The sequence below is a fragment of the Pinus tabuliformis genome, chromosome X (genome assembly GCF_031772625.1).
Source record: "Pinus tabuliformis cultivar Carrire ecotype Pingquan chromosome X, CPIR1, whole genome shotgun sequence".
In the NCBI taxonomy this organism is placed as follows: Eukaryota; Viridiplantae; Streptophyta; class Pinopsida; order Pinales; family Pinaceae; genus Pinus; species Pinus tabuliformis.
Genome location: NC_142308.1, coordinates 379,292,437 through 379,364,525, shown reverse-complemented (window position 1 = coordinate 379,364,525; position 72,089 = coordinate 379,292,437). Strand labels below are relative to the sequence as shown.

Below are 72,089 nucleotides of genomic sequence, written 5' to 3'. Positions count from 1 at the left end.
TTGGGAGTCTCAAATACCTTGGAATGATTGTCCATGACTTTTTGGAGATCTGGAGAAATAGATGATTCCAATGTGGAAACATCTAGCGAACATAATTGTGCAATTAGACCTCTTTGCTCCTTTTTTAGAAGCTTTGTCATGCCATTAGAGCTGATTATCTTTCCTGGTTTCCCTGCAATACCCCTTAATTCAACTTCCTTTCCTTCCACAGAAAATTTCATGAAAAGTTCTTGAAAAATAAAAGCTATTGTACCCAAGGATTGTAGCCATTGGACTCCTAGTACAACATCAACACCTCCCATTGGAATGGAAAGCATTGGGCTAGTCAATACATATTCTCCCATGGATAGCTTAATCTTATAGCTCTTTCCAAAACAATTTATTGTTCCTCCATTTGCAATCATCACTTGACACTCTGGTGCTGGATATAGGAAGCAATTCAATTCATTTGCTACCCTACAATGAATAAAATTGTGGGTGCTTCCTGAATCAATCAACACTATTACCTTTTTCTTCTTGATTTGTCCTTCTATCTTGATGGTTTGAGGAGTGGTAATTCCCGCCAATGCATTAAAAGATATGGTCGGATTTATTTGTTCTTCATCTAGGCTTTGTTCCTGGAATATATCCTCTTCTTTTGACCTTTCTTGCTCTTTTTCTTCTTCCTCTTTACAATCTATGTAGAATAATTTCTTCTCAGCACACTTATGACCTTTTGTGTATTTGCTATCACAATTGTAACAAGGCCCTTTTGCTCTTTTTTCTTCCAATTGTTGTGGTGTCAACCTTGTAGGTTGTGGAAGACTATGGGCAACAACACTTCTGTCTTTATAGTTGTGAATGGTATGCTTCCTAGTTGCCATAATTTTGCTTTCCATTTTTCTTGCTAATCTGAATGCCTTCTCTAATGAATCAGGTTCCCAAAGGCGCACATCATGTTGGATATTATCCTTTAAAGACCCTATGAACACATCAATCCTATGCTCCTCTGGAATATCTTTTACCCTTATGTTCAATTTTTGGAACTCCTCAATGTGCTCCATTATTGAACCCTTTTGTCTGAGACTTATCAATTGGCTAAAAAAAGTGTTGCTTTTTGTATCCTCATAATGTGCTATCAGTTCTTCCGTAAAAATTGCCCAAGTGATAAATTTTTTACGAGAACAAAGCCATTGATACCATACAAACTGATTTGGTTCCAAATATAAAGTTGCCATACGTACCTTTTGTGTGTTTTGCACATTATTGAGATCGAAGATTACTCGGGGCATCAGTTACCGATTACTATGCCCTTTGAATTCCGTTAAACCAAGCTTACACAAAAAAAAAAAAAAAAACTACACACCTTTTTTCACTTTATAGAAGCCTGATATTGAATCTGATTTATCTCTGTAATTTCAGATCCTCTAGTTCTGAAATTGCTACCTGCAGTAGCCTTCTACGTCCTCTTTCCAATGCCACAAGTCTGAGCCAAATTGGATTCTCCAAGGAAGAGTTATGTGAAATCTCACACAGTGACTTGCTTTTAGACTAGTTCAGTAGAGCGAACTTGTACGACGTACCACGAGTCACTGTTTCAACCTTTGAATCTGAAACACATATACAAGAAACTACAGTCCGTCCTATTTCTGTAACTTTTTGCGAAATTTCAATCCGATCCTCAGAGAGAGAGTTATGACGATTTTCCCCAGGTCACCTATTTTGAATGTAATTCAGGAGTCTGCAAAAGGCCAACTTCCTAAGATCATATCTCCGAAAATATCGTGCGAAAAACTCTGAAATTCAGACCCAAGGTTCAGCGCCAATTCTTCTCAAATGGGTTTTTTTTACGACTTCTGAAACATCACAGAAAAAAAGTTATAGCGAAAATGCCACGATGACATGTTTTGAGCAGCGAAACCCTAGAATCCAAAGCTCTGATACCAAATGTTATGAAACCAGCTCACAAAAAGATAGAAAAGAGAGATCCACGCCTTAGAATTCAGCCTCTTCGAGGGGGCAACCTCCTTTATATTACATAAATGAACAATTCTTGGATGATACAAATGACAAAACCTCCTTTCTATATATAGGAGTCTAAGGAGTCACAATATAATCCAGCCGAGCTAACAATAATAATATAAAGCCACAAAAATAACAATAGAGGGATTCTATGGGGCACAGAAATAAAATATGGGGGTAATAGGGGCACACCAATATAAATAAGGGTATAACTACAATAGTAATGGGGTAATCACTAGTATTATATAGAATTCAGGAGCTTTACATATGCTCCTCCTTCTATGTCATTTTTGAACATGATCAGATAGGCCAATGGAAAAAGTTTGACGAAAAGAAGTGAAAATTTTGTTACTAGTGTCATAACACAAAGGTAACTTGAAATAGGCTATAAAATCTTTGGCAAGAGTCACAAAAGTGGAATGAGTGGATCTGGTTTGATCGACATACCACTTAGCAGTAGCTCTAGTAAGAGTGCAATAGAAAAGGCGAAGACAAATGGAGTCTTATATGATAGAATTGGATGAACACCACATATGGAATGAGTGAACATGATTTGTGGGATATTCTCTAGGATTACCTTCAAAAATGGGAATGTCGGAAGGAATCTTGGTAGGCATAACTAGCCAATTTGGGTCATGAAGAAGGGGGTTGTTGATGAGTTGGCTGAATTAGGGAGACTCAAACTAGCCATAAAAGGAGGCAATGGAGTAGGAGTGCCCATATTAGTGAAGGTTATGCTCATGGGGTTACCCTAGTTAGTACTTGGGTTACCACCTTGGTTTCCCACACCCGCATTGGTGCTTGACATGGTGATGGTATAACATTGAGAAGATGCGGAATGAAAGGAAGAATTGGAAGAATCAGTAGAACTAGAATCAAAATGAGGACTCAATGGAGGACTCAGAAGATGTACTTTAACTTGACGAGGAGGAGTAATATGTCCTAATAGAAACTGAGGGTGAAGGCCTCAAATTCTCTGTGACAAATGCCTAGGGGGCACAATGATGTCAAGACAATGATGACCTTAAGGACTAAACAATGATGATAGGAGAAAAAGAGAAAAAAATAGCAAGCAAACACCTAGTTCAGTGGTGCCAAGTGTAAACCAACTATATTAATGATGCTACTCCCGCAATAGTCATTGCCCGCTGAAACTACACAATTATGTCTCTCAGGGGCCATGAAGAATGATGACATGATAGATAACTCTCAAGGAGCTAAGGAGAAAAATAAGAAGAACGAGAAACCGAAGGTATGAGAGAATATCAGTACTGCATGAAGAATCCATTTGATGCATAACCCTTTGGAGGCTAGGTATGGAAAACAAAGCACATCTTTTGAAATACACCTCTTAGTGTAGCTTAAAATGTTTCTTATCATTGTCGAATCATTCTGTCTTCAATGACATGCATGGTTGAAAGAACTGAAAGTCATTCCATGTGTTTCCTCTTAATGTCTTGCTCCCTTTCACTTGTTTATTACATAACTTAGAAGATGAAGAGTATTACCATTTGTTTATTTAAGCTACGGAGGTTGTGACCAACATGATCTTATGACTAACCAGGCATGATGCAAGGAATCCTAAGTGGGATGAAATATGTTTGATGATATGTATATAGTCAGTACACTCCTTTGCATTAATCCTTGCTTTGTATCTTACATGTACCCTCACTACTTGTCTGATTTGGCTACCTGTTGCCAGCAGTGTCTTAGCTCTTTCCTGACAAAGCAGGGGAAGGAATTTCCTTCAACTTGATTTATTCAAGGCTCTTCATAAAAAGTATAGAGCTAAGAGAAGGAGATGTAGAATCTCACTATAAAACTCTTGAAAATACTTTTCATGTTCAAATCTATCCAAACATTACGCTGCCACTCAACAACATTGTCAATCTTTGAAGACTCAAGAAAGATCACATCTCTAGATATTATAAACTTCTTATTCACTTTATCATAGAGATGGTATTCTTTGGAGGTATGAGTATCCAAAGAAGATACATTTGTGACTCCTTGCACTAAGTTTTTTTATCTGTTCCTTAGGTATCAAGGCATAACAGGAGGAACCAAAAACCCTGAGATGCCTCACTGAAGGAATGTGGCCATACCACATTTCATAGGGAGCCTTGTTTCTGATAGCCCATGAGATGGACTACCAGCTTGATTTTTTCATTATGTTCCTTTCAATGTTATAATACATATTTCTACATGCCGAAGCATCCAATACCATGGACCGAAAACCATCGCGTCTAATACCATGGATCGAAAACCATCACGTCCAAAAACATGTGCGAAAATCATGCACAAAACCATAGGTGGGTTTGCCCATCCTAACATAGGGTCCAAAACCAAAATTTTCCGGGGCGCTGCCCCAGACCCCATAAAGTGGGGTTATAGGTATGCCTCAAACCCCCTGTGACTCCCCCCCCCCCCACCCCCCACCCACCACTACACAATCGGTGCAACGAAGGCGGGCTCCTCCCTCCCTCTAACCCCCCGGTTAACTACGTGGGCTAGTCGTGGAAAGAATATAACACAACCCAATAGTATGCAAAGGATGTACAATGCGGAAGTACATAAAATCCACATTCCATGATCCTGACAACAAAGCACATGCAGTCCTAGAAAGGATCCACTGTCATGTTTATGGACCTTTCTCGACAACCTCCACTGCCATATACAAATATTTTGTCATTTTTATTGATGACTTCTCACGGAAGTGTTGGATCTTGTCCATGTGGAAGAAAGATGACACATTATCCAAGTTCGTATAATTCAAGGCACTGGTTAAAAAAGAAGCTAGCAAGAAGGTGAAGGCTCTATTGTAGCAACTGCAACACCCTCCAAAATTTTGGCCTGCACTTAAATATCGGAACCTACTATGGATATTGTGATCGATTGTTTCTTAGTCAGTTATTGGTAAGTTTATGATCTCAAGCTCCCCTTTTCAATCTTAAGAGTCGTTCATGCTTTTATATTTACATAGAATGTGTCATCTTTGGGCATGGGAGTTATCGCTTGTCATGCAAAGGGAGGCAACACCCTCCAAAATTTTGGTGTGCACTTAAATATCGGAACCTACTATGGATATTGTGATCAATTGTTTCTTAGTCATTTATTGGTAAGTTTATGATCTCAAGCTCCCCTTTTAGATCTTAAGAGTCGTTCATGCTTTTATATTTACATAGAATGTGTCATCTTTGGGCATGGGAGTTATCGCTTGTCATGCAAAGGGAGGTTTGCTTTTCTTCAAGGGGAAATATTTATGAGAATGGGTTGTCCTCACCACATAGATGTGTTTCACACTCATTTCACACACTCTTACACAAGTGTTGCCTTTATCCTCCCAAAGTCTATCATCAGAGTCACACTTATCGTAAGCTGCCACAAAGGTTGTTGCATTAAGAGAAGTATGCGTTATATGTTCTGGATGGTCTATGTTGTATCTCTAAGTTTTCAAGTGTGTGATTATAGTCAAGTTTTATCACTGTTCACATCAGTTTCATTAATCCCACACTTCGCCAAATTTTGGAGTTTCCTTAGCAACCTAGCCTCATCCAACTTTCCTGAACTCTGCACTTCACATATGTAACCCTCAAGACTTTCCCTTGCTTGTTGGAACTGTGAAATGTGCAGAAATTCCAACCTCCCTTAGCATTCAAAACTACAAAGTGATTTCCTCCAATCTCCTTCCTTCAGCCGGAACCCACTGTCTCAAGAAATTGTGTAGTTTTGTCCCTTGACTACCCAGTCAACTCCCTCTCATCTTCCTTGTCACGTTTTCTAGGACTTGCGTATCCAACAAGAAATTTGGGATATGAATTCCATCAAGGTAGAAAATCAAGGGGTTTTCAAGTCATTTTTTTAGGGTTGCCACTAGCATAGTCTCACAATATGATCCACCCAGTCCCTAAATTGGGGTCTAGTGCTATTTCAATTAATTATTAGATGATCATGGTGGGCCATAATTCCAAGTTAAATGTTATGACTCTTCATAGGATATTATTGGAGATACTTGAGGAGACACCTCTTTGGCTAAAGGGTTAAATATTTTGACTTCAATATCGAACCATCAACCATATCCTCAACATTTTTCCCATCAACCATATCCTCAACATATCGAACCAACAACCAAGAAGATAACTGAGGTGAAGCATGGGCATCCTCTATCACCCACGTTGTTCAGGATATATATAAATCTATGAATGCCTCTACACCCCACCAATTGTGCATCAATAAAATTTTTGGTTGCCCCACTATCCACCAAGATGGATACACATTGTCCCTGCAATGTGGCTCTGATTCCCAAAATTGCAAAATTGGGATTTTCCATGTCAAAATTTTAATTCGAGACTGACCATGCATTGGAAGGCAATTAACAAATTATTAAGACATTAAAAATGAATAATTGACACAATACCAAATACAATACATGCATTGATTTTTATCTCACAAGGTATTTAGACGCTAATTGAGCAAGTTCACACAAAGAGAGAGGAAATATCATGATACATTGTTCAATTTGTAATCAAGAGCGTTATATTGGATAAGGGAGAAGTAACATTTAGTATCTTTCTCATATACAAAGGAAAATTACGAAGCAATGTAAAATGCCTTTCGTGAAGCAATGTTGTTGTAAAGGGTGGGGATTTTGGGTAGAGGGTTATAGGTTTTGGAGGTATTAAAATAAGTATTTGGTAAAACTAGGGGATATGTACTAAACTAGGAATGAAGTAGTATTGACTATTTAGTAATAGAAAGAAAAGGGTATTCTAAATCGTGAACACACTAATGGTTGTTTATCTCACCACTTGAAAGGATGTTATGAGTTCAATGAACCACATGAGGGAGAAGATTATATGCTAGTAGTACTTTTTTGCAACGTTCCAAATCGGATGTGAATGGAGAGGACTTTCAAAAGGTTTTTTGCAAGGGTCAAGGGTTTCTAGGCTTTGATAGTTGATCAAAATGGTGGAATGAGGACGAGTTATCCAATGCAATGTGATCATAGGAGGTGTTTTCAGTTGTATGTTTGGATGTCATGAAGATGCTAAAGGTTGCGAGGTTCGTTCTGGCAGGTGGAAAGGACAATGGCAATTGCTCTTTGCAAAGGAAGAGTAGATTAGACTCCTCTTCTTTGGAAAGAGATATACACAACAAGGGGTAACTAACAATATCATTTGCGATTTTGACATCATTGTCGATGACATTTATTGTGAATGGGTTGTCATGTTGGTTAGCTAGTGTTGGGGTATAATATGATGGAGACAATCAGGAAATCTACTTTCACTACAAAAAAGGGGCAAACAAGAAGTTAATTTTTTTTGCAAGGAAATTCTGAATACATTATCACGTTAGTTTAGTGGTTTTCATTTATTAATATGATCATGGTGGGTCATACTTTCTAAGCTAAATGCTATGACTATTCATAGGATATTTTTAGAGATACTAGAGGAAAGACCTCTTTGGCTCAAGGGTTCAGGAAGGATTTTGACTTCAATATCAAACCATCAACTATATCTTCAACACTTGTGCCATCATGGAGGAGGGGAGACATTTCTCTTCAAAATTATTCCTCTACTTTGTAGATTTTTCGAAGTTGTTTGATGTTATCTTCAGGGAGGCATTGTTCCATGGATGAAATTTGCATTTCAAAGATTTTGTTTACTTTTATTATATGTCTACTAGTTTCTCTAGGAATTTTTTCTTCTTCCTTGTTCCCATTTAAAGTGGGCAAGTCTCCGCTTTAAAATGCCCTGATATTGTTTTGCAGTTACCCAAATCCACTTCCCTGTTGTGTTTGCTGAGGCAATTTTGACTTGGCCCAAATGATTTGTTTCCACAAAATATGAGATTTCCTTGCCATTTTTAACATTTACTATTGATTTGTTTTCCATTTTGGGATGAGGCCACTCACTAAATATCCTCAATGAAAATAATGCATGAACCTTGATGAAGCCCTAAAAGAACAATCCCTCGTTCATCCATAAAAATCGTTGAATTTCGCTTGCTCAATACTAAACTACCCACATAAATGGTATTGAGATTTAATAAAATTTACTTGAAGTCTAAGTTTTTGATTCCTTCTCGAGTCGGAAAAACCATTGGCGGTATCGAGTTGGTAAAAGAAAGTAGGAGTTGGTAAAATCCTAGCTTAGTGCCCTGAATCCCTAATGTGACTGATACTTTGATTAATTGAGCTGATGTATCGATCCCTTGTCTCATGGATAGCTGTGACAACTCGATTTATTGATTTAGCTGATCTAATCTCAGGGTTAACTGTGGCAGCCAAATTTGAATCCATGTTCCATTTGCCATTTGTAGAAAAACCACGAGTTCACTGAAACCATCAAGATAACATGGACAATTCTTCATGTTCTTCCACTCCAACATAATTATATTATCAACATTATAAAACATATAAAATATGTATCAATTTGTACCAGGCAAATCTACTTGAAAGGATCATAACCTATAAGCTCGACCATGAAGTCTTACTCCAATAACGTCAAGATAATTAAACAAGTGACCTTTTAATAGAAAAGATTTTTTAACAATGGGAACTCAACTAACTAGGTTGACCCTTAAGACTATGTATTTGTACCATTCACTTTGAAATTTGAGAAAAATAATTTTAAATTTATAAAATTACTAGCATTATAAATGAAATATTTATAATAAACTCATTTTTGCATTAAAATAAAACTTTTATTAACTTAAAATTAAAAAATTTGTATTACCAAACTCTTCCAACAAAAAACAAACAAAAAAAAATATCAGAAATAATAGTACTCAAGGTGTAAAGAAGCAATAAATGTAAAAGACACTCATACCGATGAGAACACAGTTAACAATATAATATCAATGGATTTTATGGTTAAAGACTTACGTAATTACATTAGCGTAAGTTTTAGCGCCGTAGGTTCTAGATAGAGCCACATTCCGCGGAGGGGGTCTTATGCCTCCCATCCTACCCTGCCTTTTCAGTTTCAAGAACAAATCTCTTTCTTCCGGAGCATTCCACGCATTCCAATAGTGAGCCTGCACATTCCGCGGAGGGGGTCTTATGCCTCCCATCCTACCCTGCCTTTTCAGTTTCAAGAACAAATCTCTTTCTTCCGGAGCATTCCGCGCATTCCAATAGTGAGCAGACTTCGGAGGGATCGAATCCCATTACCACACTCCAATAGCGTGCAGACTTCAGAGGGATCGAATCCCATTACCTCAGTTCAAGGTAAGAATTCTTTGAATCAAAATTATCCTCCACTTCCTTGTCGGAGCTTGATTCTATTTCTCCTTCCGGCCTGGGTTTTAATGCTCTGAAAATTTACAGGTGTGCTCTGTTTTTTTGATATTTTGATATATGTCCCTGTATAGGTTTGGTGTATAAATCAGTGACCTTCTTTGCCAATCTGTTTTATATCCTAGGCATTTTGTTCAAGTAAATCCTGTATTTGGTGTGTCAGTCCCTACTGCTTCCCAGTATGCATAGGGTATCCAGGTTTTCGCCCTGTCTTTGCTACAACTTTCAAAAGCTCTTGGATGTTGCTGATTGTGAATGTAATTTTACAAGCTCTAGGGTTTTTAGTGAGGGTTTATGGTTTTGGTGGTAATTTTGGAGAATAATGTTTACAAGCTCTAGGGTTTTTAGTGAGGGTTTATGGTTTTGGTGGTAATTTTGGAGAATAATGTTTATATCCTGTAGAGCATTATTAACGCCTTTGATTTGGCTTTAGCCGATGTTTGTTTTGTGCTCGTTTTGTATTTTTACAAAACAAAAGCTTGATAGTTAACACCACCCGCCTACCTAGGGTTCGAATAAGGGATCTTGGATGAGGATAAATCTAAATGATCAACGAACACCCGCATACCATGGGATTCGAATTCACACCCTACGATGCTTTTTTTGAATTTTTCCCAAACTGGAAATTGATTGATAGACAACGACACCCACCTAGCGTGGGGTTTGAGCCCACTAAGCGAGATGATTGTTGTCCGTTAAACTTAGCGATGGTTGTTTAGTATTTTTCCAAAACAGGGGCTTGAGAATAATAAATCCCGACGGTTCTAACAAACAGGATCTCAGAGAATAAGAAATCCAGAGACAGAAATATTTCATTTCAAAATATGCATTAAATGAACACAACACGCCAAACGTAGGGTTCGAACCCACGACTACAAGATTAGGAACTTTGGGATTTAACTACTGAGCTAGATGGGTTACTCATTTCGACTTCCCACTTAAATCAAACTACAGAATTATTACCTTCAATGAATTTAGGTTAAATTCAACACAAGTAGTTTACTATTAATAATTCCACGTTGTGGACATGCTCTTGAATTGCAGTAACATCAACTTTCAGTTTGTTCTCGGTTTTGAGTGACATGCATAACAAAAATCTGTTATCACCACTATCAAGTGAAATTATAAATAGTAGAAGAGAACTTAATTTCTTCAGGTTCCATCCTCCAAAACCATAACGCGGGAATGAACTTTACAATCTTGTTGACCTTAACTTTCTTACTTGTTAAACAATTACAATGTTTTTCCCATTTAATGGTAATGGTTTTTAAAAGAAAATGATCATGTTGTCTCACAATTATTTGATAGTAGGCTCTACCTGCAAAATGGAGAGTGTACTTAATAAAGTATGGACTATCTTCAGCCATAAATGATGACTAGGGTCTTTGAAAAAAATTGCTATAACCAACAACCTTTCCATTTGTTTCTGTGGTACATTTATCCATTTTGTACCGTCCTGTCCAAATGAATTGAAAAATACAAATTGAAACACCTAATACAAATTCCGTTGAAAATAAATCCTTTGGCTTCGAGATGGTCTTCGTTTGATGTTTTTTTGTTTGCAGTTAAGATCCACCAGGATCACTAAACAATCTAATTCAGATGTCCATGAATGCAACAATTTATTCCTATAGCATAAGCAATGATCCTAACTAGTGTCCAAAAACTTTTCTTTGCATATTTATATTACATTATTCTATACAAAATGGCAGACCAGGTATTTATGTTGCTTTTGGTATTTGTATTATTTATGTTGTTGATTTAGTTAGAGGTTGGATTTGTTTTTAGAAATAACTTTAAAATGATACTTCAAAAGTTTGTTTGTGACTAGTTAAATGCTTGTTGGAACACTCTGATAAGCTTGCCTCAAAGTGTTGGACAGATCTTCAATGCTCACTCAACACATTGGTAGAGTTTTGTTCAGGGTTTTGAACCTAGTTCTCAATTTTTTTTCATATCTAATTCCTACAGAAGCACTAAACACTACCTTGAAACAACAAAAAAACAAAAGTACAAACAATCAAGTGATCAAAGAGCCAAAAAATGCATTGAAAAACTACATATTCATAGATTCACTCCCTATGTTTATTCATTGGTCATGTTCTCTTGAAAAATAAGTAATACCCAAGTTAAAAATTGCAGTCTTATTGTTTAAAAAACGTGGTGCATTTAGGGAAATAGCACATCGTCATCCGAATATTCAGATGAATAGGAAACAAGACCTACTCCAGGTACAGATGAATACTTCAATGAAATGATATATTGCAGTTGCAAAATGTGCCAAAATAGGAAACTAAAGAAGCGAAGGCTTGTTGGTATCCATAGATTGGAACATGGAGTTTATATAAAAGAGGTACATTATAAGTAACAAATTGTTATTCTTATAATAAATAAATATGAACATTATTTAATACATTATTATTGATCATTTCATTTGATTTTTTTATTTATGAAAAGTTGCTTCTAGTTCCCAATATTCGTGAAGAACCAATGGATGATATTGATAATAGCGACTCTCAAGATGAAGGACAAGACACATTTATGGAAGAAGCCACTTCGCAGATAAATGAGGCTGGTGTCAATGAATTTATCCAAGACTTCTACACATCTTTTGAAGAAGTTGTTGATTCACCCCTAGCTCATTTGGCTAGGACACCTCTTTATGCAAATGCTGAATCTTCTATATTGGCGACACTTATGTTGTTGTTGAACTTGAAGGTTACACATGGACTGACAAACACATGCTTTACTGATATATTAAGGTTGGATTGATATTCCTATAAATTAATTCTCTAGATGTCTTAAAAGTTTTGAATATTGTGTATACTTATAAAAATCATTTGTTGCACTATGCAGACTTTTGGCAAACAAAATACTTCCAAAGGACAATAAGTTGCCTCATTCTCATAGAGAAGTATCTTCAATAATGAAAGACATTGGAATGGAGTACAAGACATATGATGCATGTCCAAATGACCATATATTGTACTATGGAAATAATGCAAATTTACAACAATGCCCAAAGTGTCACACAAATAGGTATCGTCAAGATCAATTATCCAAGAAGGTTCCTTATAAAGTATTACGACACATTCCACTAAAGCCAAGGTTTGAGAGAATGTTCAAATGCAAGGAGTTGGCAAAATATATGGATCATCATGCACAAGGGAGGAGCCAAGATGGTGTCATGCGTATGGTTGCGGATAGTAAACGTTGGAAAGATATTGAGGTAAAATGGCCACATTTCAAAAATGAGCCAAGGAATGCAAGAATTTCTCTAGCAATGGATGGCGTAAATCCTTTTGGAGATCTTAGAAAAACATATTCTGTTTGGCCAATGTTAATTATAAACAACAATCCCCCCCCTTGGATGGCAATGAAAAAGGAACATGCAATGTTAACTCTTATCATACCAGGTACTACAACATGTGAATGCAATGTTTTCTTGAAGATTATATAAAAATATTTCAGTTCAGTTAATCCTAATAAATAACTCTTTGTTCACTTAGGGAAATATCAGGTAAAGGATATGGATGTATACATGGAGCCCCTCATTGATGAGCTTCGTGAATTATGGGATGGTGTAAATATGTTTGATGTATCAAGACCTATCAATGATAGAAACTTCCTATTTCATGCGATTCTTATCTGGACAATTCATGATGCCTCGGGGCTCTCTATTTGTTGTGGTAATATAATATAAATTACATTTATAATTATTATGTTCATTTTAGCATTTACTAAATATGGGTTCCAATCTTATTTTAGGACTACAAACAAAGGGGAAACATGGCTGTCCATCATGTGGGCCAAAATTGTTGCATAGGCAGTCAAGGGATCTCAATAAAACTGTCTATGATGAGTATCGACAATTCTTACCACAAAATCATCGCTATCGAGTGCGTGATAAACATATGTTCAATGGAAAGGAAGTGGAAATGAGGAAGCCAATAAAGATGAACCCTGCTAGGTGGAAAGTGATGTATGACAAAAAAGAAGGGACAGGCTTTCCCCTAGGAATGAAAAGACTCTCTATTTTCTACAAATTAGAATATTATGAGAGCTTGCCAATAGCCCACCTATTTGATACTATGCACATCAGGAAAAATTTGGCAGAGTGCTTGTGGGAACATCTAAATGGAAATAACATTGAAGCACAAATAAAGTTAAGAAAGGACCTTCGAGTTGCCAATATCATGCCGAACATGTGGTTGCACGAAGACAACTCATATGATCATGATCCATGGAAATTTACATCAAATGAGAAAGAAAACATAATTTCTACTATGAAAATCATAAGATTTCCTTCTGGCTTTGGTGCGACATTAAAAAACTTATTCACAAGAGGTGGATTAGAGTTCTCAGGCCTAAAAACACATGATTGGCACAATTGGATAAAGGTAACGTTGTCACATGTTATATTTGTTGGAAACTTAATTATAAAATTGTATATCCTAGTGATTATATTAGTTCATGCATATTTGACATGGTTATTTGTTAATAGACATGCTAGTATAGTGATGAAATTAGTTCATGCATATTTGAACATGGTTATTTGTTAATGGTCATGCAGTATGTGTTGCCTGCAGCAATACCAAGTACTTTTGACCACACTGTCACTTTGACTATTTACAAATTATGTAAATATCTGAGGTATTTTTCAATCCATCATGCATACTCTTCCATTACTCTTATCATTTGAAGTGCAACATTGATTATGCCTTTATATGAGTTTCTACTTTTGGTTTACAAGAAATAACAAGTCTTTATTGTAATACTTGTAGGTGGGTCTCATCTAAAGAGATACATCAGGATGACTTGAAGTATTGGAAGAGGAATGTTTCACTTTTGATGTGTGATATTCAAATGTGCTTCCCTCCAAGCTTCTTTAATTCTCAAGAGCACTACCTTGTACACCTAGTAGAAGAGATTGAACAATGTGGTCCTAATCATATTCAAACAATGTGGCTCGTGGAGAGATAGATGAAGGTCTTGAAACAATTTGTGAGGCAAAAGGCTTGACCAGAAGGGTCCATAGTTGAGGGGTACATGGTTTTCCAGGCCATGGTTCATTTGAGTGAGTACTTACCTCAATTGCATCTTGAAGCTCCGCGATTATGGAATTATAACCAATCTCAATCATTTGAAGGAGAAAAATTAGAGGGAGAAGGGACTTCAAATAGGATAAAAGGTATAAAAAAATGTTAGGAGTTATTTGTATCTTAAGTTTTATATTACATGGCTTTAAATAATTATTAATTCATTGAACGATTTTTTTTTTCATTGTAGATGCGAAGGAGTGGGAGGCATTACATTTGTATGTTGCATACAATTCTGACTTTATGTTGGAATGGATGGAGAAGTACGCTGAAAAAAAGAAATTAGAAGATGAAAATGCATGGGCCAATATATATAATAGACATGGTCAAAACACTACTCGAGCATTGCCTGCAAGCCATAAAAGAAAGTGGCCAGAGAGATGCTCGTGGAATTGGCTAAAGGCCAATATTGAACATGAGGCAACAAAAGGGAATAATAGAGTAACACAACAACAATTGAATTTCATTAAAGGATCCATAAATGGGGAGGTGATATATATTAATATATTGCATATATTTAATAAATTTTTTGTTAGATTTCATATCCTTGAATCTAATTAGTTGATATTTATATGAATTTAGGTAAGATATTACAAAGGAATGTGGAATTTTGGTCATCATTTTCGCATCAGAAAAGTTGATGAAAAGAGAAAAACTTATGATTGTGGAGTTTCAGCATCATTTGAGGTGGAATGTCGTTCACGTGCAAATGATAGACAACCAATCACAAGAATACTTCGCTACTATGGAGTGTTGGAGGACATTATTGAGCTTGATTTTATGTCTTTCAAGAAAGTTATTTTTCATGTTGAATGGTACAAGCTTATTGAAGTGGGAGAAGAAAAAAATATCTTGCTCCATGATCATGGATTCCACATGATAAATACATCTAGGTTTGAAGCCACTTCTGAACCTTATGTGTTTCCAAGTCAATGTGACCAAAATTTTCTCATTCCAAATTTAGAACAACTTGGTTGGTCATTTGTGATTGATTATGATCCAAGAGGATGAAGAGTAACATTTGTTCAAGATGTATGGGACCATGATTTACTTGAAGATGCATAAGTTCCACCTGAAGACATAGATGGCCAAGATGGAGATGATGAAGAATTTATTTTCAATGATGCATATCACCAAGATGAAGACCAAGACGAGTTTATTGAAGTTTTTGAAGGACATGAGCAACCACATGGGCATTAAATCCATGAAGATGATGAATTCATTGATTTTAATTTACCTGTAGTTGAAGGTGATGAAGACTATGAAAATGATGGTATTAATTTATTTGTGGATTTAGGGTCTATTAATGATGGGGTATATATGCCATCAGATGAGGAGATTTCATCCGAGAATGACATTTTATGATCACTATGTATACTTTAAGATAGTTTTAAGGATTCACTACAATATAATTTTTCTTTACAAGTTAGACATATGAGTTTTTAATTGTAATGAACATTAAGTAATTTGAATGTTTAATGTTTTACTTGTGAGGATGACATTTTTCGATCACTATGTTTACTTTAAGATGGTTATAAGGATTCACTGCAATATAATTTTTCTTTACAAGTTAAGTATTGAGTTTTTAATTGTAATGAACATCAAGTAATTTGAATGTTTAAGGTTTTACTTGAAAGACATATATATTTGGTGTTACCGATTCTATTTTCTTATCGGTTTTTTGATTAAGGTTTTCTTATTTTTACCTGTGTCTTAATTCGAAACTGAGACTTCTTCTTGGCTGCCACGAAATGGATTTTGTCTGAGTGAATTATTTACCTAATCAACTACAAGGAAAATATTCTCATTGGACCTAATAGACACAGGATTCAAGACACAGATAGGAATAAAACACATAATAACATAATAACATAAAAATAAGAATGGGGGATTCAATGATATTCACTACTTTTATGGAAATATTCTAATGATATTTCCATAAAAGTAGTGAATATCATTGAATCCCCCATTCTTATTTTTATGTTATTATGTGTTTTCTTAAGAATGTACCCATGGGTGTTACTGATGCTACTATGGGGGATTCAATGATATTCACTACTTTTATGGAAATGTTAACAAATGCACGAGGGCAGGACGCTGCTATGATGATGCATGAGGTAAGCTTGAATATTGTCTTTTATATGTTCAATTATCTTATATTCCTTATCTAATTTATGTTTGTGGAATGCAGGCAATCGCTAAAGTCATTCCAACCCCTATAACACCTTATAATACATCTAAGATAATGATAGTGGTAAAACTTGATCAATATTTTTGTGCATTTAGTTAACTTATTTCACTATATATATTTATTAATATTTGTGTTTTTACTAAGCGTGCATTTTGTTGGCATGCAGGATTCATTTATGCCCCTCAATACAACCAATGTTGGCATGCAGGGATCATTAATGCCCCCATATACATCTAATGTTATGCAAAATGTAAGATTCAACCATTTATTTGTGTGAGTTTGATTATGTTATTTGTTGAGAAATCTAGGGCATATATTTAATAAATTTTTTGCACAACGACTCCATGATTTATGAGGTGTTACAAAGAGCTACATAATGCCTTCAAATGGATCACCCCATCCGTTTTTTTCTTCTTGGAAATACAATACTATTTTAACAAGTAACCCAAGCAATATATTATTCCAAAACATGATGTCAAGTTACTTTTCTAGGGTTTTTATGTAATTAAGAGGCCTCTTTAGGGTTTCTTAAATTCAAACCTTAGATCATACTCTTTTCCCTTTATGTCATTCTAGAGTTTATCCCATGCCCTAGAAATCAAATCATATGGAACAAATACTTAAGATTAAGGTTTCTAAATACTAGGGTATTTCTTAAAATATAAACCCATAAATTCAACCCTACTACATCTTATGATGGATCCTTTAAAAGAAAATTATTATACATACCTCATGGACACCTATCTGTATTGATTAGTATTTAGTAAACACCACATGGTAAACAACAGAGGCCCCTTCATAAAAACCACTTACAACCAGTACTCCCCTCCGCTAACAACTTGTGGTTTCAACATATAGCTGTTACAACTCAAGGAGGATAGGAAGTTGTAAATCCATGTGGTCAACCAGAAATAGCCCGGTTTATTCATCGTAATCCTAAAATGTGTGCAAGTTTTTAGCTAATCCGACATCAATATGTTGACAACCGTAAGGTTGGAGGGCCATTGTTGCTCAAATTCATCAATGTAGATATGTTGATGAGGGTATGACCAGAGCTTACTTATATTGAAGCATGTGAAGGGATTCAAGGGAGAAATGGTGACGAAATCTTCCATAATGTTGGGTCTTGAAGAATCTGATAAAGAGATAAAGCAAACAATGAACGACACATGTGCTGTGGGTGTTGATATCCTTACAATGGAACAATATTTGCTGCGCATGGCTTTCAAAGAACGAAATATGTTTAGTATTGTTGATACAGGCTCTGGAAAAACAATGCCATATCCTTTACTTGCTATTGTTCATGTTACATGCAACCTTATCTAGCTTCAGATTCTGAACCCTGAATGCGAGCATTCTTACATTCATAGTCGCTGCATTATTATTTGTGGAATCTTACGCACACCTTTCATGAAGAAAAGATTATGGTGCTATTACTATTGAGGAAGCTAACTCCACGAAAATCTCCTGATTGTTTTGATTCACATCGCTGATTCTTTGGGTGATAGTCAACAATTTGGACGAATTTCTTGGCGATATATTAGAATCGGGATAAATATGATGCCAAAAAGAAACTGCTTTGAGCACATTGTAGCTAAACTCCAATTCATGTGTAAATCACACTAGTTCTGGATCAAGGATTGTGAAAGCAGGTTTACTATGGAATAGTTTCTGGTGTTGAATAATTAGGTCTCAAAAGATGCAGGCCTGTAATATTGGTTAAGAGGTGCCTCAATTTCCACTATTCTAGACCTGTAGAACTCAAAGGAAGACATAAATCATGCCAAGAATATTGTGGCCAATAACACTGGACGGGTGAGGAAAATCGCACAAGTATAAAATCGTAATGTCAATAGAGAAGGGGTTAAAATATGTAGAGTGCCCCAATCTAGATCCACTGCATCTATTCAGCTACCACAACTTTATCACACAGGCTACTCAAAATAAGATCTCAAGTAAGTCTTCTAGTTCTCAAGGCACCATGCTTTTAATGAGTTTAACCTTCCAAAGGATACTTACTCCTAAATATCTTAGGAATTTCCATGAATTATGCAATCTGTAGATTATATATCCAAAACCTAGTGGACCTACAACAACACTAATTTATTGGCAACCTGTCTGAAATTGTATATAATTCTACATATGGGAAAGATTGACAAATGTGCACATCAAACTGTGTGGGGTGTGTGCACATTTAGTTAACCCTGTGCGTTGTTAAGGAATAACATTTGATTTAATTGTTCCAGGGAATGTGCAAACTTCATGGTTGACTTCCACTTAAGTGCAGGAAGAAATGAGCTGAGATATGTTCATGAGAAGTATTCAGATCCATGTCATGGCTATGTTGCTTTTTTATGCCTTGCCAACTTACCCAATGATGACAGTTGCACCACCAGCAATGACGCTGTCATTTGTATTAGTGATAACATCGACTCAAGTGCACAAGAAGGGGGATTAGAAAGACCTAGCCAACTTAATCCTGTGGTTACTTCTGCATACTATGTTTTAATCCAGTTATTCTCGTTCTGTTATTCATTTCATGCAAGTGAGAAAGAAACTGGTTTCTTGTGGGGTATTTCTCAGATAGATGTAGGACTATATAGATAGCGTGCAGAGACCAATTGGCAATAAGCTAATGGTCTGCTGCTTTGCCAAGGGTGGGGTTCATGGAATACTACGCCAACCAAGAGATTTGCCAATAGGTCTCTGGATTGATGTGATAGTCTCTCCCTCACTTCAGTACTAAAATTATTTGGTGGTGTTCATGTGTTTTCTGGGTTCCCTGGCTTCTGATCGCTGTCTTTGTGATGCCTTCTTAAATGCAAACGTACTAAATCACAGTGTTGCATCCCTATTTGCAAACGTTCACATTAATATGGCAAACCTGCTAAATCACAGTGTCGTATCCCTATTTGAAGGAGAAGCAAAGAAGTTGCGGGATTGAGTGGAACCTTGTGCTAAAAACAGTCATCCCCTGTTGTTTAGGACCATTTTTCCTAGCAGTTCAGCAGTTGTGGGTAACAGTTTTCCTAGTTTACTGCATCAATAGATGGAAGCCACACCATGGGACCATAGCCTAACAAGTGGAGATCCATAATGTGATAGAATAGGGCAATAGAAAATTGAACTGAACCACAATGGAAAAGGCTTCATTGATACGAGTCACCTCGTTTCAAATTGGATAGCATATATTTTGAGGATGCATAGCCCAAAGTTCAAAGATTGTGTTTCAATTTTAGACAAGTATCTCTGATTTGAATTTTAGACAAATAGCTCTGATCAAAAAGTTTACTAGTACTTGCTTTTATACCACTTCGGAGATTAAACTTTTGAGAATGCACAGTTAGTTGAAACTTGAGATAGAAACCGAGCATGCACATATTTAACATCGTGTTTGAGTTCAAGTACATAACCTTTATCAGGGAAATTTTTGGATGGACTAGAAGAATAAGGGCCATTTGTTATTGATTCTCCTTATATTCATCGAAAACCAGTGATTCCTTACAGTAGCTCCTAATTATAGGAAATTTATATAACCTTGCCTTAAATTATTCGGCCAGAACTTTTGTGATCTGTAATTTCATTCTCTGTAAAATGGCTCTAAAAACTCAGTTGATTCAGAAGAAGCTGAGTTTTGGCATACTATAATGTAGATCACATCCTGCCTTAAAAATTTCAAATTACTTCAATTTATTTTTCCACAAAATACATAATTGAAGCTAAACCTTTCTTGATTTGTAGTTTCAGTCTGTGTAAAATGGTTCTAGGATGAGAAACTCCGTTAGTCCAGAAGAAGCTCATTTGATGCAAATCTCTAACATAAGTCACAATCTGCTTTAAACAATTTCAAATTATTTCAATTTATTTTGCCACAAAATCATGATCAAAATTAGCTTACAATAGTATGAAATGGCCTTTTAAGAGATTACTAGCATTTGTTATATATAATTTTGCAATAAAATGTCTGAGCATTCAGGTTGTCTGTAAATTTCAGATATCAGCGAGAAGAAGCAAGAATTGAAGCTTGGATAAATCTCCAGACTGCTAAAGCTGAAGCTGAAACCAAAAAACTTGAGGTATGGGAGTGTGCCTATAAATACTTGTAAACATTTTCGAATATTTGCAGAATTTTGGTTCTTTACAGCATTTAGAAAAATTCCATTGGACAGTTTATTCAAAGTTTCTTCTGGCATGTTTTGTTGTATGTTACTGAGGAAAAAAGGTTACGTTGTATGCTGGTGTTTTCCTTTTCCTTTTTGTTTTGGAAAATTCCATATATGTTACTAACAAATGAATTTATTAGAAAAGAAATTATACATAAGCCCTACAACGAGGAAGAGGGCTAGCATATGTATGTGTAAGTCCCCTGCCTACTGTAAGCGGGAGACTTAGGATATCTGTACATTAGCCCCCTGACTGTTGTAAGCAAGAGGGCTAGCATATCTCTGTTGACTAGACATGAAGACTATCTACACCTCTAAAAATTACTGATAATGGATTTGTAATTTGACATTTATTTTATTGCAGAATTGCTATCTTGGCAAACTATTTAGGCATCTCTCTTTAACTTCTGAGTAGGATATATTTTCAACAGTGTTGATTTTATTGTCTAGAGTAGCACATTGTATAGTCCAGGTGGTTTGGGGATGTGTAATGTTGTGTTCGAAGATTAACATAGATCCATTTTAACAATGTCTAATCTATCACGTGTCAAGATGATGAAAAACCTCAAGTTGCAAATTTGAAGTGCTTGCACCTTCAAACAAAAATGAACTTTGCAGAATTTTTTTATGGGTTAAGAATCAAGATGAATCTAAGCTACTGAAATCAATTTGATGGATTCAGATCTCTGATCTCTATGGCTTTGGTGGTTTCTTCCCTAGGGTCTAAATAAAATTATTGGTTCTTCCAAAGATGGAAAATTATGGTTTCGCTTAAAGCCTATACACTAACAAAATCATTGGGTTCACCTGAATGATGGAAAACTACAGAGAAACCAATGATGGAAAACTACAGAGCTAACACAAGTGATAATTGGGATTGATATTCAACACAGATCCTTTTTAACCTTAGATTTATTAAGCAGGAAGTACGATTTTCATTAATTTTTTAGGTTGTAAAGCATCTAAGTTCTCAATTTTTAATGTATCCATCTTATGAATAAGGAATCAGGATCTTAGTGTGCTGGCACCCAAAAAAGTTGTGTTTTGGTTTTTTTATATTTATTTAAATTAATTGTAATTTCATTATTTCTTTGACAAATTTACAAATTTACATTCTTCACATGCGTTTTTGACTTTTCTAAATTTACAAATTAATGCCAGAGACGTTGTATCTCACTGTGAACATCATTGACAGATACCTTTCTTGTTTAGATACTCTTCGGCAAAATCACATAATCAATCGTTTGTCGACGCGTTTCGAACCAACCAGTGTGGTTCATCGTCAGTACAAGTTGAAGAACTGATCTGGTTTAGCTAAACCAGATCAGTTCTTCAACTTGTCCTGACGATGAACCACACTGGTTGGCTCAAAATGCGTCGACAAACGATTGATTATGTGATTTTGCCGAAGAGTATCTAAACAAGTTATGGATCACAGAAGTCTAAATTCCTTAGATACCTTTCTATTCAGAGTATTGCAAGGAAGAATTTTCCATTACTTGCTATGCTGCAATGTTTATAGCTAGTAAATATGAAGAAGTTTGTCCTCCACATGTAGGATGACTTGCTAACATCTGTAAGAAAGAATGTGTTTATATCTAATTAAAAGAACACTTTGTTGGCTGTATAAAAGTACATACACCAACAATAACTACTCCTATGGAAGATTACGCTTTATGTTGGAGTTAGCACAAAAATTATATTATAATAGGTAACACAATATTGATAAGAACTGGTTTATACTTGGATATAGGTCAATGACTTCATCCGCATCTTCCCAAATGAATGCACGTCAGAACAGATAGTGGCCATGGTAATTAGCTCTAACTGATAATTCTTTGTCATTGATTGCAACATAGTCTCCAAACATTCAGATTGACTGATCAATTGATAATAACTCTTCGCAGGAGTCTACGATATTAAAGCAACTGAACTTCAAGCTTACAGTTCCCACTCGGCCATATGTATTCCTCCTCAGGTTTCTAAAGGCAGCTGATTCCAACAAAGTGGTAAAGTTTTGAATGACACCACTTTTTATATTGTTGAAAGCAGCCTGTGTGGCATTGATCAAATCTACTTTCGAAAATGCCTCATAAAATCTAGCATTCATGTTTTAAATTACTTTTCTTTATTGTATTCCTAATAATACCCTGCTGTACTGACAAGTCGTACTATCTATTATTCAGATGGAAAATCTAGCATTCTTCTTGGTTGAACTGTGTTTGCTTCAGTACATAATGAGCAAGTACAATCCATAAAATTTGTGTTAAGGGCTTTGAACACTTATCCGCTATGGAAGGCTTGTTTGTTGATGTGGTTTTTGAAATATTCAATGTATTTTTTAAGTTGTTTGTGCAAGCATTTTCCATAATAGTAGTGAAGGCTTATCTGGATCTCAAAATATTGTGCATAGGTGATGCTTTTCCCTCCTCTAGTTAGTTCATACTTGTTTATTGTGTGTTTTTACAAACATTTTGCAGTATGGTCCACTTTTTATCTTTTTTGATGATATATCTCATGTATTTGAAGCTTGTAGGCCTTTAATCCATAAAAAAACAACCCAAAAATCTCAGAAATAAACACCTATAAATATAAACTAGTCATCAAATTTCAAGGAACATTTTTTCATGGGGCTGAAATCCTATTAAAATTTGGAACTAAATGCATATTTTCATATTTATGAGATGTATACTTTGTTTACTAAAGTAGATTTGTATGTGTTCATATTGAAATCTTGTTACTATGTTTTAAATTGCGAGAAGCTTGATGGCTAAATTTTGTTTGCTTTATGATCCTTAGTTACCATTTGTGAAGTGTTTTAAGTAACTGGTTACAGCTGATATTATGCTGGATCCTTTATCGAAGGTTCTTAATGTAGGTTCTGATTATAGCCGGTGTGATATCTTGCCAGGTACCAAAGGGACTGTCACATGCTTTGCATCATACTTGGTGTGCACCTCAATTTTCAATTCCATTATGGCATTAGCTGGGAATATCAATGTAAGACTTAAATTCTAAATACTGGGCAACCAGACATTATGTTTATTTTATCAGCATTTTGTATCTTAAAATGTAGTTTGTCATCGTTGTTTTATATATCTTACGATATTAGTTTTCATTATTTTGTTTTATATTTTGCAGTACTATGATGTTCAGAAGGAGTGCAATGGTGGCCTGTGCTATGATTTTTCAAATATGGAGAATTACTTAAACCATGGTTCCGTTAGGGATGCCCTGGGGTTTGGCAGCCGAAAATTTGTCTCCTGTAGCCCCTTGGTTTATGAAGCTATGCTTACTGACTGGATGCGAAATATGGAAGTTGGCATTCCAACACTCTTGGAGGATGGTCTTAAGTTGCTAGTTTATGCAGGAGAATATGATCTCATTTGCAATTGGTTAGGTAATGATACTGTATACATATAACATATTGTTTTTGTTTTGGACAATGACTTTATGATTTAGGTGTTAAGTCTGTTATTAACTTATTTGCAGTTGTGTTTTTCAGGCTTCTCAGTCTAATCTTCAAAATTGAAAAGTTAATTGTTCAAATTATGTGTCTTTCAGGCAATTCAAGATGGGTGAATTCCATGGATTGGTCTGGAAGTGAGAATTTCAAGAAGGCACCTACAAAATCCTTCCTTGTAGACGATAAGGAAGCAGGTTTAATAACCAATTATGGACCACTCAGTTTTCTCAAGGTAAAAGGCACTCGATGATCATCTTTGATTTCGTTGTACAAGTAGATAATTTCTTCCTTACGGAATCTTTTATTTTGCTGCACCAGGTTCATGATGCAAGTCATATGGTCCCAATGGATCAGCCAAAAGCAGCCTTGGAGATGTTAAAACGCTGGACACAAGGAAGTATTACTGACGACAATTCTCAAATTTTAAAGACAGTGACGGAGATGCCAGAGAAGAATTTTGAGAGTAAGTTATCTACTTAACTAGGATAATTGCTCTCTTCACCTAAATTAATGTAAATATTTCTATATTTGCAGTAGTGTGTATCCCCAAAGATGTGTATTTTCTGATTTGGCAAAATAATTGTGCATTGGGACCATCAGTCTTGCTAACTTGTGTCAAATATTTTTATGGCCACTTTTTAACTGTATAGAAATAGTGCTTCTTATTGCTTACCAAGCCTTGTGGAATTATGATTATACATGGTGTTAAAGCTATATTCAAGAACATGAATAGTATGTCCTGTGTTCTTATTCTAGCATGTTCTGATGTCCTAATGGATGAAAGAAATTGTAAATTCAACAAAAATATTTGGTTGAGAGAGTCTCGGGGAATTCAAAGCATGATGCTCTTAGCCTACATTCAATTTTATTGACAATGACATGAAAACATTAATGTTGTTTGCAATCATACAATGGATGCCATTATTGTCTACTTATATTTGAATTGGAGGCTATGTGGTTTGGCTGTGTTTCACTTCTCGTTCGTTCTATTATTTTATTGTTGAATATGCCTGTTTCCTCTTTTTGCCACTTATCCCTCTATAAGCCTCTTGGACATTAAGTGCTTGGCATGGCAAGATATGTCCATAAAGCGCATGGACTATCTACGGTCCATCAATGCTTGCTGCTGTTGCTGTCTACACTACTCGATGTACTTTGAGGAAAGATCCATGTTGGAACAAAACACTTACCCTTCATACAGGCTACTCTGAAGCAGACATGAAGTAAGCCTTACAATTTTTAAGCATCATGCTTTTAGTGATTTTACCCTTATAAAGAAATCCTACTCCTGGACATTTTAGATTTCTTCATCAATTACAGGCAAGCATTATTGATCAGCTACGGCGGAACATTGTGTCTTGATCAATTATATGTTGGAACTCAGCTACTAACACCCTGTCTGAATTGAATCTTTATCTAATACTAACACACATACTAAGCGTATGGATGCGTACGCACATTTTGTTAACTTTGTATTGTGTGGAAGATTCTTGCTTATTATCTTACGAATCCGTTCCAGGTGAGAATGATACGGGCCAACAGACATTCAAAATGATTTGATTTATTTATTTTTAAATAATTTTTTATATTGTCTCTAGAGAGACAATAGTTTGAATTATGGACATTTATTTTTTTTAAATAATTTTTTATATTGTCTCTAGAGAGACAATAGTTTGAATTATGGACATTTATTTATTTTTAAATAATTTTTTATATTGTCTCTAGAGAGAGAATAGTTTGAATTATGGATATATTTTTTTTAAATAATTTTCTATATTATCTCTAGAGAGACAATAGTTTGAATTATGGAATTGTCTCTAAAAAGACAAAAATGTAATTGTCTCTAAAGAGACACAAATGAAATTGTCTCTAGAGAGACAAATCAAATTGTCTTTATAGCGACAATAATAATATGTGTTCTATATTGTCTTTATAGAGACAAATTTTTGAGACATTATATTTTGAGACACCCGCTTAGAGACAATATTTAAGACAATATTTGAGTTTCTTTTTGTCTTAAGTTAAGACAATTGACTCAAATATTGTCTTAAAACCCCTACATGTAGTAGTGATATGTTTCTTCTATTCATTCCATGATCTTTAAAAGTATTTAGACTTACATCATTGAAAATATAAATCTATTTGCCCAATGGAAATGGATTTCTATTTTTCATTTGTTTTCATACATCATAAATATAATTTCTATCTACCTCATTTATAACATGAGGTGCACTAAGAGATAGAAACATTAACATATAGTGTCTCCAATGAAAGTTTTGATTTATCATCATTTTTTATCCTATTTAATTTTCAGAAGCTTCTTTCACAATTTTTTGTGATTGTTGGGATAATGAGAATAACTTGCCATAATTGTATTAAATATGGAAAGCATTAAAACCATTCACGCTCATCTCCACATAGGTTCCATGCTCTATACATATGTTTTTCATTGTATGATTTAGAGATAATACAAATAAATTCATCCATTTCACCGAATCAAGCAGTATCAACAATAGATGATTCCCCAATGCTATTTTTTTGCATAAACAATTCATCCATGTTTTTGTTTGACAGTTTATATAATTCACTTAATCATAATAATGATGATTATTGAAAAAAAGAGTATTATTTAATACATGTAAATCTATGAATATCTTATCTAAAAGATTCAATCACCTTTACAACAAAACATTTTCCCAAAAGAATACAACCATCTAGTGTCCCCATTCTTTTCATCTTTGGAAAACATTTGAACCTCAATGGATGTAAATGTATCATACCTATGCTTTCTGCAAATTCAAGGGTTCCTCCTTGTTCTTTAACTAAAAAAATATGTGCACTGCACCTACACCAAAAATGCGTCCCAAAAATTGTTTATGTAGAATGCTAATAAAAACATCTAAAGTAGTGCCAATAGATGTAATATCAACATGATCCTATTGGAACTTTTGATTCAAATTATTTAATTTAATGAGAACATCTACAAGTAGATGGATGCAAAATTGCACTTGAAATATTGTTGCCAACTCATACATTGTTTTTTCACTTCTCAATCGTTTAACAAAGAATGCATGAGTTTAATTAATTTTCTTATGACCTTTCCTCTAGAAAGACACCTAATTTGAAGAATTTATAAGACCTCTAAATTAGTGATTTAAAATGATTACATTAGCTCTTTCAATTATCCATGTCTTTTAGTTGATTTCCCAAGCCATGAATAAACTTGATTTCAATTTTGTCAATGTATTACAACTCTAGAAAATGAGATGAAGGCTCATTGGTTGTTAATATTTCCCTATGAGCTATGCAATAGATATCTAAAAATGAGAAAAATCTTGACGAAGATTAGAACATAAACCTTCATGAATATCCCTCATGGAAGATACACCATCTGAACCAAAACCAACAAACTTCATCAAAGATATATCCATTTCTGCTAAAAGAGTTATCACTACACCATACATACATTGAGTTGTTCCATCCTTTACTTAAAGAAAACATATAAAATTTCTTACACATTGAAGTCTTCCTCCATTTGTCAAATATGTAATATAAACAATCAAATGGTGTTCCATAATTCGATCAGTCCTTTCATCAACTAAAATTAAGTAAAATGGGCTATGTAAAATCACTTCTTTTAGTTTGTTCCAATACACCTCTTTAGAAGCTTGATGAAACTATTTTCCTGATGTTGTACTTGTGTATGAAAAATATTCATCTATTAAAATCATGTGTGGAGTGAATTTTAACCTATTCAAGTGAATTATTGACTTATACATTTCGAAAGATAAATCATATATAGCAACAAAATACATGTTTTCAGTTACTGATATAATTATTTCCTTCTCAACATCTACCATTAGTTCGACATGTTTAGTAGTTGGAATATTACTTCATTTGTTTTCTCCCTCCAAAAGTTGTAAATAGAATTGAACTTATCATTTGCATGGCCACTTAGACCAATGAATTGAAGAGTGGTGCTTCACACATTTGTGAATGAAGTATTTCTTTTAAATTTAACACATCAAGAACATTTTAACCTTTCATTACCATTACAATCTTTTACAACATAAGCTCATGGAAATCTTGTATTCCATTTAGATTTGAATATTCTTTTGTGTTTCTTTGATGATTTTTCTCTTTCAACAAGCTCTACACTATCTTATTCATCATCTTCTTGTAGATGAGCATCAACTTCATTTTGAATATGACATGGTTGATTGTAATGTCTTGCAAGGCCAAATGCATCAACAATTGACAATTGCTTTGTATCCGTCTTAGGGCGACATATACGAGATATTTTTCAAGATTTACCCATATCAAGTCAATAAAAACAATAGAACAAGTAAACACATAAATTAAAAATCCCTTAGTAAGATTGAGGCAAACAAAATTCAACCTTATCAAGATTGCATAGGATCTGAAAAGAAATTTTTTGATAGGTTATCCATTCTTTTGTTGAATTATCATTTGTAACATTCAAGGAAACTTGTTTCTTTATGAGAGAGAACAAATACTTCATGAAAAATGGTACTTTGACAAGAAATCCATATGGATTTAAGCAATGAAGGAAAACAAGCAAAACTTCAAATGAGAGTGGTTAGTTGTGGAGTCCAATACCCTTGGTATAACATAAATATTCTTTTCATAGTTTGTAGATTCATATAATTATGACGAAAAAAATCCACCATTAATAATGTTAATGTAGAACACGACTCCAACACCCATGCCTAGGATGGAAGGATGACAAGCAGTTGCATTAAGGGTATCTAGCCACAATGTTAATTTATTGGGGTGTGGATTCTATAGTATGCAAGATACATTGTGTGACCATGAAGGCTACCATTACTTCAAGGAGTGTTACATTAAATAATCCATAGAATGAAAAGCCAAATGAAAATGAAGATATGAGGAGGATAACGAATAATACCTTACATTCTAGCATCGAACGATAACTTTGTTTTTGTGGATGATGGGTTACACTTTAAATGAAAATGAAAAAAATGAATGTAGGTAAAGAGTGCTCAAGGATAATTATGGAGGAGCGAGAGCACACACAAAGTTTTTTAATGGGATTAAATGTGCTTTTCCGCCCTGTTTCACGTGTAATAGTGCTATAACTATTGCATGTCTCGCCATTGCAGGTTATATCATGTTGGCTTAGGTTGGGGGGCTCAAGGGAATTTCCCCAAATCATGACATAACTATTAACTTGTATGAGGTCATCAAGGCTATAACTGGTCTCCTCTCTAACACAGTCACTAGTCAGAGTGATTTATGTGCTCGCCAAGACTCTAGACTCTCGCAAACTTAAAAAAATATTGACAAGTTATTAAAAATATTTCCATTTTTTTGAAATATAGAAATTCAATCTAACCTTCGTGATTGAAGAGTGATTTTGATATTATTTTTTTGAAGGGTAAATATTGACTTGCATCCCCACACTTCTACAATACTCGAGGGATAGTAAGTGCTCTTGCAAACCAAGAGCAGATTTAGCAATTAGAATAAGGTCATCTGCATACAAAAGAAGCCTTATAACAAACTTGCTCAAATGGATACCATCACCCCCTTGCGAATTTAACCACTCCTCAAGCTTGTCAGTATATAAACCAAAAAGGGTAGGAGACAATGGGAAACCTTGCTTGACCTTGATATCACTTCTAAAACTTTTAGAAATGCCTACTGAAGTTCTAATTTTGACTTTCACCTTTTCATACAACTTATGCAACACTGCTCTCAAATGTTTAGGAACCCCAAGTTCCTCCATTATGTGCCACAGCTTATCCCTAGGAATTGTTTCAAATGCTTTTTTTGAAATCAACAAAGCAACAAAATGCTTCTTCCTTTTTCTCCCAAACTTTTTCAATGATGTGCCTTAAAGATATACAATGAACAAATGTTGAATGTTTTAGGTCTAAAACCTGCTTGCCCTATAGCACACTTATCTCTTTCTTCTACCCACTTGCTGATTTTATTTTCTAGCATGCTTCCATATAACTTTGCAAACAAAGGGTTTATCATTATGGTCCTGTAATTGGAGGGATTATTGACGTCACCACTCTTGAAAAGAGGTATTACCAAACTAGTTGTCCAATCTGTGGGGAACCCCTGATGTATGATGTTGTTGAAAATTTTTGTAATGTGAGGTGTAAGAATCTTTAAACCCCACTTTAGATACTCCGCTTGGAGTTCAGATAAGTCTTTTGCTTTTCCAACACCCAACTTCTTGATGCACATCTCTACCTCTTGCACCGTGAAGAGTTCAATATCATTGTTGACCAAGGGGGGAGGGTCAACCTTGGGATCTTGCTCACAGAGTTGTCTTGCATAGTCAAACCATTTGGAAGTTATAATAATATTTTCAGTTTGCATCTTTCTTGGTTGGAGCTCCTTCCAAAATAATTTTGGGTTATTTTTCCCAAGGAAGATTAGTTCTTCCCTCCTTGAAACCATGAAATCGACCTTTTTATTTCTTAATATATGCTTGTAAGCTTTGAGCTTTATGTTATCCTCGTTTGACTCTTTCCACATTCTCCTTGCGTTTTTGCATTCCTAGTCAAACCAAGCATTAACCGAAAAGCAATTTGTTTCAGACTTTTTAATTTTTGCTTTTTTGCACTCTACAAGTGCGCTTTGAACTAAATGTGTTAATTCGTGACTATGCAGGCCATGAATTGGGATTTTCTCTTTCTCGAAGAGCCTCACTAACATCATTTTGAAGGTATTACAATGTTCTGGAGTCAGAATTATTTTTCCCTTTGAGAAATTTTGTTGAACACACTGAGTTTTTGAATTTACTTGCTTCTTTCGTGTCTAAGAGAAACTTGAATAAATTGGCTTGTGATCTGATTTTAAGTCTCAAAACTTTAGAACTTCCTCCATTTTCTCACAAAAACCATTTTATGTTTTATTTATTATTTCTTCTAATAAAAAAGATAGAATATATGACAACCTCTTAATTAATAATATCCATTGTCGAACAAAAGTTGGTTTAACATTTTGTATATAATTTATTTTGTTTCATTTTTATGTTTTATTTATTTATTGTTATAAGAGAGATATAATGTGAAAATTTTTTAATATAATTTTCTTAATTATCGTAAATAATAACTTTTAAAAATTTTCAATATTATTTATAAAGATTTATTAAAAAATTAAAAATTTAAATATAATGCAAAATTATTAAATAATTAACAAAATTAGAATAGATAAATTAGTGCAAACGCCCATCATCCTACGTAACATATAAACACTTTCTATTGTGAATGGAAAGTGTTGTAGAGGTTTTTTAGGGTGTTGAATCCAAATATGCACTTAAAAAAACAGTGTAAATAACACAAATCAAGATTTCAGCTCAAATTTTTCCGTGGGATTCTCGCACCTGAAAGTCCGTTGAATCCAAATATGCACTTAAAAAACCAGTGTAAATAACACAAATCAAGATTTTAGCTCAAATTTTTCCGTGGGATTCCGTCACCTGAAAGTCCCAAAAATCGCACTAAAGACAATTCCATTGTGAATTAAGAAGCAATGATGAAGTGTTATCTTTGGTCACACCCACACATAACACATTAACACTTTCTTCCACAATAGAATTCAGACCCAATCTAAAGTATAAGTATAGATAGTATAGATGATGTCATGTTATTTTATAAATTTAATTATAAAAGGTTTAATTTAATTTTGGATCTACATTTGTTTAATTTTTTTTTTTTTTAAATAGGTTATATTTTACCTGAATATTATAGGTTCTCAATGTCATATATCATTTTTATTTTTATTTTATTTTGATTGAGTTAAAATGTTTATATTGCATTACTCATTTTAATTAATTAATATTTTTATTTTTTATTCACATGATATTATGTTACAATATCTCTACCATAATGGATTGGAGAATGTATGGCATAATAAAATAAAAATAAAATATTTATAAAATATTTTGATTTTGAAATGAGTTATAGTTTTTGAACAAGTGGTATTGATAAGCCATGGCATTGGCCCATGGTATTGTAATAAAGCTTATTTACAAGTTAATAATACCCATGGTAAAATGGGAGAGAATATACATGGTTAAGAATCATGTTAGATTGTAAGTATTAAGTATTAATTTTAAAAAATGTTATAAAATTAAACTAAACTAAAATATTAATAAAATATCTTGATTTTGAAATGTATTATGGTCTTTGGACATGTGGTATTTATAAGCCATGGTATTGGCTCATGGTATTGTAACAAAACCCATTTAAAAATTAATAATATCTATGCTAAAATGAAAATAAATATACATGAATAAAAATCTTGTTATATTATAAGTATTAATTTTTTATATACTTATTAAATAAATTTAAACATAGTTATATTATTTTAAATTTATATAGTAAAATAGATTTTGATTTATAACTACTATTTATATGTTATATGGAAGTCACTAAATAATAAACAACATGCCAATAAACATTACTAAACCTATGATTTCACGAATCAAATTTTAATTGAGACAATAAAGTAATACCTACATAATAAATCATAACAGTGTGTTAGTAATCATTACAACACATTTTCTTACCTAACTAAATAGAATCTAAGTTTTTGAAACATTGTAATAAATAGAATCTAAGTTTTTGAAACATTGTAATAAGCATTGAATATATAAATGTTTGAATTTAGTTATTTTCTTTTAAGAAAAACATTATATTGTGTGTGGAAAAATGAAGGAAAAAAAAGAGAGTGTATTTGCAATATAATTTGTTGATAGCTATATATATATATATCTGAATTTTAGTCTTAATGCTTATCAAGGACTATAGTGTATTATATAGTTTGTTAGGTTGTATTGACTTTTAATAAATTAAAAAAATTAGATTGGCTCTTTGCCCACCAATTTCTTAGGGATTTGAGATTATTCAAATTTTAATAAGTTCCTCCATGATAGGCGATAGTGTATTACATAGTTTGTTAGGTTGCATTGAATTTTAATAAATTTAAAAAATTAAATTGGTTTTTTGTCAACCAATTTCCTAGGGATTTGAGATTATTCCAATTTTAATAAGTTCCTCCATGATAAGTTCTTCATTATTGAGCCAAGAGGTTCATTCTACAACCTAGTATGATGTGTAACTGTACCATTCTGTCATCAAAGTTGAAATTTTGCTCATGTCATCCCAAATAAAAATTAAAATAAAAAATAAAAAAAATAACTATACAAATTATTTAAATAATGTCGGTTCATAAAAAATTTGCACTCGCATAAATTGTTTGCACATGAAAAAATTGGATCTCTTTCTGCTCATGTTAGATCCGTATTTAAGATGGATCTATACTGGTTACTTATAACATTAATTTATATATAAACAAATTTTATTTAGCAAAACATGCTCCATTACTTTTAATAAATTTTTAAAATAGTATTTGTGCATAGTGGCTCCACCCACCAATTTCCTAGGGATTTGAAATTATTCCAATTCTAATAAGCTCTTCCATGATAAGTTTCTCATTATTATTTATAACATTCATTTATAATGTGGTTGTACTAGTTATAAATGAATGTTATAAATAATAACGAGGAACTTATCATGGAAAAACTTATTAGAACTGGAATAATCTCAAATCCCTAGGAAATTGGTGGGCAAGGAGAAACTTGGCAAGAATCTATTTTTTTATTATTTAAATTTATTAAAAGTAATGGACCATTTTGCTAAATAAAATTTGCTTATATATAAGTGAATATTATAAATAATAATGAGGAACTTATCATGGAGAAACTTATTAAAATTGGAATAATATCAAATCCCTAAAAAATTGGTGGGTGAGGAGCCTTATTAAAAGTTAATGCAACCTAAAAAAGTCTGTAACACACTACCATAGTTGATAAGCATTCATACTAAGCATATGCTGAGCATATTCTCTTGAGAATCCATCTAAGTCATGAATTAAAAAAAGAAGACAACAGATCCTCATCCACATTAAGATGAAATAAGAACCCTTCGACAATAAGGTATTTTCCTATGTCTTCAATATGGTGCAAATAAATTCCATCCATTCTAGTGTTAATATCTTCCTCAATGTGTACTCCAATCTTCTTTTCACGCTGGAAGAATGTGGGCTACAAGTTGTGAATGCTACGTCTTCTTTGATTAATAACGAAGTATCAACAAATCCTCATCCACCTTAAGTTGAAATAAGAAGCCTTACACAATGAGGTATTTTCCTATGTCTTCCATCCATTCTAGTGTTAAGATCTTCCTCAACTTGTTCATAGATCAGATTGTGTACTCCAATATTCCATCCATTCCGGTGTTAAGATCTTCTTCAACGTGTTCAGAGATCAGATTGTGTACTCCAATCTTATGGTCCTGCTAGAAGAATGTGAGCTACAAGTTGTGAATGATACGTTTTCTTTTATTAATAACGAAGTATTTCATACCATATATAATGAGATATTTTCCTATAATCGTGGCAACAACTTACTTCTCGTGCTGGAATAATGTGAGCTACAAGTTGTGAATGATATGTCTTCTTCTATTAATAACGAAGTATTCCATACCATATATAGCAAGATATTTTCCTATAATCGTGGCAACAACTTACTTCCTTGTGTATTCCATACCATATATAAAGAGATATTTTCCTATAATCGTGGCAACAACTTACTTCCCTGTGTGCTTTACCAGTGTATGAACATACATATATTTGTACGCCAAAAGTGCTTGATAGTGGAAAATTTAACGTGGACAAACTCTCTATGAGAAGTTTGGGCATTTGATATGCCCTTGGCTCTCAAGAGGAATATGTGTCATCGCACAAATGAGGAGTACAAGGTTTAACCAACTTATTCCACGAATCTCCACGAGATCAATTATGTGTCGGCTATAAATTGTGTCATCGCACAAATGAGGAGTACAAGGTTTAACCAACTTATGCCACGAATCTCCACGAGATCAATTATGTGTCCGCTATAAATTTAGTAACCCAGTATAGTTTAGATGTTAATGATTTGAAGGAGTGATCTATGGAAGCTTGCTTTACTTTTCAAATACAAATGTATAAAATTAGCTTAGGTATGAATTTGGGTTGTCCTAGGTTTTTAGCATAGGATTAGTGTAGAATTAGGTAAAGTAACATGAATGAATTTTAACTCAAATTAATTAGCAATAATTCAATAATAAATTTTGAATTTGCAAGCTGATCAATATTGATCTATTTCAATCACAAATCTAAGAAGTGTTTAAAGTGATATAATTTCTTCTTGTGTCTATTTTTTTAAAATGCAAAATTTGAAAAAAAATGTTTGCATCTCAAAGATAAAATTGACACAAAAATATAGCCCAAATATAAAATAATAACATTACTTGAAATGCTTCAAAAGGTTTTAACCATAAAAATTTATTTTTTTTCATTGTACATATTAGTTGACATTGAAATATTTACTTAATATGGAAGATCAATATTGATTTATTTTAATCACAAGTATAAGAAGTGTTTAGAGTGATATAATTTTTTCTTGTGTAATTTTTTTCAAATGCAAAATTTGAAAAAAAAATGTTTGCATCTCAAAGATAAAATTGACAGAAAAATATAGCCCAAATATAAAATAATAACATTATATGAAATGCTTTAACCATGAAAATTTATTTCTTTTCATTGTACATATTAGTTGAGATTGAAATATTTTACTTAATATGGCATTGAAATATTTTACTTATGAAGTACATTGTTTATATTAATAAGTTCCATGATAAGTTCCTCCATGATTAATAAATTATGAAATTTACAAATTATGGTTGATGTTTTGAATAACATTAATTCTTAATATTATTGATAATTGATATATGTGCTTGATAGGGTCTATCAGCGTTTATCAACCACATTTATTAATGTGAGTGTGCTAGTTTATACATTATTTTGTTGGGTTGAAGAATTGGTTAGCGTTGACAAGTAGCATTGCAAAATCCAAATTTTATATTTCTAGTTAATCCAACCATTCCAGGAATTATTAATATATTTTGTAAACTTATATATATATATATATATATATATATATATATATATATATATATAATTTTATGTTATGTTAAATAGTTGTAAAATTATGTTATATTATATATAGAGATATAATATATAGTTATTTGATATTATAGTTAAATATAGTTGTTGATGATGATGATGGTTAATGTCCACTGAGACCAAATTTTGGTCTATTGTACCTAAAGAAACAAATTATTTAGTTTGATTTAAGATTTTATTCCTATGCTCAAAAAGCTTGGAGAGAAGCCTCCCAAGCTCATTATAATTTTGACATCGTAAAAGGCTAGGAAGGTCAGTATTGCAACAAATATTATGAAACTGAGATCTAATGTGGTTGTACGCGATGCACTCTAAGAGGAAGTGATTTTCATCCTCGATGTTCATATTCTCACAGAGATGGAAGATCCTTTCCATCCATGGTGTCTTAGGAATTGCCCAATGACCTGTTTCACTATGGAGCTCATGAGAGTTCATTCTAATCTTGGCTCTATTAATTTTCTTCTTTGAGCTAGTTAAAACATAGAGATACTTTTAATATTCTAGGGTGGGGTTGATGACCTCCTTATAATATTCTAGGGTGGGGTTGATGACCTCCTTATAATATCTTAATTTTATTTTAGCTACTAAATATTTCTCACACCACATTTTTTCTTTGAACTTAGAAGTAACAATATTTTTAATGTTATTAATGTTTTGCAATGCAACATTCTCGTCAATCTCCCAATTGTTTAACCAGGCCCTGGTGTCTTTATACCAACTGTTTAGTCAATTTAGTGTTATCTAAATTGCTAGTATTTATTGTCAACCCGGGGCTCGTAAGCTGATGAAGTGAAGGTGTACTATATGTACTTAAGTATCCTCTTAGAGTTTTTCTTATCGTTGGGGGGTGTTGTTGCGGTTTAATTATGTTCCTAGATGGAATGAGAATTTATACACAAGTGAGTGATGGTGTGTGTGTAGAGTGAATTCTAAATGAGTGGAAGTGTGTGTTGAGTGATTTCTAACTATTTGCTTGAAAGGAAATGCTTGGAATGAATTAATGAAATTGAAATGACTTGAAATAAACTTGAAAGCAAATGACCACTACCAATGGCACTAGACACCGTTCAAGTTGCTGCTAATAAAAGGAAAAAGAGAGTCACTTTTAAAACCCAAGAATGAAGATTATCTCTCCCTAACTCAATGCCTCAAAGCACATGTACTGTGTAAAGCACGGAAAGAAAGTAGCTTAAGTGGAATTATAAAAGTGAGAAAAATATGCTTGAAAGACTAATGATAATAATTTGCTATTCCTAATACTCTACTTCAGCCATATGTACTATGGGAAGCATGATTAGAAAGTAGTGAGGAAATAGTCTAGGAAACACTTTAAAATCAAAACTTTTACTTTAAAGACTAGTGGTAATGATTTACTCTTTCTAACTCAATACTTCAAAGCACATGTACTGTGTAAAGTAAGGAAAGAAAGTAGCTTAAGAACAGTCCAAAAAGCACCCAAACAAGCTGCAAGTTAGTGATATTTTGATCTTAAAAGATAGTAGTTTATGATGAAGATCATTCATATATGTTAACAGCTCTTTGAGAAATAAGATTAAAAACTAACTATAAAGACAAAGGCAGCACTTGAATTGTCAACTTCAAATACCATTAGCTGTAAAGCAAACACAACACATATGAAAATAAATCCGGGCTAAAAGAAACCTGCAAAGAAATAACACTGATCAGCTGAAAATAAAGGAAAACAAGTAAATAAAACTATACATGCTTAAGGAAACAAATGAGAAAATAATGAAATGCTGCACATGAAATACTTTACAAAGGCTGAGATGAGCAGGGGCCCTCTGTTCATTCAGCCACAAGAGAACTCAAAGATCTGGAAACTTCAAAACAGTGCTATATTGATTTCTCCATTTGCAAAAAGTTTACAAACAGAGTGCTGGAATAGCACTAGAAAACAGAGTTCACAAACGCTTCTAAATTCAACACGAGTGCCGCAAAATACAACTAATAAAAAAGTTCTTTGAGCGTACGCAGACGCATCAATTTATAGGAGCTTCTAAGTTATCCTACGCGTACAACTATTTAACAGAAAAACAATAAAACAGTATGCGTATTAATGGTCCTTGGACACATCACGGTTGCGTGGACGAGTTTGGTGGTTCCTGTCATCATAGATAATAAATCCCTGTTGGATTGCGTCCCCTGCCGTCTTTAGAACCTGGACAAATCACCATTGGAGATGACGTGACCAAATAGCTTTCAAACACCGTTAAACCACTTTGAGTTGACCGTGGTTAAACCAGCTTTGACCATGGATGAAAGTGACGTGGAAGGTTGGAACAATAGGATAGGAACCTCGACCACACTGATACCTGAGTGCCCATGTGGCCCATCTAGCAAACCGACACGTGGATCATAGTATTTAACAAAAAGGCTGCAGGATCTTCAGATAGCTGCGGGATCATCAGATAGCTGCGGGATTCCTGCAAGTAAGTCAAAAACTAAACAAATAGTCATCCATTAGCAAAACTTGCTTGATCATGCTTATTGACACTGAATGTAATGATCTGAGAGGTTTTATGGTGGAAATGAGGCAAAAGTGAAGGAAAGATAAGGAAAAGTGGAGGAAAATGGTAGACAAATGGGTGTAAAATAGAGGTTCTACATACCCCCACTCCGAGGGTATTGCATGTCCTCATGCAATGAAAACACAATTCAGTCCATCTGCTGGGATGCCTCAGCTAGGACATCCAACCTCCTTCTCTTCCTTTGTGTAGAAACATTAACCTTTGGCCTCTTGAACATGCATCTGAATTTCAAATTAATTAAGGCTCTGTTCAGCCTTCTGCATCTCTTCTTGAGTCTGTTATGTTTCTTCTGCCACATGCTCATGTGAAGATAGGTATTATCTTGGATTGCCTTGGCAATATCAGCTTGCTGCTTCATTTCTTCATTTCTCTGTTTAATGTGACGGTTCAGCACTTCCAGTTCATAGATTTCTTGTCTAAGTAAATCTATTTGCTGTTCATGAGGTATGACATTACTTGGGCCAGCAGTGTTTTGCTCCAATGTCTCATAATAGTTGTACACCTCTTGTTGAACTGGGTCAACAATTGGTGACCTCCTTGGACTATATTCATGCTCAATTTTAGTTGTAAACTCCGGCTGAAACGGACTGTCTTCTCTTGGAGGAGTAGCTGCCTCACGTGATGATGGACTATCCTCAAGGTCTGCTTGTGTAGCACCCTTCTCAGGTGTGCTAAGATCAACGAAGAGTGTCCTCGTGGTTTTCCTTTTATTCTGCAATCTACTACTCCTTCTTACAGTGGTAGCACTATGTGTTTCTTTTTGTGCCTTTTTCTTTGGTTTTTGAGCTTTTACTTTCTCAGAGAGGGCAATTTTCTCATGGAGTTTAGTTATCCTCTGTGCTAAAGGCTGGTTATCTCTTTCTTCACCACTAGAATGCTCTGGGGTCTGGTCAGTTTCTCGGACTATGGATTTCCCCTTATCTTGTTTTTGTTTCTTTTTGTCCTCTCTTTTCTTTTTGGCAGCTTCCTTAGCAAGTTCAGCGAGGGTTTCCGAGATGACCTCTTGAGCACTGTCTTCAGTGGGTTCAATCTCAGGTTCAGGATGATGGACTTCTATTTCTTCTACAGTTTGTCCTTCGAAGACATCAGTCTCAGAGATACTTTCCCTTCTCTTCTTTCTGCTCTTTCTAGGTATAGAAGACTCTCCAGGCTCTGCAAAATGATTCCTTACAAGGAATTTTTCCCATGTGTCTCGTTTTTCTTTTAACTGTTCTTCTATCAATAACTTTACAAGACCATGGTGACAGAGGTAAGCTTCTACATTTCGTGGATTTCGTTGAGCCATGGAACACATTTTCCTAAGGCTTTGAAATAGGAAATAAGGAAGGTTTATATCATGCTCTCCTTGGAACTGCAGCATAATTTTACCATGATAGACATACAACACTCCAAATCTCCCTTCACAGGTGAAAAACTTTTGTACTAATAACAATAGAATTTTCCATTCTTCTTTAACATGGGAAATTGGAATGCCTTTGGTAAAAACACTTGTGTCCATACCTGGGTTTTTAAAAATCCGCTTCCATTGTTGATCCTGGACTGCCCGGTTTTTGAACCAACGTTCACCGGTTTGTGGAAGAGAGGTAGCCCTTGCTATGCTTCCTTCGCTGACTGTAACTGTTAAATCTCCCACCTTTGCTTGGCTGTCCTTATCCATAAACGATCTTGCAAAGGCTTTGGTTACTTCCTTATGGTAGCCCTTAAACTTTCTGATACATTGTAACCAATTGGCTCTTTGTAGTGCCTCCTCAACCTGTGGATATGCCTCCAAGAATTTCGAACCTTCCGGTTCAGCCCTCAGAAGCTTTCCCATCGACTCTTCAGCTTTGTTTAAACACAAATTTGATGGTGACCTTACACAGTAACTCCGTAACTTCACACAGTAACTTCTCGGTCTCTGTTCAGACTCTGTGGAACAGAGGGTATACGGTGCATAAACAGTCTCAGACACCGGGAATTCACGGCTTGAATTTAGAGTTAAGCGGTGGAATTAGCGTGGACACGGTAAAAAAACAGTGGCTAACAGTCGTAATACGACTGTATTACAGGTTTACGGCTATACGGCAGAGGGAAAACAGAGGATGGTTTATGGAGGTAATCGTAGTGAGTGAAAACGGAACAAGGGAGATAATGGCGAGGAATAGGGTGTTATGAACATAGAGGGTTTTGAAATGACGAACGGAACGGCTACATTCTCCAATTTCGGATGTGGAGTGACACATGGCTGCGGAACGAGAGCTGAGAGACGTAATGCGGTAGGTTACGTCATTAGGGTATAAGACCTTAATGACCGAAACAGCCACATGTAATTTCAAAAATCGTGGTTATTATGAGCTGGTAGACGTGGAGGATTCGGAGATTTGTAGTCGCATGGGAAAAAGACAATGGGTAATCATTACGTTTAGTGGCCAACAAAACATAACCCAGAAAGTTCGCATAATGAAACAACCATAGGTTTAGAGTTTTGAACATACCTCGGATCACATTCGATTTGGCTTCTGATGATTTACTAACCTTTTGTTAACTTTATTGCTAGCACATGATCTTTTCTCCTTGTCTTTGATGATTTTGAACTGTAAATATTTTCTTCAGACAAACTGTGTTTCTTGTGCAGATACAGAAGGCTGCAGGAAAGCTAATCGGCTGCAGGATTGTCAAATGGCTACAGAAACTGTAATGAAGTCTTCTAGCTGCATAAAATACTTTAGTTGCCTAAAAAAACTTTATTAATGAAGTGAAATGGAATGAATGAATGAATGAATGAGTGAAAAGCAGTGAGGTGAAGTGAAGATGGTAAGATGAAAGAAAATGGTGAGATGAAATAAATGAAATGGAAATGAAAGAGAGAGAATTTTTTGGAAAACATGAGGTGTCAGGTGATCCTGATTTTCACCTTATGTTTTCTGCATGAGACTGCCAATCAGAGATTGGTTTTCAGGTTCATACATTTATTCATTTTTTTTTTTTTTTTTTTTTTTTTTTTTTTTTTTTTTTTTTTTTTTTTTTTTTTTTTTTTTTTTTTTTTTTTTTTTTTTTTTGAATTGAAATTGAAACAGAGATTAGGCTGATGGAGGAGAAGAATTCTTCTCCACCAGCCTCATTTCAGAATCGCCTTGGAATAACTTAACAAACTCCTTTCTTGAGAGTGGCTTGTGGTAGACTTTTAACCGGTGGCCATTCACAATAAAGGGAGTTTGAAGTTCATCAATAGTCTTCACTCTAACTGCTCCATTGCTAAAGACTTCATCAATCTCATATGGCCCAAGCCAATGAGTTTGAAATTTTCCTTTGAAGTCTTTAAATTTTGAATCAAACAATAGTGCCCAATCACCCTTTTGAAACTTCTTTTCTTTGATATGTCGATCATGCCATTTGCTTCTTTGGTGCTGAACTAGATCGGTTCTTAGAATTGCATCTTGTCTCATTTCATCTAGTTCATTTAACTGGTCCATTCTGTGCTTCTGGGCTTCTGTTAAGCTCATCCCCAATTGAACTGCTATCTTGAAGGTCTTGATTTGGAACTCAATGGGGAACAGGACTTCCTTCCCATAAACAAGTTCATAGGGAGAATGTCCTGTAGTGTTCCTCCATGTAGTTCTATAGGCCCATAAGGCTTCAGGAAGCCTTTCTGCCCAATCTCTTCTATGAAGATGAACAGTCTTTGTGATGATGCTTTCAAGAACTTTATTTGTAGATTCTACTTGACCATTCGCTTGCGGATGGTATGGAGTAGATGTTCTATGCTTAATCTTATATTCCTCCATCAGCTTTTCCACCATCCTTGATGTAAACTGGCTTCCCTGATCTGTTACAATCTCTCTTGGGACACCAAAACGAGTGAAAATATCCTTGAAAAGAAATTGAACAACTGAATTTTCAGTAGCAGAAGTTAATGCTATAGCTTCTACCCACTTGGTAACATAATCAGTACAAACCAGTATATATCTATTTTGCTTGGATGGCGGATTAATTGGTCCAACAAAATCTAGAGCCCATTTCTCGAAAGGTTCGATGCATACCTGTGGCTGTAGTGGCATTTCATTTGAAAGAGTTGGTCTCCCAGTTCTCTGACAACTGTCACACCTTTTAACATATTGCTTTGCATCCTTAAAGAGAGAAGGCCAATAATATCCTGATGAAAGGATTTTATAGGCAGTCCTCTTATCAGAAAAATGTCCGCCACAAGGTTCGTCATGACATGCTTTAAGGATGTCAGGCATCTCATCCTCTCGTACACATCTTCTGATCATCAAATCTGGCCCTGTTCTGAACAATTCATTAGAGATCCAAGAATAAAGTGAACTATCCTGAATGATTTTCCTTTTCTCATTAGGAAATAAATGTAAAGGTAATTTTCCAGTAACTAAATAATTAGCAATATCAGCATACCAAGGGGTTTTGGTAGTTACTGCAAACAAATACTCATCTGGAAATTTGTCCTCTACCGGAGAGTCCTCATTAGTGTTTTGGATTCTAGACAAGAAGTCAGCTACTGTGTTCTGCTTACCTGGTCGATCTAACACAGTTATGTTGAATTCTTGTAAAAGCAAAAGCCATCTTGTAACTCTACCATTAGTGACTGGTTTGTTCATGAGGTATCTAATGGCAGAGTGATCAGTGTGGACAAAGGTTTCATAGCCGGTTATATAGTGTCTAAACTTGTTTATAGCATGAACAACGGCTAGAAACTCCTTTTCAGTAACAGTATAATTTAACTCAGTAGGAGTCAAATTCTTACTCGTGTAATAAATGGCATAAGGGATCAAATCCTTTTGTCCCAAAACAGCTCCTAAAGCTGTATCTGAAGCATCAGTAGAAATGTGGAAAGGGAGTTTCCAATTTGGACCCCTTAAAATGGGTGCTTCAGATATTCTAGATTTTAAAGCTTCAAAGGCAGATTGACATTCAGGATCCCACTTAAATTCACAATCTTTGGTAAGTAATTTGAAAAGAGGGGATGCTATCTTCGTGAAGTTTTCAATAAATCTTCTGTAGTAACCAGTAAACCCAAGAAAACTTCTAACATCTCTTTGGCAATTTGGAACAGGTAACTTAGAGATGACTTCTACTTTAGATCTATCAACTTTGATTCCATCTCCTGAAATATGATGTCCTAAAACAATCCCTTCAGTAAACATCATAAAACACTTTTCATGACTTAAAGAAAGATTTGTTTCCTTACATCTTACCAGTACTTTTTCCAAATTTGCCAAAGCTTCTTCAAATGTATTACCATAGACTGTGAAATCGTCCATGTAAACCTCTACACAATCATGAATCAGATCTGAGAAAATTCCTAGTACAGCCCTTTGAAATGTGGCTGGTGCATTGCATAAACCAAAAGGGAGTACTCGATAGGCAAAAGTCCCCCAAGGACAAGTAAAGGTGGTTTTGTCTTGATCTTCAGGTGCTACCTGAATCTGATTGTAACCACTAAAACCATCCAAGAATGAGAAATACTTTTTACCTGCTAAAGTGTCTAATACCTGATCAATAAAAGGTAGAGGAAAATGATCCTTTAAGGTTGCCTTGTTCAATTCTCGATAGTCAATGCAAACTCTCCATTTACCATTCTTTTTGGGTACTATAACCAAGGGAGAAACCCATTGGCTATCTGAAATGGGGTAAATGAAGTTTACCTTGAGCAATTTCTGAAGTTCTTCTTTCACAATTTCCCTAAGATTTGGATTCATCCATCTTTGTGGCTGCCTAATAGGTCTGCTGTTTTCTTCAATGTAAATATGATGAATACAAGTCTTAGGGTCGATTCCTTTCATGTCGGTATATTCCCATGCAAAGGCAGTGGAATGTTTTTGCAACAGTTTAGTTAATTCTTCTTGTTGTAGTCTTTCCAAGTTTTTATTAATGTTTAATGTTTTTCCTGGAAAGATTTCAACTGAAGAACTACCAAACTCTTCCATTGAGAAGAGAGACATTTGTCTAGAGGAGAGATATTCAATATCTGCATCTAACTGGAATTGTGAAGAGTCATATTCTAAAGGTGCCTCAAAATTTTCTAATGTATTTAGAATTTGACTGTCCTCACTAATTTCAGAGATGGTTAGAACAGGTTGAAGAGTTTCCTCATCATTAATCCACTCATCTTCTCCTATTTCTGTTATTGCCTTTGCGGGAGGATACAAGTTGAATTTCTTGGTAGAATTACCATCTGATATATACATGTCTCCCGACCTACAACTTATGAAAGCATCAGCTGTGGCCAGCCAAGGTCTTCCTAAAATAAGAGGATGTCCTCCTAGATTGTTCTTGGGAGTTAAAATCATAAAATCAACTGGATACTCCCAAGAGTCTAGTGAGACTGGAATGTCTTCCAATACACCATCAGGTTTAATGATTGATCTGTCTGCAAGTTGCAGCAAAGTAGGTGTAAAGAGAAGATTAGGAAGTTTTAACTGATCCATGGTCTGTCTACTCATAATGTTGATAGCGGCTCCTAAGTCAATCAAAGTATTTGGGATTTCAACCCCATTAATATGAGTTTTAACAATAGGGCTACCGGGATCTACATATTTTTGCATGGTAATTTTACCCATCATAATATCTGCAATTTTTCCAACTAGATGTATCCTTTTTGTGTCTCTGGTTCTTTTTATTGTTTTTTTCAAACTCATTTCCTTTATTGTCTTTGCTAGAATGGGAATCTCCTTAATGGCTGTTAACAAGGGGATCTTGATACAGACATTTTTTAATTCATCTAGAAAGCTATAGTCAGGCAACCAAATCTGCTTCTCCACTCCTTTATCAATTTGCAATCTTTCAGGAAAAGGAGGAATAGTTGAAGATGTAGGTTGCTCTACTAAGGGAATTGATTCTTTTTCTTTTTCTTTAATGCTTGGGTTTTGAAGGGATACTTCAGAACCTTTATTGGCTTTGAGAGATTCTTCCTCAGAAATGCTTGGTTGTTGAGTACTTGTAGAAGGTTGGTCTAAGATTCTACCTGATCTGAGTTGGACCTCATTGAGAGGGACAACCATATAGGTAGGGAATGGTTGACCTTCCATAAGTGGTTGACCTTCCATCACATAAGCATTTTGAGGATTCCTATTATTGGGGTTTGGTTGAGGTTGAGAGGGAAGTTGATTTGGCCTCTGCTGAGATTGTAACAAGAGTTGAGAATTTTGATTTTGTGGAGGAGATTGTTGTTGAGGGAATGGTAATGACAATTGTTGACCTTGATTTGGAAGTTGGGGAGCTTGCTGATTCTGAAAGGATTGAGGATATTGATAGAATTGGGCAAATCTCCCATAAGGATTTTGCATTTGCATGCTTTGCAACCATGCTTGGAAAGGATTTTGTGGTTGTGACCAAGGTTGTTGCCAAGGATTCCAATTTGGTGGGGGCTGGAAATTCATAGAGTTGTTAGACCCTTGATTTTGCTGCCCCTGCCAAGGTTTCCTTGCAACAAAACAAAGAGATTCAAGCGTACTTGGATCTTCTTGAAAGACTGCTTTGAGGCCAGGGATTGAAGGACATTCCTTGGTCTCATGGGTTTCTGAGCAAATTACACAGGTTTCCACAACTTGTGCTTCCAAGGGACATTCCCTTAAAGCATGCTTCTTTCTACACTTCGGGCAAAAAATGGTCATAGCCTCGGCTTCTGCCTTTTGTTTATTCTGAATCTTAAGGGTATCAATTTGTTCACTAAGACTCCCTAAGATGTCAGTTTTAAATTCATCTAGCATATTACCGATTTCAGCCCTACTCACTGATCCTGTTGCAGATTTATTTGCCCTAAGGAGAGAAGGATCTCTAGGCCCTTTTTGAGTTTTTGATTTGCCTCTTGAGAGATGGGTACATAGTTCTGCTATCTCACTGAGAGGAAGTTGAGAAATATCCCCTTTCCCCATCATGTTTAAGATATCTATCCACTCATCCCTAATGGCTTTTAATAAGAGGGCTTTTAAGGTCTCTTCATCCAAGGTGCTCATTTTTGCTCTTTTTAGATTATATTGAAATCTCTCAAGTAAATCTTCTAAGCTCTCATCTTCTTTTTGCATCATTTTAAAAACTTCACCCTTATGATCAGTAGGCATACAATAGTCCAAATACCTATCCAAAAAGGTTTGTTTCATTTCATCCCAGGTCCTAATGGACTGAGTAACTAATCCCATGAACCATTTCAAAGCTTGATCTTTTAATGTTGATGGGAACAGTTTGAGTTTCTGAGTATCATCCAGATAGTCATAAGTTCGACACACAACTTCAAATTCAAACAAGAATGTTTCAGGGTCCTCAGTTCTTAATCCATGAAAATTTGGGAGGACGGATGGTGATATGTTTTTCATGGTGGCTCGGGAGTCCTCATCAACAATGGGAAACCCAAATGTGTTATCCCCATCTCTATTTCCTCCAATGGGACCTCTACCTCCTCCATTGTTATTGTTATTTCCTCCTCCTCCTCTACCTCTACCTCTACCGCCTCCTTCTTCCTCTGCCATGATGATTCTCCTAGGGATTTCAAAATCTTCTGGTTCTTCTACAAAGGGTGAATGAGAAGAGATTTCTCCTTCCTCTTCAGGTGAGTCTATTTCCTCAATTACAATTGGTTGTCTGGTAGGGGAAAGAGAAGAGTCTCTTCCTAGTTCAAACTCAATAGAAGGTATAGGAGAGTCAACTCTTGGTTCTTGAATTTCAGGACTAGGAGTTTCGGTTGGAGACAAGGGAGGTATCTCTTGTCTATCTCTTGAAGCAGATGGACTTGTAAAAATTGAACTTCGAGCTCTAGCTAAAAACCTTCCCCTAGAATCTCTAGCTCTATGCATGTCATTTTTATTTTATCCTCAAGTCAAGTTAAATAGTTCCTTTTCTGATCTTCCAGTTCACTCTAGGTGCAAGAAGAGAGCATACTTAAGAAACTATTAGATTAATAACTTTCTCCTTTCTGATCCTCCAGATCACTTCAAAGTGCAAGAGGAGAGCATACTTAGATAGGTTATTAACTTCTTTCCTTGAAGTTGTTGTTTTTTTTTTTTTATATTTTTTTTTTCTCTAAGAATATGGCTACTTAATTTCACTTCCCCGGCAACGGCGCCAAAATGTTTAGTCAATTTAGTGTTATCTAAATTGCTAGTATTTATTGTCAACCCGGGGCTCGTAAGCTGATGAAGTGAAGGTGTACTATATGTACTTAAGTATCCTCTTAGAGTTTTTCTTATCGTTGGGGGGTGTTGTTGCGGTTTAATTATGTTCCTAGATGGAATGAGAATTTATACACAAGTGAGTGATGGTGTGTGTGTAGAGTGAATTCTAAATGAGTGGAAGTGTGTGTTGAGTGATTTCTAACTATTTGCTTGAAAGGAAATGCTTGGAATGAATTAATGAAATTGAAATGACTTGAAATAAACTTGAAAGCAAATGACCACTACCAATGGCACTAGACACCGTTCAAGTTGCTGCTAATAAAAGGAAAAAGAGAGTCACTTTTAAAACCCAAGAATGAAGATTATCTCTCCCTAACTCAATGCCTCAAAGCACATGTACTGTGTAAAGCACGGAAAGAAAGTAGCTTAAGTGGAATTATAAAAGTGAGAAAAATATGCTTGAAAGACTAATGATAATAATTTGCTATTCCTAATACTCTACTTCAGCCATATGTACTATGGGAAGCATGATTAGAAAGTAGTGAGGAAATAGTCTAGGAAACACTTTAAAATCAAAACTTTTACTTTAAAGACTAGTGGTAATGATTTACTCTTTCTAACTCAATACTTCAAAGCACATGTACTGTGTAAAGTAAGGAAAGAAAGTAGCTTAAGAACAGTCCAAAAAGCACCCAAACAAGCTGCAAGTTAGTGATATTTTGATCTTAAAAGATAGTAGTTTATGATGAAGATCATTCATATATGTTAACAGCTCTTTGAGAAATAAGATTAAAAACTAACTATAAAGACAAAGGCAGCACTTGAATTGTCAACTTCAAATACCATTAGCTGTAAAGCAAACACAACACATATGAAAATAAATCCCGGGCTAAAAGAAACCTGCAAAGAAATAACACTGATCAGCTGAAAATAAAGGAAAACAAGTAAATAAAACTATACATGCTTAAGGAAACAAATGAGAAAATAATGAAATGCTGCACATGAAATACTTTACAAAGGCTGAGATGAGCAGGGGCCCTCTGTTCATTCAGCCACAAGAGAACTCAAAGATCTGGAAACTTCAAAACAGTGCTATATTGATTTCTCCATTTGCAAAAAGTTTACAAACAGAGTGCTGGAATAGCACTAGAAAACAGAGTTCACAAACGCTTCTAAATTCAACACGAGTGCCGCAAAATACAACTAATAAAAAAGTTCTTTGAGCGTACGCAGACGCATCAATTTATAGGAGCTTCTAAGTTATCCTACGCGTACAACTATTTAACAGAAAAACAATAAAACAGTATGCGTATTAATGGTCCTTGGACACATCACGGTTGCGTGGACGAGTTTGGTGGTTCCTGTCATCATAGATAATAAATCCCTGTTGGATTGCGTCCCCTGCCGTCTTTAGAACCTGGACAAATCACCATTGGAGATGACGTGACCAAATAGCTTTCAAACACCGTTAAACCACTTTGAGTTGACCGTGGTTAAACCAGCTTTGACCATGGATGAAAGTGACGTGGAAGGTTGGAACAATAGGATAGGAACCTCGACCACACTGATACCTGAGTGCCCATGTGGCCCATCTAGCAAACCGACACGTGGATCATAGTATTTAACAAAAAGGCTGCAGGATCTTCAGATAGCTGCGGGATCATCAGATAGCTGCGGGATTCCTGCAAGTAAGTCAAAAACTAAACAAATAGTCATCCATTAGCAAAACTTGCTTGATCATGCTTATTGACACTGAATGTAATGATCTGAGAGGTTTTATGGTGGAAATGAGGCAAAAGTGAAGGAAAGATAAGGAAAAGTGGAGGAAAATGGTAGACAAATGGGTGTAAAATAGAGGTTCTACACCAACCTCGTTTGAGCCTTAGGTGGTTTTGGCTGGAATTTAAAGCTAGCTTAGGAAGTCTATGGTCTCCTATGTTATTGAGTTTGTGCTTGTACAACAGAAGCCTAGTCATAGCTAGGATCTCAATAGGGGAAAGACTCACTTCTATAAGGAGAATAGGATAGGGTGTATTGCTTTTAATTTTGAGTTTATACGTTATAAAACGCTTCCAGATTTGCTCAATATTTCTCCAGAATTCTCTAGGGATGTTGCAACTGAATACCTCACATCCATATAAGATAACATGAGTGACTAAAGTTTCAAAGATGAACTTCTTTCTATCCCACATTAAGAGGTTTTTCGTTTTACAGTTATTTTGAAGACCAAAATAAGCTTTCCACCCCCCACTAATCCTTTTGTCAATGCTATTGTTCTAGTCGAGCTTGTGATGAATATCAATTCCTAGGTACTTGTAAGAAGATACTTCCTCCAAGTTACTATTGTCATACATAAAATTAGCATAAGTGTCCTTCTTGGATTTGATAATCATAACTTTTGTTTTGTCAGTGTTAACAATCATACCCATGGTAGAGCTAAATTCCTTAAGAATTATAAGTTTCTTATCAAGATCAAATGGGCACCTTGCGAGAAGAACAATATCGTCAGCGTAGAGAAGAAGGATGATGGCTATCCCAACTAAGAACGTGCCAGCACAACTTGCTTCCTCTAAACAACCTTCTAGCTTGTTGATGTAAATGCCAAATAGGGTAGGAGAGATGGGGCAACCTTATTTAACTCCGTTATTACACTTAATATCTTTCGACCACCCCTCATTGCTCTTTAACTTGGCAATTACATTCTCGTATAACCTTATAGCGGCAAATCTCAACTCGAAAGAAACCCTTATCTCTTCTAATATATTCCATAGGTTGTTTCTAGGGACCTGTTGAGGCCTCGAAAATCGCTGCAACAACATCGGGGATAACCACCCGGACCGGACCTTAGTACAACTCCTTTTCCGTTTGGAATAGTGGCTCCGACTGGGGATAATGGGACCAGTTTCCCAAAAGTGGATAAACGGGATGAATGGATGATTTATAAACTAAGCTAGCGGTGAGCGAATAACTAAACTATTGACAAGAATACAAAAATTATGAACTATCCCGGGAATCTATTGAGCTTTAAAGTGTAGCGTTTGATGGTCTGTGTCTAAAGACAGGCATATAGATGACTCCATCTAACAGACATAGATATTAATTCATTCAAGATTACTGTGCCTAAATAGTTAAGCAAAGCGATTAAAGCGATATTACCACACTCATCATTTATATTATCGACATATACATGATTAAAAGGAAAGCATATCATAAAACATCCAATAGTGGAAAGAATGTAGAATTGCTGTTAAAGCGCATGCATATAATCAACAATAGCAAGGATAATCAAATAACAATTCACATAACAGGAATGAATTCAGACATAGATAGAAATACCATATGAGCTGCTTTGACACTCCCGATATCAATCGCTACTTATAATTATTTCTTCAACGCAGAAACATTCTCAACAAAGAAAATAGTGCACAATTGCATAAAAAGCCTCCTTGTTGAATTAAGAACAACTGGTCCAGTTTCATAAAAGATTATTGACTGAAGCACAATAGTGCAAACTTTAGTCTTTAAGTCTGGTACAAAACTTTACGACCCTTTCCAAAACAATGAAAGGGTCTATAAATACTAAATTAATCTAAATATCTATTAAACTGAAATCCAACTAAATCGGTATCAATAAATCTTGATCCTATTTTCCTCAGCGATCTGGCAATCGGCGGCATGATTTATTAAGTAGGCTGCTTGCCTTTAAATCTGAGCTGACTTATCGCAAGCATTGGCTCTACTTCAGGAGGTTTGTTGAGGCGCGAACTGAGCTGGGAGGCATAGGTGGCATCCTGAATATCAGTAATTATATACCTGATCGCATCTGTTAGGCACTTAAGGGCAGCTCTCTGTGTATGCGGCTTAATTAGGAAGAGCCAATATGCTTCCATGGTTAAACTGTTAATCCCAGCGATTAATCTCCCCTTTTCATCTAAATCAGGATAACATGATTGCTCCAATGTGTTTGTTGTTGTCATCTTTCCTGGTGTACATTGGGAAATCATATTTGATAAGTAGAGAGTGTTGTTAACTAGTTCAACTAGATTGCTGGACGTTGATTTACATCTTGAAGCCGCCCTCTCTGCTTTCATCATCTGAGACTGCCATTCTGTGAAGAGTATATCTTTATGTGTTTCTGAGATCCTGGGCAAATTTGCTGCTCTCCCTTGATCAGAATCTTGCCAGTCAAGAAATGCAGTTATGATCTCTTCAACTTGATCTAATTCATTTATGGCCTTCTCTACCCGCTGATTTATGGATGTCGTTAACTCACACAGTGGTTCTGCCTGAGCGATTTGCTGACACAGGAGCTTAATTTGGGATATTAATGCGGAGTTTATTTGTAATGCTTCTGCTCTGAATTCAGCCACTTGTGGAGCGCCCTTTATTTTTTCGAGCTGCGATGACAATTGAGCGATTTGCTCATCCTTTGTTTTCATCATTTGCTCGTTCGCTGCCTTCAGTTGTGCCAATGCCTCTGATAATTCCTTCTGTTTCTGAATCGCGCTTTGGTCGATCCTTTGATTTTCTGCCTGCAATTGCTGAGTTAGTTGATTGTTCATTTGTTGTTGTGTCAACAATTGCTGCTCTGCCTTCTGCTTTGTCTCAGCCAATTCTGCCTGTAATGCAAAAATTTCTTGGTCCTTGGTTTTCAATAGAAGACTTACCTCCGATGCCTTATCGATTGTCGCTGCCGAATAGGCTCCCGCATACTGTTACAGTTTTGTCAGGTCATCGGAGGGGTCGAATTCCTCCTTCCAAACCACGCTTCCGTAACAGTTTGCTCTGGGAAAAGGGAAGGTTGATCAATCCTCCTTCTTTTCCTTTGTCGTTTTACCACTGCTTTATGCCTCGGGCTGTAGAAAACATCCAGGGGAGGAATATCTTCTACCTGGAGAATGATTTGGTCGGAGGGGTCTTTTGGTATTACCTCAACATCCTTAGAAATGGGTGGGCCGCTGGTTCCACTTAGAACCTGTGATGAAGTGATTTCCGGTGTGTCTGTAGTCTTGGAAGTGTCTGTATCTTTTGAACATTCCAAACCACTGATAATGGAATCAAACTGTTTCCACTCCTGGAGCAATTTAGGGTCAATATGAGTATCTATATTGACATCAATGGTGGTTTGTTTTTCCTTTTCAGCTTGGGACTCCTTCCGTACTTTTTCCTGCTCTTTCTTCTGTTGCTCTTCTTGTTCCTTCTTTTGTCTTTCCTCCTGCTCTTTCATTTGTTGTTCCTCTTTTTCTTTCCTCTGTTTCTCCTCCTGTGCTCTCTTCTGCCTTCCTTCTTTTTCTTTTCTCTGCCTTTCCTCCTGTTCCTTCTTATGATCCTTTGTTATAACCGGAGGTTCCTTTGACTGTTGCCGACCAGGCTCGCTTGATGATGTCGCCGGGGTTGTTGCTAGTAAATCTAGAGGCAGAGTTTGCAACCTCTGTTCTCTAAGTTTATTAAACTCAGTCAACCCTTCATCATTATATTTCATTCTAGCGAATTCTTTAGCCTGACCTATTGATTCGGCTAAAACGAACAGGTCATCAAACATATCTTCTTTATGCTCAAATTTTGTCAATTTGGCCTGTTCTAGTGCATTATAGGCAACTTTCTTTGGATCAAAGTGCCTATTTGGGAGAGTCGCCAGAGTCAAGGATTGAATTTTTGTGGCTTCCTTTTCAGCATGTTTGAGATCGTGCAGAGTATAAACACCACATCTTAAGGGGAATGAGGGCCAGCCCTGCTTCTTATTCTTCTTGAGAGTCTGTGTAACACTCTCAGCCGTAATCTGATAAGCGATTTCTCTTGCTAGCAGTTTATCTGGTATGTACAAAGGGAGAACATGTGGTTTGGCTTGCCTATCGAAAACTCTAACATAAGTGAATTTTTCCTCTCCAAACCAACTCCCTACCACTGTTAAATCAAACGAAGCTTGATAGGAAATCTTGGGAATGGGTTTATCAAAAATAGAATAATAAATAGGCACCATAAAGCCATTGAAGATTTGGTACAGATGGTGCTTGTAAGAGGACTTCCATAATTTCTGATGGTATATCTGGATAGCCGTGGGATCTTGTGGCGTCCACCTCCAGCCGAACACGGGAAATTCAGAGTTGAAACATAATGTATCTAAAATATATGCACTGTAATAGAAATGGGGAATTTTCCTTTCAGAGATGACAGTCTGATTTCTAAAATCAAGAAAAGCTTTGGCTAGTTTATCTGAGAGAATAGTGGCCCAATCCATTATTTGACTGTTCACTGCAGCTTCCATTAAAGGAACCATCTCTATGGTGAAATTAGAGGAGTCATGCAATCCCCACAATCTACACATCATTATTCCAGCGTAGCAATAAGGAGAAGCCAGGGAATCAACTGAGTACTTACCGGAAGACTCATTTTTGTGCTTTGCCGGATTTTGTCTCCAATCCCTGATGGGTTCGGATTCAACTTCATTCTCGTTTGTGAATTTTTCCAGGAACGCCTTATTGTATATCTTCTCTGGCTTAGGCAAATGGTACACTTGCCTCAAGTCCTCAGCTTTGAACGACCCGAAAATCCTCCCATCCCTGGTGCTGAAGGTTCTGTCCATGATTGGGATTTCTTCAATTGCCCAACGTACTACATCTGTGTATGGGAGAATTTGCTCCCTAGCTGCTATCCTGTGAAGGAAGGAGTCAGCTAAATCCTTAAGAGTGCACTCGGATTTTCGAGTGGAATCAGCAGTGGCTTCTACTATTGTCACCGTAGGTTCTTCAATTTCGATTAAGTTGTAGGTACCCTGCCAAGTAGTTCTGCCGAGACCTGAACATGTTGTATCCGAAATTAATCTTTTCTTCTTGTCAGTGAGAACCTGTCCTGCAGCTGGCGTAGTGGAAGCGCCTGTGGTCTTCTTGGATTTCTTCCACATTTTGCTTGAGCTTTCTCCTTTAGATGAATTCTGCACAAAGGCGCAAATATACGTAATACAGAGAAATAGCAATGAAAACTTGCAAGTGATGAGAAATATTGACAAATGCGTAATAAGGGATTAGCTTTTAAAATGGGCGCAGACACAATCCATGGGAGGATTTTAGGACTTACGATCACATTAAATGGCCGTTTAAAACCTGCCAATCTTAAATGCCCATTATATCGTTAATCGGCCGAATGATTCATTTAAGCGTGCTGTGGGCATTTTGGCGGTTGTGCGTAGGCGAATCATTGTTGGACGGATCAAGCCTTTAATATGAAACAAATCATGATATCCCTTCATTTAACGGCTTTTTCGAAAACTGTGCTTTATCGCAATCGGTCATCGGGGCAACCTTAAACCTTTTGTATTGATACTATTCAAAACCTCCGATCGCCGATAGCGATATCGTATGAGGATTATATATAATATTGACAGCCTGCCGCCGATTTGCCGATTGCGATGTCGCATCGCATCAGAATACACTACCCGGGCACCTTAACAATGTGGATGAAATACTGCCGATTGCGATATCGCATCGCATCGGGGTATTGACATCACATAAGATATGTATTATATATCGCCGATCACCGATCGCCGATTGCGCATCGCATCGGGGCTAATGGCATGGGGGCGCTTTAAAATGTGCATGAAGTATTTCCGATAGCCGATAGCAATATCGCATCGGCGGAGACCAATGTGCCACTTACTTATGCTCCCTTATGTCATTGCGATATGCGATCTTGCGATCGCTTTATCGCAATGAAAAAGGATTGTTTTATTTGATCACATGGGTTTTTCAAAAGGTTTTTATATAATGTATTCATTTGGTTTTCGGACCATTTTGAAAGATACAATGTTGATACCAATTAAACTCTAAGGGACCCATTTCATATGATAATTTTGGGAATAAAATTGTTATGAAATGGGGGGTTGTTGTGGAGCACAACAGGACCGTATCAAACGCCTTTCTAAAGTCCACAAAGCAAAAAAAGGGATTGGATTTATCATTACGGCATTCCTCCACAATGATCCTAAGCGTAACAAGGTGGTCCATTGTTGAGCATTGCCTTCTAAAATATGCTTGGCCTTTAGCCCGCTTACCTTCACTTTCAAGCCATATACTCAACTTCTTTTCCAAAATAATACCATATAACTTGGCTAAGAGAGCGGTGATCATAATTTTTTGATAATTAGAGGGGTTATTTGTATCCCCACTTTTAAAAATAGGGATAATGAGACTCTGAGTCCATGGTTTAGGGAACCCTTGCTTGACCGCTTGATTGAAAAGCTTCTGGATGTGGGGGATGAGGACATGACCTCCAATTTTTAAGATTTCGTTCAGTAACCTTAATTGTCATTAGCTTTCCTATTTACCAGGTGTTTAAGCCCAAAATCAATGTCTTCTAATGAGAAAACTTCTTTCGTTGTGAGCAAGGTTTCAAAGTTATCCATGATGTTTGGAGATTCATAAATCTTTTTAAGATAGGAATTTAAGTCGTGTAAAGCAATTTTATTATTATGTTTAGTTTTCCTAGTTAGAAATTGCCTCCAGAATTTCTTAGGAGCTACCTTAGAGAGGTGTAAGAGATTTTGTTGTCTCTTACGAATATACTGCCTTTTTTCCTTTTAGTTAGGGCTTTGCATATTTTTATCTTGCCAATTTTAAGAGATTCATCAACAACTTCCTTAATTGCTCTCCTTGCACTTTTACAATCTTTGTCATACCATGGGTTGGTTTTGCTATTTCTTTTATTACTTGAAACTTGAATTGAGAACCTGTTAATAGAATATGAGAGGGTTGTAGTAAAATTATGATAGAGGTCTTCTATGTTGTTTATACTAGATAAAGGAAGCAAATTAGTTTTTAATTCATTTAGAAAGAGATAATTTTTATTTCTATCAAAGATCAAGTTCTTTCGGCTATAAGGGTTATCTTCCATGTGATCTCTATGCATGACAAAATTGAAAGTTGTAAGGGTTAGAATGATTGCTTAAAAGAATAGCTTGGTTGGTTGAAGTTTGAGCATTAAAGTCACCCATTAAAAGGATATTTCCTTCATTCCTTAAGCTAGAAATATCATTCTCTAAACCATTGTAAGGACTATTTCTTTCTAGATTATTTTTCTTATAGAAGTTAGAATTGATGGTGGGGGAATAGCAGATTGCTATGTAGGTCTTTTTATCATTAATTTCAGTAATCTCTATCTAACTATATTTTTTTTAAGGGTCGTTTTTATAAATCCTAGCATGGGGGGAGATGTTCTTCTTAATGTAACAAGCTATACCCCCAATGCCTCTACGGGAGGATCACTTGTTCTAGGTAGACCATAGTGCAAAGCCATTTATGTTAGAGACTTTAGATTCTTCGCTCTCCCAAGTTTCAGAAAGCAATATAATGTCAACATCATTCGAGATCCAACTTATTTTGGGGCCTTTGTTCCATGAAAAGCCCCGACAGTTCCAAGAAAGAATCCAGAGCATGTTGAATTGCTATTTATTACTATCTTTTTGGTTTCTATCTCAAATAACGACTTTTCTATTTCTGATTATTGCCCATTTTCCTTCCTAGCTTCTTTTACCTTTTGAACCTCCTTTCTTAATTCTTCTTGATCTTCTGGAATGAGATCTTCATTTATAAATATTCTCGTTCCTTTTAGACATGAGGTTTTACTAAATATGTTATACTTATGGTCAGTAGAGCTCACCTTTATTCAGATCAGCCTTCCTTTATTCTCAGTTAGTTTCCCCAACCTTGTTGCTTTTGTGAGACACGTTGTTTCAATTTGTAATCTATTATGTAATTCTGTCTAGGCTATGGCTAAAGTATCCTCGTCTATATCCTCTTTCAAACTGAAGATTATAAGGTTCAAGGCCCTTTTCTTATGCTCATGGTCTAATTCTATCAATTTTTTGATTTCATCTTTAATTGGTTTGATATCTGATTTACCTACCACACTATTTAAGGTGAGGCGGCTATTAACTTTTTCTTCTAGTTCTTTAATCATGTCCTTCATTTTAAGACTCTCTAAAGTATCAGAATCTCCTTGCTGGGATGTTTGGTTTGTATCTTGGTTTTGTTTTTCTATAACCTGCAACCTAGTCTCCATTGCCTCCATTTTATTCTCCAATAGTTCTATTTTATTTTCTATTTGTTTTGGATCTTGTCTTCAAGAGATGTGAATTTATTTTCCAACATGGCTTCTAACTCTGTTTGTAGCTTGACTTCTCTTTCTTCTCTACGTTTTTCTAAAGACTCTATATACTCATAAAGGCTCCGTAGAGTAACTGTGCTAGGTCTACCTTTGGTAATCTTTGGTAGCTATGGTAAATTATTCAAACTTGAAAATATATGAGCAGATATGTATTAGAAAAAGATAAGGAATGTGTGCACTTGATATAAGCAAACCAGACCACAGACCAAACGTGCCCCAGATTGGATCGAACCGCAGCCCGCAGACCGGATTGGATCTGGAAAGATGAATGAATATGAAAAGGAATTTCTTGACGTTAGGGTTATTTTACTCGATGCAGTCGATTTTTCCTATGTTTAGGGTTTTTTCCTCTATGTAGTTGATTTTCCAGAAATTAGGCTTTTTCCCCCTCAATGCAGTCAAATATTCCTACGTTAGGGTTTTCCTCGATGCGATGCAGTCAATTTTCCCCACATTAGGATTTTTTCTCCTGAATGCGGTCAATTTTCCCAACTTTAGGGTTTATTCCGTCTCCTTTCTCGTTTACATTAAATGCATTCAGGCATCAATTTGTTTTGGTCTCACTCAATTTTGTTTTCCCTGAATTGCAATTACATGTATGTTATATAGTTATATATATGTTATGTAAAATGTTATGATTATATACAATAACATGATGTTATATAGTTTTTAGTATATATATATATATATATATATATATATATATTTCTTCTTTAGATTTTTAAATTTAAAGATTAATATTTTATTGCTATATTTATAATTAAAAAAAAAAAATTAAGATATAAATTAATTTAAATTTAAAATAATAAAATAAAGTAAAATTTCTTATTTTATAAATAGAGGTGCATTATGAGCAACCATATTGATCATGTCAATCTGAAGCTTCTTATTTATTGGTTATAGTTTTGTTGTTTTTTATTTTGGAGTTTTTGGGGTATATTTTCATTCAAATTTGCTAGAAATTTAAAATGCATTTTAAATATCAAAAAAAAAAAAATTGAAATTTTATTTAATAAAATTCTTAAAGAAAAAATTTAAAACCTAAAATAATTAGAATTTTATTTTTTTATTTTTATTTTTTTACAATTCAAAATCAGAAAATATGCATTTAATACTCAAAACATTGCAAGCAAGAAACAAATTAAAACCTAAATTATAAATTTTTTTTGGTGCTTTTGAAGTATTTTCTAGGTTGTTTTGAAGGGTTTTCTTATGGTTTTCTAAGTTGTTTTGAAGGGTTTTCTTTTTATGGTTTTCTTGGTTGGTTTTGTGATTTTCTAAAGCTTTTTTGAAGGGTTTATTTTGTGGTTTTCCTAGTTTTTGTATGGTTTTTTTTAATTAATTGATTTTCATGGTTTTTGTACATGATTGTTTTTTTTAATTAATTTGTTACATTTTGCGAAAAAAATTAAATAAGAGAGACAAAGGATAGAGCACCTACCTAGCCTCTATGAGGTTAGTTGGGTGGTTGGCGAGATTGATTTGAATGTTACATTGCTTGATTGAGCTCCAATAATCTCGGTCAATCTACTCTCAAACTCTCAGTCGAGCTCCCACGATCTGTGCAAATGGCGCATGCAGACCGTGGGAGCGGTATATATTAAAGAAAAGTGTTTGATCAATCAAGCCTTAATGATCGATCGAGCCTTAAAGCTTGATCGTGCCCTAAAGCTCGATCGAGAATATAGCTCGATCAAGAATTAGCTTTTAACCCTCGATTGATCTTCCTTTTTAGCGCTTACGGAGCTCGATCAAACACTTAAAAATGGCTCAATCAAACTATTGTTTTTCTACCCCAATGTGCCCTCTTTCACCAAAAAGTGTAACCCAGTTCCATGCTTTCACCCAAATAATATCAAATTGCAGTCGCTAATTGTATTATATTGTTCCTATGTTTAGACAATACATTTTCATCACCATCTCATTAAACAATGAAGTGAGGGCATTATAACAATTGCATCTAAACTATAATAAGTTGCAATATTTATAAATTTTGATTTATCTCAGCTTTTTCATGTGGAGTTTATATCTAGGCATTCCATGATAACTTTTGAAAAGAAGTTATCCAACTCGAGATAGACACCAAGTGGTGATGCCCGCCATTTTATTGCAATCATAGATAAGCTCCATTTCATATTATCTTTCACACTCACTTGCAGATTCCTGAAATCTCTACTTAGGGATGCGTGGGTAGCCTCTAGCCTTCTCACAAAGCAGAGCATTCTGAGGAATATTAAATTCATCTCTAAGTGATCACACATGAGACCTCACCCTCACATATGTTTTTTGACTCATGTATTGGTGTTACCATATTTCTGACCTCAAGCTCCATATTCTCACGTAATCGAAAGTTAAAAGAATAGAAATCCATGACTATGGGTACACATGCGATTGAAACAAAATAACACAATGGTCATCTTATTAGCTACCATGGTTGTGGTGACAAAATTAAGAGATTGGCATTCTTAACATTGTAGACTTATTTGTAATGATACAACCTGAAATGCTATAAGAATGTAAACAGAAAATAAGGCATGCAATGGATTGGAAACCTAGGTTATGTAGTGAGAAACTGCATGAAAGAGATTGTATCCATTCCTACTTGCAGGTATCCATGTACCATTCTCCATTTTTTTAAGATCAAATCAGAATGGAATCAAGTAAGCTAAACATGTCTATAACATTTTTATTTTGATGAGAAATATCACAACCCTAGCTTAACCATAATCATGAGTCCAAGACAAGACTAGTGAAAATTTCATCCAAAGAGACTTCATGTTGCAACTTCACCAAGATGCAAGTGTGTCCGTTGTGAGTAAAGAGATTGTCTTGGTGTGTATATTGTTGAAAGAAAGGAAGGGGACATTATTGTTGGAAGATTTTTGTTTATGAACATATTAATTTGTTTAGAAAAGTTTATTTATTTATTTATTGGAGATGTGATATACTTACACATCGCCCTCATACTTGGCTATAGAATGCATCTCTCAGCACAATTAAGAAAACTAATAATATTTATATTTCAAAAAATAAACCATAACAATATTTAGTTTTCCTAATAAAATAATTACATTGAAATATCTATTTCAGAATAGATTTTCCAAAATTTTAATTTAATTATCAATGATTATTAGGTTAAGATTTCTCTCCAAATTAGTTATGTATTTTTAATTAATTTATCTCAAATTAATTAATTTAAATAATGTCATATCAATTGGACAAGTGATATTAATAAGCCATGATATTGTATCAAAAACTCTTTACAAGTTAAGAATTTCTATGATAAATTGGGGGGTAAATATTTATGGTTAAACATATTTTTTTAAATGTATATATCTAACACATTAAATAATAACAAGGGCTACATAGTGGCTAATACTTGTTGCTTAACTTAAATATAGCTTAATTAAACTAAAAACTAATAAAGACAAAGATTTAGTCACAAAAATAAAACAACTAATAAAATAGTGTAGTGTTGAATGTCATCAGCAAAAATTAAGAAATATATATTATATATATATATATATATATATATATATATATATATATATATAAGTGATCTTAAAGAAAACTATAATTTATTAAAAAAAGGAAGAAGAAAAAAGAGTTAAATAAATAAAACTAAAAACAAAAAAATATTAATTAAACGACTCATAATAAAACCTAAACAAATCACCTTGTAAATAAATAAATTTAAATAATAATAAAAATAACAAAAATTGAATTCCCAATATTAAATTATGGATAAGTCACACAAATTCTGATCAAAGACAAATTAATACGAAGACAAAACAAAACTAAATATATAATACATGTATGTTGCATGTATAATAATTTAAAATAAAGCTACAATTTAATTGGTATACTCTATCGGAAAGTGGTTGGAATCTGGCCTTTTTTTTTTGAAATCTTGCAGTAGCAGTATTTGAATCGTATTTTTTTATGGTGGAAATGGATTCATCACCATCAAAAACTTCTAGGTCACCCAAAATCTTGAAATTAACAGTTGTAATTTGGATTTACAAAAATCTCTGGCGGATTCTATCAAAATCTTGCCAAAATTTTCATAATTTAAAAAAAAAAACAAAATAATTAAACTATGGCAATTTAATTAGTCTATATTAATTTTTCAAGTGTTTTAATGTTTGTGTCTGCCTTTATTATTTCACTACAGTATAAATAAATCAACAAATAACATTATAGCCAAAAAAAACATTTTATTATTAAACTTGAGGTGTTTTTAAGGTTGAATGTTTTTTCAGAGAGAAAAAACCATCATAGCTTATATTAAGAGAATACAATGATTTGAATACATAGATATGTTGGAAACAGATTTTCCAAATATACTGAAGAGTATCAGGTATTCCAAATAACTAATTACCAGATACCAAAATATAATATCATATCAGTCCAAAAACTTTCAGAATTGTATTAGACTGATTAGCACATATTAATAGGCCAAACTGAAAATATTTACAAGATTGAAACGCTTTCAAAAACAAAACATATCAACAATCCCTGATAAGAGACACATAATTGAGAATCAAGGTCCAAAATCAGCCATTTAGGTCGTGACTTGCCAAAATTCACAACATAATAGAGTTCAGAGGTGCCCTTGAATCTTGAAAAATATTAGCATTCCTCCATTTCCACAAGAACCAGCAGACAAGGATAAACAAAGTTTGCCAGGATAAACTCTGCTCGCTCCACCATTTAAAGCCATCCATGCCAACCTTTCTTTTGAAGGACCTCCCAAGTAAGGTTCCTGTTCCTGAAGACCAACCACGAGAATAAAATCATTTTAAGTGGGCATGCTGCCTTCCATAGTTGAGGAGGAAAGAGCAGGTTGGAATTACATGAGAGGCCTGAGACATTGAAGCATATAAATCCTTTACTCGAATAGGCTGAGAAGATCGCGGAAGAGCCCAAACTAGAGCATCCCTGGAGCCCGAACAATGAATCCCCAAGCCGTTTAGGCTCTGTAAAACAGAGTGCCAAAGGGGACGCCGCTTAAAACATGCCACATCTTTTTATCTTTTCTAATTTTCCACGTGTAATTTATTCCTAAAATTTCACAGCGTTGCTGTAATTTTCGTGTGTAAATCACGGAGACTTTGTCGTAATTTTCGTGCGTTGATTACGATACGGAATGGAACCGTTGAACTTCGTCGTAATTTTCGTGCGTCGATTATGAAACAGAATGGAATAGTTGAACTCTGTCCAGGAATTTACAGTGAAACTCCAGTGAGTCTTTGGAAAACCGCGTTTTATTACAATTATGTTCAAGTAAACAAGATACTATTTAAGTATTCACCTTTTTCTTAGAGAAGGTAAGCCTTATATATATAGATAGATAGATAGATAGATAGATATAGATATATATATATATATATATATATATATATATATATATATATATATATATATATATATATATATATATATATATATATATATATATATTATTATCAGCCTAGATTTATTTTAAATACAGATTTAATATGAGTGGGAAGGATCCAATTTTTTTACGTGTAAATTTTTTTATGATTTTATATTATTTGAATGTTTTGTATAGTTTTTTTTGTTTTGGTCCACATGAGCAAAATTTCAACTTTGATGAGGACGGACAGCATTACACATCATACTGGGCTGTAAAATGAGCCTCTTGGCTCAATAATTTCGGTTGAGTAAAAAAATAATTGAATTAATAAAGTATTATGTCACATGGATGTAATTTTTTTTCCTTAAATGTGAGAAAACTCATCGTAATTCACTTGTCAAATCTTAGGGACAATTATCACTAGCTACTATCCACAAATGCACGCTGACTCATCATTATTATTCAAGGAAAAACACATCATTTGGGATTACCTATGTGATGCAAGTCTTCGGCCGCCCTAATATTTTGGAAGATATTCGATATTTATAATTTTATTACTTTTTAAATAAAAATACATTTTTTCATTATTTTAAATTTAAAAATTTGTAATATTTAAGTTAAAACAATACATTAGAAAATGATTAAAAACAATTTATAATATGTAAATTTAAACAATATATAAATTTTATCAATTTCAAATCAAAAATACATTTTTTCATTATTTTAAATTAGAACAATGTGTTGAATTTCATCCATTGCTACGATGGTCAACCCTAAGGCATCTGTTGATATCTCTGTAGCTGGTGTTGTTGCGACTGTCACAACCTAACCCTAGTCCTGCTACAACTATTGTCAAGCTAGTCTCTACCAAGTATTCAGTCGTTTCCATCGAGGCCTCCCCTAACTCTCTTGTCGTGACCCTCGAGTCATCATTTGTCGTTGGTGTAGTCACAATCGTCATGGCTGAAGGCCCTCTCTTAGACGATCTGGAGCAGACCCATTCTACATTCAATTCTCATGAGCCAAACACAGTTTTGGATAATTTTTAGCCGCCGGGTTCCTCCTTCCCCCAAGTTAAGGCAATTGATGCATATTTACTAACCTTCTCCGTATTTGTGAGGCTGTTTAGAGGTGGGAGTTACCAATCTGATTTCTTCCCTTACAGCCAGTATTTCAGAAAGTATTTAAGAACGGACTAGAATCCCCTCTATCTTTATGCACTTCTTTTATGGGGGTTGACAAATTCAGTATAGGAATAGGAGTTGTCTTTAGTGCGACTTTTTGAAAGTTTTTACAGTGGGTTTTTTCTGGTCAAATTTCTCTAAAATCTGGCAGGAATTTATTGAAATCACAAGTTTGATGGGTAATCCTGTGCAATGGAAGTGTCCTAGAGGTTTTCCAGGGTGTTGAATCCATATGTACAGTAAAAAACTAGTTTAAATAACACAAATCACGATTTCACCTCAAATGTTTGCACCGGATTCTGGCATTCGAAATTCCAAAAAGTCGCACTAAAGACAACTTCGTAGGAATATGCTAAGTGACTATGATGTGCTCACGGATGCATTAATCTTCTTAGCTTCAAGATTGAGAGGTGGAGTTAAAAGAGGGGGTACGCCCTCTTCCTTTTAGGCCAAATATTTTAAAGAATCCCTAAAGATAGGGATATTGTATTAGTCTCACAAAGAGCTCTAGGGACAACCTTCTTTGTGGATACGTAGACTCAATATTCCATTTTTTAAAATGGCAAATGATCAACTCAACTTTCTTATTTACTGTTGACTATACACAACATGTTATTTATTGATTTAATGGTTTTTTTCCTTCAACATCTGCGCTTCAGGATTGGGTGCATCAGACTTGGTCCCCAAACACAGATTTATTTATTTATTTTTATTTTTATTTTATTTTATTTTATTTATTTATTTAATTATTTATTTATTTTATTTTATTTTATTTATTTATTTATTTTTATTTTTTTTGCTCAAAAGGTTTCTTTATAGTATATTTAAAATTTTGGAAGATCGACAAAAGGTCTTTGACCTTGGACCTTGGTTTTGGGGTCGCTTTGGGCTTTCCTTTCAACCATGGTTTCTAGAATGTAACCCCCTATCTATGCCAACTTTGGCCATTTCTGTTTGGGTTTGGCTCCTAAAATTTCCTCTTTATCTATTACACATGGATATCCTAGCTAACGTTGGTAATGCTCTGGAATAATTTATTAATATTAACACATATAGGCTTGTGAAGGGTATTGTAACAATTTCACATATATGTGTTGAAATCAATCTCAGCAAGGGACTACTTGACAAAATCCTCATGAATTCAAGGGGAGTTGTTTATTCGCAACCATTAGACTATGATAACACATCTTTTCATTGCACGATATGCCAATATCTTGATCATCTCTAGAATGTTTTCCCTTCTTATCATGGGCCCCCTTCCTCCTCATTTGACATGAAAAGGACCCAAGGATGGCATGATCCAAAACCTACAAAGGGTTCTAAGCAACCTTCAATTCCTAAGCAAGACATCAAACAACAAAAAAAAACATCCATATCCAATGCAAGGCCTCCAACCTCGGTGCAACCAGAGGCAACTCCGTCTCATTCCCCTAATTTTGCGGTTAACCCCACGAATAAGAAAGAATGAAACACAAAAATAATCCTAGCCTCATCAATGGGTGGGAACAAGTGCTTCCATGAATCAAATCACCGAGATAGTGAGAAGGAAACATGCAACACTAAAGACCTATGGAAATTGATGTGTCTCAAGGAAATGCAACTATTGTTTCCTCTACAATTGTTTTAGACAACTCGAAATGTAATTTTTTTTTAACAAGATCAGGTACTTTTGTATTATAAAAAGAGAAGAAGGGAACAACAGTAGGACTAAGTCCTATTACATTTCGGTTGCAAGAGATATTTTATGGAGGTGCAAAAGGGGAGCACAGTCCCTACCTCGACATAATAGACCTTGTTTCTAAAATACTGACAAAGAAAATACACATATTGATAGACATACTGACCAAGCAAAAAACAAAATTTGTAGAGCATTTGAGGAATAGAACAAGAAGATCACTAAAATTTGTTTACAGATTCCTCGGGGTGTTGACCCTTCTTTTTGGTATATCTGGAGGAGGCTTCACCCTGTTCGCTTTGATTCAAAGAATTAAATGGACATGTAGTTCCTAGTTCTACTTTTCATTAAATGCCTGGTTTGAAAATCACTGGAAAATATAATTATGGTTTCCAAATGTTTTTAAAAATATAATCATGACTTCCAACAAATTGTTTTTGAAAATACAACCACTAGATACAAATTGATTTCTTTTTAGTATATAGTGGTATGGTTGGCTTGGTTTCTATTGTACTCCTGGCTCTTGCTTCAAGTCTCAAAGACCTTTGTTTTAGTTTTTCTGATAGTGTAACTGCTTTTGGCACCTATTATACAAGGTTTTCACCAACTGTTTTGCAGTTCCTTGCTTGTTTTTTGAATACAGTCATGAGTTATGTAATTCAATACTGATTAAGTGGTGACTACAGTTGTCTTAATTCTACCAAGTACCAACCAATCAATAGAGATTTGAGATTAGAAGCAAGAACTCACATCATAAATATTATCTTCAATGTTATCTTCTTGATCAGTGGAAGAAGACACTGAAGAGGTAGCTACAAAGAAAATGTTTTTATCCCTTGCTCGATTAGCCTCCATTCCATAAGCGCCTTTTCCAATAAGATCTTAACCTCTGGATTGAGTTGATTTTTGAATTTCCAGTGTAGGCCAAACCAATTGTTCTACAGATCTAGGATTCAGTAAGGCTGCACGGGCAGAGTATTTGTAATTAAACCAACGGTTCTGCAGAATTGGGATTTAGTAAGGCTGCATAGGCAAAGTGTTTGTATTTAAGGGCTACCGCATATGGGATGTGTCTGCCAAGTAAAACACATTAACCAGTAGTCTACGAAAATCTCTTGGTAAATTCTCTCTTTTTATCTCCTATTAAAGTAGTCCTATCTGTAACAAACTAAACATGTAATAAAGTTTGAGTAAACAGGACGAATGAAATTATGCCTTCGGAGAGACTTAAGGGAGTTCTCACCCAAACGCATCTTGTTGAATGCGGTCAGCACCCCAAGCCAACAATTCTCGCACAGAATCCAAGCAACCTACTCGAGCAGCAAGGTGCAGAGTGCAGAGGCGCACCCCCTGGTCGTTTGTAACAGAAAAAACATACAAACAAGGGTGGGTTTGATTAAATCTTGAGGCAGAAGAAGCTTTTCCTATTCAGTCACAAACAAAAAAAATACAAAGTTAACAAAATTTCCTTTCAAGTTCTGATAGAGCACATGTTGTTCAAGAAAGAAAGATCCATTTGGCACAAATTTTCAAGGAAAAAACCTAATTTTCACTAAAAAGACACACATGTTATTAAAATGAAGAGCAATAGTTCATGAGGAGCAATAGTTCAGATGTGACAACTATATTTTCGAGGATACAAAGAAACTAGTTACAAAATTAGGTGTCTCTGTCTCTTACCCGTGGCTCTATCTCTTACCCATGAGCTCCAGTGGTTGCACAAACTAAAGCCCCATTTCTCAATACCGACTGAACAACCCTTACATGTTTCATTTGGGCCGCAAGGTGTAATGAAGTGTCTCCAATCCCATCTCTCACATTTACAAACCCGGAAAATACCCAAGAGTCTGCAACGGGAGTAGACTAGGCAGCTGAGAGAATGAATTCCAAGCAATTAGTGTGCACATCGTTTGTTGCATATTGCAAGCAAGTTTGTAGATGCAACGAGTCAAACAACAATATATTTGCACTAGCTTGCAGAAGCCTCTCAATGCAGGAAACCTTCCCATACATGGAGGCCATCATGAGAGGAGTATGTTTGTTGCGACTCAGGGCATGAGGATGCAACAATTCTTGCACAAATTCCAAAGCCTCCTCGAGCAGCAAGGTGTAGTGGAATGCTCCCTGGTGGCTTGTAAGGGAGAAAACATACAAAACATACAAACAAGAGTGGATTTGTGTAAGGAAAAAACATACAAACACGGGTGGATTTGTTTAAATCATGAGGCGGTGTGAATCTTTCCTATTCAGTCACAAACAACAAAAATACAAAGTTAACATAATTTCCTTTAAGAGAGCAACCTCCACCTTTTGCAAATCCCCTTGCTAGACTACAGAGAAGAAGGCATTTTGTTTGGAGACACTGCAGCGCAGAGGCTGACCCATTTATTACCAAATCTTGCCTGCTGAATCCCCAATGCCTTGAGCCTCTTATCAACTCTTCTTAGACATTTGAATCCTGAAGAATCTAACTCGAGAGTCTCAAATAACTTACCAGACAACACTGATAAAAGTTTTGTTTTGCCTTGCTGGTAGAATCTCGGTCTGTGGAATACCATGGTGAAAGTGTAGAATGTTTGTGCGTCGAATACCATGGTGAAAGTGTAGAATGTTTGTGCGTTGAATACCATGGTGGAGGTGTCCATTCCTCCAACGAGACATTTCCTGCATACCAAACCCTCTCATGTTGCCATCATGCGGCCATAAGCAAAAGAAAAAAGATTAAGTTTAGGGTTATTATTTCAGCTATAACTAGATCTTTTATTTTTTGATTAACGGTGGTAAACATTTTAATTGTCTAACATCAGATCAAAGGGATCATAATAAGACACGTAAGTCAAGAGGGGAGTGGATTTCAGAGGGTAACGCCTTACGACGTAATTAAATTAAAAAATAATAAAGACAAAGATTTAGTCACAAAAATAAAACAACTAATAAAATATTGTAGTGTTGAATGTCATCACCAAAAATTAAGCAATATTATTAACTTTTATATATATATATATATATATATATATGGAGTGGATTTCAGAGGGGAACGTCTTACGACGTAATTAAATTAAAAAATAATAAAGACAAAGATTTAGTTACAAAAATAAAACAACTAATAAAATATTGTAGTGTTCAATGTCATCACCAAAAATTAAGGAATATTATTAACTTTTTTTTTTTTTTCAAAAGGTGGAAAAACCTATCAAACTCAGTTTGTCAAACCAACAGTGAGGACAACCATCTCTGGCTGCTATCCGCGAGTTGACACATCACTGTTATCAAGGAAAACCACGCCACCTGAAATAACTCGCTGGTGGTCTGTAAGGGAGCAGGCTTTTACTCCTGCCAGATGCCTCTGGGTCTTGGGCCATTAACCTGTTTCCTTACGTCCGAGGAAGACGAGCTCTTAGCCAAGCAGAAGCAGTTTTAGGGCATACTCTAGGCCCGACAATATTATTAACTTATATATATATATAACTGTAATTTATGAAAATAGAAATAATGGAAAAAGAAAAAACAAAAAGTTAAATAAAACTAAAAACAAATAAATATTAATTAATAGAAATGCAAGTTACTAAACAACCCATAATAAAACTCCAACCAATCACCTGGTAAATAAACAAATTTAAATAATAATAATAAAATAATAAAAATTGAATTCTCAATATTAAATTATGAATAAGCCACACAAATTTTTTTATCAAAGACAAATTAATACACACTCAAAGCAAAACTAAATACATAATACATGTCTATGGCATGTATAATAATTTAAAATAAAACTATGGTTTAATTGGTGTACTTTATAGAAAGAGAAAGAATTGTGGGTACGTTCAATAATGGTGGTTGGAATCCTGCCAAAAATAATTTCAAGAATTCTTATAATAGTAGTGTTTGAATCATATTTTTTATGGTGGAAATTTTCAGTTATAACCTCGATTTATAACCGGATTTTATAAAAATCTTGCCAAATTTTTTATAGTTTTCAAAATAAAAAACAAAATAATTACTATACCAAATTTAATTATTCTACATTAATTTTTTTAAATATTTTAATGTTTTTATCTTTATTATTTCCCTACCGTACAAAAAAATCAACCAATAACATTATAGCAAAAAAAGCATTTTATTGTTAAACTTAAGGTGTTTTTAATGTTGAATGTTTCCTCTTTCCACAACCGCTTAAAACATGCCACACTTTTTATCTTGTTTAATTTGCCACGTGTAATTTATTCCTAAACTTTCAGAAGCGTTGTTGTAATTTTCGTGTGTAGATTACGGAGACTTTGTCGTCATTTTCGTGCGTTGATTACGATACGGAACGGAACGGTTGAACTTTGTCGTAATTTTTGTGCGTAGATTATGAAACAGAACGGAACGGTTGAACTTTGTCCAGGAATTTACAGTGAAATTGGCAATTCTTATTTCCATCTCTGTCAGTTCGTTACATGCGCTTTTGATAGCCCGATATAACACGCCGTTATTTTTTTTTATCTAATCATCACCGCGTGCGTGTTATATCGGGCTATCAAATGCGCATGTAACCCCACATTTATGGACTGATAGAGGTGGAAATAGGGATTGCCAAACTCCAATAGGCCTTTGGAAAGCTGCATCAAGGACATTTATTGCAATTATGTTTAAGTAAACACAGTCTAAACATACTATTCACGTATTCACCTTTTTCACGTATTGCATATAATTTTGGTTGAGCAAAAATATTTTTATATTTTAATTTTGAATTAATAGAGTATTTAGTCACATGGATGTAATATTTTTTCTTTTAAATGTGAGAAAATTCATCAAAATTTATTTGTCAAATTCTAGGCACAATTATCACTTGCTATTATCCACAAATGCAAGTTGACTAGCTCTAATTATTCAAGGGAAAATACGTCATTTGGGATTACTCACTTTCGTAAGAGGGAGACATTCAAGTCTTTGATCTTAACCTATTTCCTTATATCAAAAAAAAGAAAAACCCTTAGCCAAACTGCTTGATATTTTGAAAGATATTTGTTTATAATTTAATTTTTAAATAAAAAAATACATTTTTTTCATTATTTTAAATTAAAAAATTTATAATATTTAAGTTAAAACAATATATTATAAAATGATTAAAAACCATTTATAATATGTAAATTTAAACAATATATCAATTTTATCAATTTCAAATAAAAAATACATTTTTTCATTATTTTAAATTAGAACAATATGTTGAATTTCATCCACTGCTATGATGGTCGATCTTAAGGCGTTCATTGATATCTTTGTAGCTGGTGTTGTTGCCATTGTCACACCCAACCTTAGTCCTCCTACAACTATTGTGAAGCTAGCCTCTACTAAGGATTCAGTCGTCGCCATTGAGGCCTCCCCTTGCTCTCTTATGGTGACCATTGAGCTGTCATTTGTCATTGGTGTAGTTGTGATCATCGTGGCTTATGGCCCTCTCTTAGACAATATGGTACAGACACATTCTACATTCAATTCTCATGAGCAAAATATAGTTTTGGATTGCAGTTGGATTCCTCCTTCCCCAAGCTAAGGCCATTGATTCAAATTTACTGAACTTCTCAGTATTTGTGAGGCCCAACTTTATGTTTAGAGATACTAGCTCCCAATATAGTTTCTTCCCTTGCAGCTAGTATTTAAGAACACACTGGAATCCCCTTTATCTTTATGCACCTCCTTTATGAGGGCCGACAGATTCAGGATAGGAATATGCTTAGTGATTACGACGTACTCAAGGATGCATTAATCTTCTT

At 34.8% G+C, this 72,089-nt stretch overlaps 1 protein-coding gene across 1 annotated transcript; it reads left to right on the top strand.

Annotated features, from left to right (window-relative positions):
- The first annotated feature begins 22,497 nt into the window (after positions 1 to 22,497).
- On the top strand, positions 22,498 to 67,697 carry LOC149140115 (serine carboxypeptidase-like). The gene is made up of 8 exons (XM_089450897.1): positions 22,498 to 22,564; positions 22,659 to 23,016; positions 23,663 to 23,751; positions 23,893 to 24,151; positions 24,316 to 24,449; positions 24,536 to 24,680; positions 67,257 to 67,308; positions 67,532 to 67,697. The coding sequence occupies exons 3-8, from the start codon at positions 23,728 to 23,730 to the stop codon at positions 67,695 to 67,697; spliced, it is 780 nt and encodes a 259-aa protein (XP_089307023.1). The 5' UTR covers positions 22,498 to 22,564; positions 22,659 to 23,016; positions 23,663 to 23,727.
- Positions 67,698 to 72,089: the final 4,392 nt, after the last annotated feature.

What these genes read in the sequence shown, in the direction of transcription:
- LOC149140115 (XM_089450897.1), top strand. Translation starts at nt 23,728, where the DNA reads ATGGCATTAGCTGGGAATATCAAT. An exon ending in CATTAGCTGGGAATATCAAT is followed by an intron (nt 23,752 to 23,892) that starts GTAAGACTTAAA and finishes TATATTTTGCAG; the next exon opens with TACTATGATGTTCAGAAGGA. An exon ending in TCTCATTTGCAATTGGTTAG is followed by an intron (nt 24,152 to 24,315) that starts GTAATGATACTG and finishes TGTGTCTTTCAG; the next exon opens with GCAATTCAAGATGGGTGAAT.